Genomic DNA, 72,089 nt, shown 5'->3' on the forward strand with positions numbered 1-72,089 from the left:
GGGGCCTTATTTCTCACGAAGAAGCAATTACAATCATCACCGATGACGTGAAATATGAAGACGTAAGATAAAGAGCTATTAATTACAAATGTCATGCTCAATTTATACTACAGCGATGGAGCCTCCACAAGCTGAGAACGGAGACCATGAATTCATTGGAGGTCAAGATTTTTACTCATCGGAGGTTGACAAGAGAACATCATACGATCTGGAATGCTCCAAGTGAGTTAAATAAATAAATAAAAATATATATACACACACACACGCATATATATTCACTTGGAAACGTTTACATGCTTCAAATCTTACAGATATTGCAAGAAACGAGTCTACGAAAGTATCGAACCAGTGCCTAAGAAAAATCAACTCGACTATATGATCGAATTTACCAACAATACAGGTGATGAGGACCTACGCACCGGTAATAAAAGAAAGACCAAATTAAAAAAGTTACGGTAGTTTCAAGAGTTGCAAATGCAGCACCGAGGGACAAAAACAGTCTTAGATGAAAACCAGTTCAACGTAGAATATGGGAGCATCGTCTCATACACTATCAAAGAACACTGAAACAAGCTTCGACATGCACCAAGTTTCTTTGGTTGACGAATGAGTGGAAAGAGTTCGGAGTTTGCAGGACATCTCCGTGAATTTCAACGTCTACGTTACCTGTTCTGAATGGGTTTCCTTCAGCTGGAATTTTGCAATCTCGTTGCGCAGAGCAGTCTCGGTTGTGGTTTGCTTTCCAAATTCATGTAATTGCCTCAATTTCGAGCATATTCAAGTCGAATTCTGGGGTTTCGATTACCCGAAGTCGGTCGACTAGTTAATCAAATTACTCACTCAGACCTCTGAGATGGCGCACATGTTCTATGAGATCAGAGGAGGTACCCGCGGAATTTATGAAGTGAAACTAATGATATGCATCGAATTGATTTCCGTCATCTTGTTGTGAATCGCTAGCAGTTCCAACAAATTCATGTAGTCAACGTCATTCTTCCCGTTTACTAACCGCAACGGGAGGCTTGTTTAGTTGAATGAACCCAACACATGCTGCACTTTCTGTCGCTCTTGAAGTGCCGCATGATGACTTCATGTGCCGCATGATGACTTCATGTGCCGCATGATTCAACGGATCTTGTTGCATTGAATTGGGCCGCATGCAGCAAAGCTTAATTGAATTTTCACTGGAAAGGACTGGTCACGTGAAATCTACCTTGCAGTACAGCTGCAATCACGCAAATAGTTGAGGCTGACATAGGTTCGCTGTTCCAGAAAAGGAGAAGAGGAATAACCAAACCCTAAATTCTACGCAATAATCTGGAAAGAGCATTGAACGGTTAAGCAAGCCTTCAATGCCCCGACATGAGGAATGCAATGTTTTACTTGCAAACTTCCAACCGTTTAGAATCTTTGGCGGAGCAGATTCCCGTTTCTGCTCCACCAGTGTCGAATGTTAACGCCGGGCCGTAGGTAAACAGAGATGGCATAAACAAAAAAGCGTATTCATGGTGGGATATTGCTGGGTTAGATCCGGATGATCTGAGGAGAGTTTGTACGACCACGCTTTCAAACACATTTTGAATTGCTTTCCATAACAATCGTAACTGTTTCTTCTTCTTCTCCTTTTGATTATTTTCAATGAAGCCGTTGGCGGTCACCGTAATAAAACACAATGCGCTGTGCAATGTTTTTGGTGACCTTCGTATGACTTCCAAGCTCGATTCACTCTGAAGAGAACAGCAACCAGATGAACCTCACTGTGGTTTCAAGTGCGGATAACTTCTGCACATCCTAGGTCACCATTTGTCCAACAAGGATGAGCCACAGAGCCTCGGTGCCGCAAGCCAGGGTTAGTAAGCGTGAACAATCAAGACAATTCTCACAAAGAGACTCCCGAACATGACCTCAGCAAAATAGCAAACTTGTGTGAACACCGCCCAAGCAACGGCAAGGCCAGGTAAGCCTCGGATCACCACAACCTCTTCAAGAAGTTACGATCGACTTCAGTGTCCAAACACCTACCATAACATGCAGCACGATTTGACTTTGTGTGTTGCTAAATGGTACAATTACTCACTGAGCACGGAGCTGCCTAGCACTGATCACACACGCAGAAGCTCACACTTCATCGTTGTTAACGCTGGCTCATTTTTTTCTCTCCTTTGCCCCTCCAGCCTCTCCGCACTCCAGTACCAGCTCCTTGATTGGAAAACCATCGCTACCCACATGCGTATGTGTTGCCATTCCGTTCACACTCCCTCCACTCGAAAAGCAGTTGGATTACAGCATCGTTCACATGCAATGTGGTGGTTCAAAACTTAGCACAGCACGCAAATTTGGGTATTATTTCTGCCGCGACTGATGCGCATCGCAACACGGTAGGTTTCGCTGTATGGGTTTCGCGGCGCACCAACTCCACTCCCCTCATGGTCTTTCTCTCTTTTTCCTTCTGTTGCCACCAACTCCTCTTCTTCTTCTTCTACTTCATCCCGTTTTGGCGATGCAAACTTCAGCATATTCCGGAGAGGGGGTACAGGAGGTTGTGAAGTACATTGATGGCAAGGCAGCATTCAAATGAAGAGTACAGTGATGAAGAAGAGTCATGGAGTATGCTGCATCATCATTCTGCATCATGTTGTTGGAACGGTGATGTGCAAGGAGGGGGAGGAGGGATAATTGTGAAGGGCAACTGCTCATAATGGGCTATGGGGAGGGAGGGTGAAGAAACAGTGGGAATGGCACTGGGGAATTATTTCCATGAACACACACACTCACTCTCACACACACACTCACTCACTCACACACAGACACACACACACTCTCACACACTCACTCACTCACACACACACACACACACACACACTCTCACACACACACACACTCTCTCTCTCACACACACACACACACACACTCTCTCTCTCACACACACACACACACTCTCTCTCTCACACACACACACACACACTCTCACACACACACACACACACACTCACTCACGGTGTCCATCTGCCTCCTCCTGCTCCTCTTCCTCGCCATCGGCGATCGCCGTGCGGAGCAGCGAAGCCAAGCAAAAGGGACTGTGCACTGGACTCTCTCGAACTCCCCCGCAAACGACACCGCTAAACCCTAAACCCTAACCCCCCCTCGCGGGCGGGCCCATGAGTGGTGAACATACACAACAAATAATAGCTTAAATCGATAATACACATTTTTGCTTAGGGTTATCCATCTTAACTATCAAAGTTTTCTATTTTTTTTATTACAATGGTTTAAAGAAGAAAAAAATTAGTTGTGAATAGAAAAATACTGTATTGTTATTTAATATTTATATTGATAATTTTATTATAATGTTTTAAATTATGTTGGAAAACATTTATATAATAATTTTTTGATTAATCATATAAAAATTTAACATATAGTATTTCTAGTGCAATTTTTTATTCAATAACAATAATTATTTTTATTAAATTATAATTTATAATTCTTTTATAAAATATATATATGTATATTAAAAAATTAGATTGACTATGTTGTTCTAAAATTTTAATATCTTTAATACATAATGCTTTATCATTTTACATTTACATTTTTTTCTTTAAATTTATGAATTTGAAATTATTATTTTTACAATATAAATTAAGATATTTTTTTTACTAAAATAAAATGAAACAGGGCAATGTTAAATAGATCAATACTTTTATTAAATTGACCCATCCTTGATGAAGATCAATAATCATGATAAATGTGATTGAATTTTATTGGTTGCAGACCCAATAATGGATAAATGAATCTCCAAATTTCAAAAAATTAAAAATTAAAAGAATAGACAAACTTTATAGACTTATATATATGGGGCCATGAAACAAGACAAAGAGCATGATAGAAGAAAAAACTATGGAAATGCTAAAATAAACATAATTTTTTTTTTTGAAGAATGTTAAATAGACCCTAGTGTTTTCTAAAGAAATAGAATCTGTAAAAATTATGTCAAATTTCAAACTAGATGTAAGCAAGGTATGTGTGTTTGTTGACATTGAGAAGAAAGTATGGAATAAACAAGAATATGTAGAAGATAATTCCAACCACATGCACTTAAAGAAAAATAAGTAAAGCCAATTAGTATGAAGATTAAAATTGAGGATATTTAAAAAGCCATTGAAATATGGAATTTTACAAATTCAAATAGTAGATGATGGTGATAATTTATAAAAATTATTAATGATTATCTCAAAAGTAAAATCATCAATTCATTTGAATAATTTAATTGATATATATATATATATATATATATATAATAGTTTGTAGAAGATTTTTTTTCAATTCTAATACTATTGTCTTAAAGCAATATGCTTAGCTAAAAATAATTATAATTTCTTCTTATATTAAGAGCTTATAATGGATGTTTAAATAAAACAATCTAAAAATAAAGTAGACAACAAGAATAATTTTGCAATTAGAATTTTAAATTAAAAATAAAAAATAAAAAATCAGAGGCTTGGGATAATAATAAGACTTTTAGAGCAAAGACAAACATATCTAACTGCTGTTGTAATATATATATATATATATATATATATATATAGAATTTATATATCTGCATATTATTTTAACATTTGGAAGATGTAGAAATCAACTTTAAAAGCCAATATACTAGCGAGACATTAAAATTGGTTTTTGTGTATATATCTACAACATATGCATGGTATAGTTGTTTTTTCATCACCAACATTCTTTTATTATACATTCAACCAACCAAAAACCAATTATGTCCAATACATCCATACAATAAAGTTATTTTTCTTGCTTCTTAGCATAAATCTTTTATAAATACATTTTTAGATATAGTTGTATCTTTATCATATATATAAAAACAATTTCTTAGGCTCAAGATTATTTTTGCATATAAAACCATCATAGATATCATATAAATACTATTAAGAAACTTATATATAATCTTAAAAAATAAATGATTTAATGAAAAAAATAAAATAAATTTAAAAATAAAGTATATAAAGGTATGTTTATAAAGAATGTGCAATATGTATTAGAAGAATATTAAAAATAACATGCAATATAAGATAAAATAAAAGATTCTTAAATCTTTGAAATAGTAAAGATAATCTTATTTAATAATAATCTTTAGTATAAGAAATTATTGATTTTTACACAAAATTTATATCTAAGCAATATATACTTACAATTATTTAGCTAATAATTGAAACAACCTACTCTTAAATCATCTTTACAATACTTCAAGTTAGCCATTGCTAAAAATTATATTTATATAAAGATTTTAATGTAATATAATATGAATATTTATACCTAAGTACCATTGTCTTTAAGAACCTATTCATAAACAAAATAATGGTACTAATTTAGATAATTAGTATAAATATTCAAATTTAAGACTTAGCTACTTTAGAAGTACAAAAGAACAAGAATATTATACTAAATTGTAGTTGTAGACTATAAATTTTTAATTCTACGATGGAAAATTTGTCAAGAAATTTATGCAAAAAAATTATAATATGCATTTTTTAACAAGTTTTAAAAATAATCGCAACCATTCCAATAACTATAAATTATAAAATTTATAAATTTACTTTGCTTTTAAACTTTTAGACTTATTAAATTCTTATTGTTAAAATAAAAAACATGTTTCAAAATTTCATATATATATATATATATATATATATATATATTTATTTATTTTAATAAACCTATTCATTGGTAGCCTTATTGTGAGCTAAAATAAACCTCTACTATTTAGAAGTTTATTTCAATTCGTAACAACTAAATTAATCGTGTAAATTAAAAAAATTATACTTATAAATTAAATTCAAATCAAATCATTCTTATTCCTTTTGATTAATCCAAGTAATAAAGCCAAGGCTCAATTAACAATTCACACTTATACTTAGTAAGTCACTTGACAAACTACATGAAATAAAAAAAACCCTTTTTAATATGATTTCTATTTATTATTTATTTATTTTATTTATTATTTTAATTTAATTCTTATTTAATTAAAATTCATTTATTGACAAAAACTGATTGACAAAAATCCGAGAGCAAATCAACATTCTACTCAACAACAAAACTTTTAACTATCTTTTGATTTTTAAAAATTTGAAGGCCTTGTTTATACTAACAAGGAGAGAGGTAGAAAACTTACAAATAATGAAGACTAAGTTGCAATTCTCACATAATAAGTCCAAGCAAGATTATTCACCAAAAGCTAACTTGACATTTTTACACACCATTAGAAGTACCATCTCTTGGCAAATGCACCATTTACATGAGTGTAAATTTCACTCCTCAATCCCAACTATAAGATGGCATCAATTAAGAGTTGCTTGTAATTGGTGGTGTGAAGTGATGTAAGCAATTGGCAAAAACTAAGAGGAACAACCACAATACAAGTGAAAGAAATTAAATCAAGTAATTACAATACCAAAAGTTAAGTCACAATCTGTTCATTGGATAAAAATAAAAGTAAAAAATACAAATTATATTTTTAGATAGATAATTTTTTTATCTTTCCAATGACATAAAAATCGTATAATTTTAAGTTACTATAAGTAAATTATGATAGATTAAAGAAAGAATGTAAATATTAAAAAAATTAAGTGAATAATTTTTATCTCAAGGGTAACTTGCTTAAGAAATAAAAAATTTGAGCATCACCAAGGCTCACAAGTAGTATATATTGGTTGTCTAGAGAGGCCTTGAGGCCTTAGTCTTATCTTCCTACCTATATCCAAGGTGCTACAACCAACATGGGAATTGTGCACCTTTCTTCCTTCAAGGACTATACTAACTTCTAGTCCTTCTATTTTCTATTAGTAAAGCTACATTTTTTGTATTTTTGACTACACCATGGTGTTCAAAAATACCCAATTAACCTAGAAACCTTATATAGTCTTCAAATCTTATTTCATTTCTTCATAATAGCTCTCAAGGTGGTAAAACTCAATTTTACCAAGGTCTTGAAATTTTCTCTAAAAATTTATAAAAAAATCTAAATAAATTCTAAATAAATCCTATAATATTTCTATAATATTATTATCAATATAAAGCTTTGTTTTTCTATCTTGGTGATTTTTTATAGTGATAAAATGAATTTTAATCTACTAAAAATCCTATTATCTATATAATTAATTAAAAAGATATGAAGTATTTTTTCATGCTTCTTCCAACTACTAACTAATCATTGATAGGATTTTATAAAATCCTATATTCTTTCATGTGATATAGTAATACATGTAGATAGGAAGCCAATAAAGACATTGGTCTCAATAATTAACTCTTAATACTTAACAATAAAAAAAAATACTAAACTAACTAAGATAATTGCCACTAAGACTTACTAAGACTCCATTTTTATAACTTTCTTTCTAATAAGATGTTTGCAATTTGTAAATACTTCTAAATTATAATAAATACTTGAAAAATCAAAAAGACTCTCTAATCTTAACATTTGTGTAATTAAATGACTTAAAACTATATTTTTAATTAATCCACCAATTTTGATCAATTTGTGGGACTCACAGCAAGGAGGTGAATTTTATTTTGATTTCTAATAGCCTGGGCCTTGAATATCCAACAACAATCCATCACTACCAGGCTACAAAAACAAAAGGTGGAATAATCAAAAAGAAAAAAGTAGAACGAAGGGGAATCCAATAAAACAACCTCTACATAAAAAATCACAATCCAATCATTTCTTAACTCAACCTAGGCAGATGTTTAAGTTCCTCTTTAACTAAGCGCTATTGACACTGCATTTGTCCAAACCAGCAACACTCATCACTAAACCTCCGATATAGTAGTAACCAATACCACCATGCCACCGTTTTGTGCAGACTGCAATCCCTGCATTGTTGGCAACTGCAATAGACCAGTCTGAACAAAGTCCAGGGCCATTGAAGCTTACCGCATAACTCCGTTGTTGCCTTGTATGCCAACGTCGTTGAATCTAGAATAAGATCGCCATTCCTATTGCCGCTAAACTAAACTTGTAGCATCAAGGAACAATTGAATTTCAATATTGTTTCGCGGTGCCATAATGCTACCAATAACAACAAGAGGGAGCGCAACAATTCTCTTGCCACACAATACGGAACTAAAATGAAATAAAAAGCCACCATGACTTGAGCCACCCCAACTCCTCGACCAGATCGGCACATTGTCACTACAATCCGCAAGGCCTTGCTGCAGCCGCAGCATGCACCTGTCAATTTCAACAACCATAGACTCTACCTAACGCAGAGTTGTCAAATCGCACATAATGCCAACCTTCGACAGCTCGTTCCCCGTTGATCTTCAACGGCTAGAATAAAACCGATATCAACCCAGTCCACTAAAATAAAAAAAAATAAAAATAATACAAAAGTCAACCACTGTGGCTGCATCAATGAGCTCCGCAATGCACCTTCAGCCGCCATGCCGTTGTAACGGAAGCACAGAACAGCTTCCGCTGCTCCGCTTGGGCATGCCAAGTTGTCAATAAAACACAGACAAGAGTCAAACCGGAGGAAAAAAACAAGAAAAACAACAGGGCAAAGCTGTGCAGCATTGCAGCACTCCAACCGAGCACAAAACAAAAAAGGAGAGGGAAAAATATTGCACTGCAGTACCTATATCACATGAAAGAACGGAATTTCTTTTTGGAGTGCCTCCAATTCATGAAGACGTGAAGAAACAGGAGAGTGTGGGATCCGGCGGCCGGACCCTATCGACAAGGAGGTTGCCACCATTCAGAAGCAGCCTCTTTTTTCTTTTCTTTTGTCTTACTTTCTTTCTCTTCTTCTCTTTCTTTTTCATCTTTTTTCGTTTTTTCCTTCTCCTATATTTTCTGATTTTTTCTTTTCTTCTCTATCTTCTTCTAATTTTACTTTTCTCTCTCTACTCTCTCCTACCTTTTACTTACCTTTTTTTTTTTTTTTTTTTTTTGGTTTTTTTTTTAAATTCTTTTATAATTGACTGGATCCGATTTATATTTAGCTCTTAGACCAAGTGATCTTTTAATGACAAAATCTATTATAAAAAACCTCATAAATTTCTATCAGCTAAATTAGAGAGAAGGTATGTAATTTAAAATCCTTTCTCAAGGATAATACTACAAGAGATCCATTCTTGCAACTAACATTCTATTTTATTTTTCATTTTCTATTTATCTCAAAATTACTACACTAACTCACAAAATCTATGATTTTAAGTACAATGAGTATATTATTTGTACTAAAGACTTAAGTGGGTCAATTAAGTGACTCACACTTACAAATATGGTTCAATTTCTTGATCATTATTTATGAAAAAAGAAAATATTCTTAATAAAATACTCTTAATAATTTTTTACTTGATTAGTAGATATTTTTATGAATAGGTTTTTCATTATTATATACAAAATTATCTAATTTAAACAAATATTTTGTATGCTCGCTATGCACAACATCTTTTGGTTAAGAACAAAACTTTGGACTTATAGGAGTAGAGGCCAAAGAAGCCTTGGCTAGAGCTAGAAGAGGGGTACAACAATGGAATAGAGAAAGAGAATTGAAGACTACAAAAAATAATAAAACTTTATGTCAACCTAAATAGTCTCATGCATAGGTGGTTAGAATCAATCTTGATAGTATTTGAGTGCCACTATAGCTAATTGGTTCTCTAACTCTCTAAGAAATAAAATTTATAATAATCAATATTTTTCTTCTAAAGATTAGAACAAAGGATGCTAACAAATAAAATTTCGCTTTGTTATGACACTTAAAAAATCTTCAACAATTTTTAATTATCACAATGATGTAGTATGAAGCTAAAAGACTAAGATGCTAAACAAAATAAAATCCAAAAGTCAAATTTATCTTCTATTAGAATATATATATATATATATATATATATATGTATATATATATATAAAAAGGACCACCATGATAATACAATTCATACCATTTAACTCACCATAAACTATTAAAAACCAAAGATGGATCTTGGATATTGTAGAAAACATTTGATTTGTTCGCCGAGATATTTATAACATATTCCACAACATTTTACAAGAATACAAATAGAACAACAAAAAAATGGATGAACGCTTAGTCATAAAATATCTAAGATTTTTAGTTCTAAAACTGATGCAAAAGTTTGGCGGGCCAGATTGTGAAGCTTCGCATCTCTAAAAAGTTCGAATCGATGCAAGTGTAAAAGCAGCTGAAGCGGGATCCACAACTGTGGTACCGAGATTCAATATTGAATGGACCTCTGAACATACATTCATAAAATGCTTATGTACAAAAGATGAAAGTCTCATTATCGCATCACTTTATTATTAGAAAACTTCGTCATTTTCATACTCACATTAGCGTATTGATGGGTCAGAAATTAGCTATGGCGAAGTCCCCGGTCCAGCTCTGGCGCGTGTGGCGGGCCTGGTTGTGAGGATTCGCATCCGCCACGCTCGTCGTCGCGGGCATCTTCGCCGCCGTCGAGACGAAGCTGGACTCACAGGCTCAGTGACGACGGCGACCGCGAGCGAGCGAGGTAGCGGAGCTTTGTCCTTCCGACTCGCCGGATTCAGGTTTTACATCCCGCGCCTCTGCGGCCACTGCTTCACTTGCACTGGACTGGACCCAAAGTTTTGCATCGAAGCTCATCGCTACGCATGCTCTGTAGCAACCACGGATCGCCTCGCTGATCGGGCGTCTTGTCTCGTCGCGTCGACTTTAGGGTGGTTTCTTTGCGATGGAGTTGATGTTCTAGAGCTCTTGGTAATATATTGCTGTGGGTTTCATCATGGTTGTACTTGTTCAGTCCCGTGATTCGACGTTTAGTGTCCTGCTTCTCCTGGTCGCACTGGACTAGCTCCACCAGCGTTCATGCTCTATAATTTGGCCCTGGATTCAGGTAGTTGTGTCATGAGGTCTGGTGATTGATGTAAGTCGATGCGTGGTCGGGGCGACGTAGAATGCGGTTTTGTTTTGGGAGGGTTGGATTTCGTTACAATGATCGGGGTTGGTAAGGGGAGGATGTAGTCTCTGTATTGCATTTTGTGAAGGAGTCAGAGAAGCGTGGAAGTGGTTTCCTTTGGCAATTAGCTGTGGGTAACAGTGATGGTTTCAGCTAGATGATTCTGAGAAGCAATGGATTTAAGGGAGAGTGTTCGCAGAGATTACGCCTCGACATTGAGCATTTGGCTGGAGTCACCAAATGGAAGCTGGCTAAGGTTAGGAGCATCGAATGGTGGACAAGAGTGCCATAGAGTAGATTGTAGCACCCTTTAGTTGGGAATAATATCACTGGTCGAAATACTATGAGCATTGTTGGAACACATGTTATTGAAAGCTGTTTCAAATCTCGTTCAAAGGTCGTAAATCGCATGTAGTATCCACTTTGAATCACGTTTAAGGTTTTGACAGACGTAATGTTGATTCAAACGTGTTTTGGATCACATGCAAAGCTTGTACTGAGATAAATTATCGACATGCGTCGCATTGCATCTACATCTATGAGAGATAAGCGGCCTTAACGTCTACGCGGCTAGGAGAGAAATTGCTTTGGAACCTGGTGGCAATCCAGTCCTGTTCTTAATTGTGCTTCTAACTGGCGGTACAAGATAGGTCTGTCTCGAGTCTCATCGTTTTTTATTTGTTCACTTTTACCCGCTCTGGTGACACTTTCGACGCTTGCCTAGACTTGCCTTGAGAAGCCATGGGGCTGCCCCAATTGCGAGTTGCTACAGCACCAACACCATCCTTCTGTGTAAGTCGGAGGTTTGAAGAGGGCAAGAAGTCACTAAACTTTGTCTCAAGCGAGAAGAGATGGAAGCCGCTCCAGGTCGAAATGACCACCTCCCCGCCCAGGTGACCACTGCCTCCCTTAACAGATGATCACATTCTTCGTCTCGCAGAATGATCCTCCATTGCAGAATTTAATGTGCCATTTTGACCCAGTATAGTTTCTGGCGGCAGGGAGAGGCATCCGAGTACTGGAATTTGCGATCCCCTCCGTGAGGCAACGTCACCGTATCAACACTGGAATCGACAGCCGGAGCACATCCCGGTGGAGAAACTGGAGGTCATAGCTTCTCTAAACAATTGGGCTCAAGAGAACCTTCTCCCCATGTTGAAACCCATGTTGAAGTCATGGCAACCTCAGGATTTTCTCCCCGACTCTTCATCGGATAGTTTCTTCGAGGAAATTCTGGAGCTGCGGTCTCGTGCCAAAGAGCTCCCAGATGATTACTTGGTGTGCTTGGTCGGTGACATGGTTACTGAAGAAGCTCTTCCCACGTACCAGACGATGTTAAACACTTTCGAAGGCGTAAGGGATAAGACTGGGTGCAGCCCAACGCCATGGGGGGTGTGGATTCGAGCATGGACAGCAGAGGAGAATCGCCATGGAGATTTGTTAAATCGGCATCTCCACCTTTCCGGAAGAGTGGACATGCGAATGGTAGAACGAACAATCCAGTACTTGATCGGAGCAGGCATGGTATGTCTATCACCAACTCCTTGATAGAATTGAAAGGACAGAGAGTTCTGCTTCCCTCTATCCGTGCTAAGCAGATTACCAATCGTGTATTTGACGATGGTCCTTTGTTGTTAATTTCCAGGAGCCTCACATTGATCTGATTCTTTACAATGGATTCATCTACACATCATTCCAAGAACGTGCAACGTTCATATCTCACGGAAACACAGCTCGACATGCCAAATTGTTTGACGAGCACAAACTGGCCACAATCTGTGGCATCATTGCCTCGGATGAGAAGAGGCACGAGATCGCATACAGCCGCATTGTTGGCAAGCTGTTTGAACTGGATCCAAACGGTGCAATGTTACCGTTCCTGGAGATGATGAAGAAGAAGATCACCATGCCTGCGCATCTCATGCACGATGGAGAGAACGACAGCCTCTTCGATGACTATGCAGCAGTTGCCCAGCGATGTGGAGTGTACACATCGGTGGACTACGCCAGGATCATAGATCATTTAATTTCCTACTGGAATTTGGGTACCTTGACAGGACTGTCAAGTGATGCTCAGAAAGCGCAAGATTTCTTGTGTAGGCTGCCAGCTCGCATCCACAGGCTTGCGGAACGATCTCTCAATCGAGCTAGAAGCGAGATTCCACCGAGGAGGACATTCAGTTGGATCCACAACAAAGAGGTCGATTTACTATGAGCTGACCAATGTTGAGGTCCCCACATTGTTCTGAATTGTCGCCAGTCTGATTCCCCAACATCTTGACTTGCATCAGCCATCTGCTTTCTCCAAGTGGTATCGGAACTAATTTGACGCAGCAATAAATTATCAACAAGTATGCTCGAAATACTTTCATGTAAAGCTCTGTGTATATGTAATCTACCGCTGGATTCATATGCAGAACTTTGTTAGCATCGTAGTGAATGCTAACTTTGGGAGTTGCTTCATGTCAACATCTTATTAACCCCTCTAACCGCGTCATCCAGTGAAATGAGTGAGCTCAGATTATCCATCTGCTCTACACTGATCCCCACCATCACACGAACCAAGTTATATGCAGTATTATTTAGGGATAGGTTTTTCTCCCAATCGTATTCAGCGTTTTCGGGAAAGTTCCAAAGTGACATTGGCTGCACCTTTGAGATGGCCAACGCATGTGGTGTTGCAATATTTTGATCCATCAACGACGAGCTTTTTGACATTCATATTGAAATCTTACTCTGATAGTTGGTATGAGTCGTGGATTGTGCTCATGCCCTTTCTGGAGCGTGTGCCAGGCGCAATCAAAACTCTTCTCTTATGGTTCAATATATCCAAGAGGATTGCAACAACTGTGTGTGATATCACAACAAATCTGTACTCACACGGCAAACTTCATAGCAACGGCCAATGTTCAGTTCTGTATGTCTGGCTTGTTTCGGGGAGAAGCTTCAGACATACTCTGAGCAGAAATTGAATTATGCAATGGGTGGTAAAGCGAATAAATATACCTGTTCTTTTGCGAACGTGAATAGATCCACCGAAGCCTGCAAAAGTGGAAGCCTTGGGCCCTTCTTCAATGAGCTTTGCAAGCCTCTGTAATGTATGTGGTAAACCAAGTATATATTACCATTTGAGTTTTTTGCTTTGAGAGTATTATGTTAAAGTGATGGGTTCTAAATAGTTATCAAGAAGGTGGAAATTGATTGTTGTACCAATTTTTACTTTATTTTATTTAATTTTATTACAACAATAATACTGGAATAAAAAAAAATGCCATCTGTCTCTCGGAAAATGGACTACATACAATATGGATGAAACCCATGGGATATGGCCCTTGGTATCAAACTTAGATTTTGAATCTTTCTCTACTTTTCTCACTTATTGAGTCACTCGACTTATACAACAATTTTTTTTAACAATTTAGAATAAATTTGCAAATAAATAGATATATGCATTAACAACAAACGTAGCACATTCTGTTCGACATTCAAACCTAAGTAGCATTCTAACTCACACTGATATTTGATTTGGTGCACCTAACATTAAAACCCAATGAGGCACACACCTCAATATATTAGATGCTGATGTGACGTGTATTCATTTCAAGATTTAGGAATCAAAATCTATGATTTAAGGTAAAGATATAGAATTTGAGAAAATATGATTTATGATTTAGATTAAAGAATATAACATACAAACACATAACTACCACACCAAGGTAAAAACCATAGGATTATAATTGTAGGGTGTAGTGTGAAGGACATAAAATATATGGTTCAGATCTTTGGCTTCAGGTTTTAGGGTGCATATTTGAAGGCATAAAATTTTCAGTTGGGTCTGGTTTACGGCAACAGGTGGAAACATACTTCGGGGACTCTTGTGTCTTGATGGTGTCTCAGATCACTTGCCAACTGCTCCAGATCCCATTGCTACCGGCAATTTTCAGGATGATTCGCATTCCGTCGGAGAAAAATCTTCTTCAACTGACACGATAAAAGTCGTTCTGCCTTGGTGTGGTGCCTACAGGCGTCATGAATGGCCATCTGGTGCCCATAATATCTCCATGGGAGCTTGTGGCAGTGCAATGATAGGTTCTCAGGCTGTCTGTCGGGTAAACTCAGATCAAAGCTTTGCAGAAAGCGGTTGGCGAAAATCATGGTATGTATATATATATATATATATATATATGTATATATATTTATTACTGAAACGGTTTTGTGAACGTCTTTGAGGATTTTGAGTATGCAAGGAGCTCTTCGAAGGAAAAGTTTCTGAATTCATTTCCTGCCTTTTTGTTTTTGTTTTTTCTCCTACTTGCGTTGTGTGCAGGAACCCCGGAAAGATGTCCAGGTGCGGCAGCTGCACAGGTTCGTAACTAGGGCGACACCGCGATCGAAGTGCACATGCTTGCGGGGCTTTCTAAGATGACTAACCAGAAGGTAACGATGAATGGTGCATGAAAAAGATGTAAAATAATATCTTGTACAAATAGTAAATTGGAGGTCTTTTTGGATGTTATGTAGGGTTTTTTGTTACTAAACAATTTTTTTGATTTTGGCCAATGAGAAGACTTCTTTATGTCTTTGTCTTATTACTAAGCTTCTTTAGTTATATATATATATATATATATATATACATGGAGGCTTTTGTAGGTGAGAATAATGATAAAATGGAAAGATTCAATTAAAAAGATATTAATGAATAAACATAAAAAATAAAATGTATATATATATATATATATATATATATATATATACACACACACAAAAAATTGTAGTAATATAAAGAAGTTTGAAATGAGTAAATAATAATTTTTATAAATATTTATAAAGTGTATTATAATTTAAAAACATGCATTAAGATATAGTTGCATATAATTGATAATAGTTAAATTATGAGGTTTAAAAGTTTTTTCTTGTATTTAGAAATAGTTAAATTTAAGATTTTTTAGTGTTTATTGCAAATACAGCTTTTGTTAAAATTTGATATTTTTGTATGTACTTTCTTGTGTTATCTATGTGAGTTTTTTATAATATTGTCTTAATAAATTTAAGATTTACACAAACTTAAATTTAAAGATATTTAAAAAAAATATTAATATTTATCTAAACATTTACTTTATTAAAATAATTTCACATACTTATTTTCTGGTTTTAAAGTTCAAAATTTTGGATATATTTAGAAATATATATTATAGAATTAGTTTTATTTAATTTTTAAAAATGAATATTTATTATCAAAAAAACTCATGCACATGAATGTTTTGTAATTCAAAAAAAATAAAATTTAAAACTTTTGGTATATTTTTACTTTATTATAATGATATCTAAGTATGCTTATTTCATTGGACATTTAAAATCTTATTAAACATGTTAATAATTAGTTATATATATTTTATTAAAAATAAATATTTGAATAAAAAATACCATTAAATGTATTTTAAAGTCATTATGAATAATAAAGATGATTTAGAAGGCTTTTTCTTTTTTTCTTCTTTTCCTTTCTATTCTATATAATCTCTCTAAAATTTATGGCTATATTAAAATCCTTGTTAAGAATATTAAAATAATAATAATAATTTTTATATGGTAATTTAATTATATTAAGGTAATTAAATAATAATTAATTTAAAATATATTTAATCTAATATATTATTGAATCGTAGTAATTATATTTATAGAACATGTCTTAAATGAAAGAAAATATATAAGAACCACCAATATTTTATAAATACAAATTTTACCATTAGAATATAAGATTTTTATTTATTTATTTATTTTAATTAGTAACATTAAGTCTTTGAGATTTTATTGATAATTTCAAGGATTTTCTACTAAAAGATATATTTCTAAAAAAAGTATAAAACATAATTAGATTTTGGAATAACTACTTTTTATCTTCAATAATAGCAACTTTGTACACATTTTTTTTCATACTAAGAACCAAAAAATTAAGATAAAAATTTATAATTTCTTTAAAAATAAGAGTATCTATAATATATTTTTTATACAATATAATATTTTTACATCCACAATAAAAGAATGTAAACAAATGATTCTATAAATAAATATTATAAAGGTCTTTAAAAGCCAAGTTTTTATTATAAATAAGATAATTATTTCAGATGTAATAATGTAATTAATAATAAATTTATAGATTTTGATGATAGTTTGATTATATCTTTAGAAACTATCTATATTAAAACCTAAATTTTTATTATGTAATGTTAAAACAAAGCCACAAAAGCATCAAGCATAATATAAAAAGTCTCAAATTAATAATTTAATTTTATTTCATATTAATTTATTTTAAATAAATATTTTAATATTAAAAATTATCTAATTATTAAATAAAATATTATATTAATAGAAATTATTTTAAGATGAAGAAATTAAAAGATAAGTTTAAAGGTAACAACTATGGATTCATGGATTGTAATCTTTTTATCTACGATAGAAAAATAAATTATATATTTAGATATTATTAAGTATAATATATCATTAAAATATATATATTTTTAATATTTATAAATATATTATATTAATAAAAAATTAATAAAAAATTAACATATTTAAAACCATTTAAACAAAATTTATATTTGTAGAGATTTTTATAAGAAATAAATAATAGAGGATTAAATTTAAAGATGCTTTCTTGTTAAAGTAAGAATAAGATACTATTATCTTAAGCAAGTTGCTAATAATCAAAGGGTAGTAAAAGAGTGAAGGTAAGTTATTATTATGGTGGCTAAGGTTTTAAGTGGCAACTAAATTAATAGGGATCTAAGATTTAATCGGATGAAGCAAAGATAGATGAAGATGATTATAGATGAAGTTTAATTACAATAAATATAAACTTCTTCTATAAGTAAAGGATTGTGAGTGTAAAATTCACTCTTTAATTGAATTACAAGATGGCATCAATTAAGAGTTGCTTGTAATGGGTGGTGTGAAGTGAAAGTAGCAAGAATTAGAACAAGAGCAAAAGAAGCAAAACACAAAACAAGTAGAATAAGTGCAATCAAACAATTGTACACTACAAAACTAATCATAATCTATTCACTAAGTTTTTATCCAATAAAAAATAAAAAATAAAAATAAAAATATATTTTTATAAATATATATATATATATATATATATATATATATATATATATATATATATATATATATATTTCTTTCCAATGGTATAAGAAACATGTAAATCTGACTTACTATGAGTAAGTTATGAAGGTTTGAAAAATAATAAGTAAATAATTTTTATTTCAAGGATAACTTGCTTAAGAGATTAGGAGTTCTAGCCTCACTAAGGCTCACAAGTAGTGTATATGGGTTGCCAAGAGAGGCCACGAGGCCTAAGTCTTATCTTCCTAACTATCTTCAAAGTGCTACAAACCATATGGAACTTGTGCACCTCCCTTCTTACAAGGACTATACTAGTTGATGGTCTTCCTACTTTCTACTAGTAAAACCAATAATTTTATATTTTTGACTTCACCATGGTATTTAAAAACATCCAATTAGCCTATGAATTCAATGTGGCCTTCAAATCTTACTCCATTTCTTCATAATGGCTTCTAAAGTAATAAAACTCATTTTTACCAAAGTCTTAGAAATTATTCTAAAAATTCCTCAAAACTTTTAAATAAAATTTAAAAATTCTTATAATATTTTTATAGTATTAAAAAAAATTTGAAGCTATAATTTCTTACTTTGATAATTTTAATAGTAATAAAATAAATTTAAATCTACTATAAATCTTATTTTTTATATAAATAATTAAAAAAACATGAGGTTCTTTTTCAAGCTTCTTCTAACTATTAACTAATATTTATATTTTTTTTTATAAGTAATACATATAAAAAAAAGATCAATATAGATATTGATCTTAATAACTAATACTCACTACTCAATAATAAGTAAAAATCCTAAATCAACTAAAATAATTACCTTGAAGACTTACGAAAACTCCATTTCTTCTCTACTTATATTTATTCTCCTTCATTTAACATCTTTTAAGAACATCTTCATCTAAAAATTGTAATTTTGGCACTCTACATGCATTCTTTTATTCTAAAATGATCAGTGAATTAATTTGATGATTCACAAGGGTGACGGAAGAGAGAGGTATCTCATTCCACACTTCTTTTGTGTGCAAAATTTTTGATTTCTAGTCACTTGAGTCTTAATTATTATATTTCTTCAATAGGATATGGGCCTACACACACTTTATTGTGCCATTCAAGTAAATTGATGTTATTTTCTACTGGTTGTATTTGTGTGAAATAGTTCTTATGGTGTTTGTTGATATTAGGATTTGTAAGATCTAAACTTTTGTTTTAGCAAGAAGAGGTATTTATTTTAATCTTATAGATTTCTAATATTTTTTTGTGGATTCTTAACTCCTAAGATTGTAAATTTAAGAATGACTTTGATAATATTTTTTTATATTGTTGAAGTTATTTCACTTACCTTATATGTATCATAAAATAATTGATTTGAAAGAATAAAAGATCTTGATAATAAAGTTTATTAGAATATACATACTTTTTAGAATCTTCAAAACTTGAATTAAGAGTGTTTTGAGTGAAATAAATACTCCATTATTTAAAAAAAGGCATTCTAAGATTTTGCTAGTTTAAAATTTTTTTGGTCATTTTGAGCACATAGAAACTTTTTTTTTGATATTTTTTAATAGAACTCTTTTGAAACATGGCTTTTAAAAAACTTGAAGATTTGACAGTAATTGAAAAATTTAGAAGAGACAATTTTTACAATTAGAAGGTCAAAATTGAGCTTTTGTTGGCATCTTTGGACCTTTAGAACATTATAGATGAAAGTAAAGAGCCTCTAAGCATACATGCAAATGCTAAGGAAAAGAAAGACTTAAAAAGACGTGAAAAGAAGGCTTTTGGCATAATTGCCACCAATTTGGATGAAGCAATTTTTTTCACATTATCTCTTGCAAAGGGCTAGTGGAAGCATAAAAGATTCTTTACTACATATATGAGAGCAAGAACTTATCCAACATCATCTTCATGAGAAAAAAAATTCTTTAATTACAAGATAGTAGAAGGTGAAGACTTCATGGTTCATATCAGTAAGATAAAGGCTCTTGTAAATCAACTAGAAATTATTGAAAAGCCTTTAGAAGAGGGTGATATTGTCATGACCTTGCTTATAAGCTTTTTTTTGAGTCCTATAACTACTTCATTGTGGTATTAGAATCCATCAAATTAAAAAAACTTACAATGGACTATGTGATGGCAAGACTTGTCCATGAGGTGAATAAAAAAAGAGAAAAAGATTCTTAAATTAAAGATTCGATTTTCTTTTAAAGATAAGGCAAAGAAAATTATTCTAATCAACATGGCAATATAAGAATTTTCTTAATTTATAAAAAATCATATCATTTTTCATGAAATTGCTACAAGATAAAAAAAAAAAGATACAAAAAGTGCCAACAATATACGTGAATAATTTTGAGGAGATGATTTTATATTGATGGCAAGTAAAGGCATTTCTATAGCTGCCATATCTAAGTAGATTATTGATTTGGATGCCACTAATGAATTTATTTGATACTTAAGAAGAAATTCTAGTAACAAATATTTTTATGGGAGACAATGGTAAGATATTAACTATTGGAATGGGCTCCATTGTAGTAGAGATGGTTGTGAGAGGAAAACCTAAAAAAATTGGATTAAAGGATATCTTACATATATCCAAGATCAAGAAAAACCTCTTTTAAATGAATAAAATAGTTTTATATGGTGCAATTTGATAACAATGGATGCTTTGTAAAGACATTGAGTAGAAATGACATTTCCAAGGACTTTAGAGATGAAAACTTCTACTTTATTAAGTATAAGAAGGTGAATGGAATTGAAGTAGCCATATTTGTTGAGTTTCCACATGATTAAGATAAATTTAAAATTTGACATTAACATCTTAGTCATTTGAATGCCAAGAGCATGAAGAAACTTCAATCTATAGTAAATGACTTGAATCTTAGATGATCATATAATAATACCATGCTTCTTATTTATAAATTTTTTATCTAAAAAAAAAAAAAGTTTTCATTTTTAAGTGGAGTTATAATACATTGTTGTATAATAATTTGGCTACCATGTGAAAATAATGTGTTTATATATTTAATACACAATATACTAGACAACATGGTGAAAGCCATATTAATAGATTTTTATTAATTATAGGATGTGAATAGATTACTATCTCAAAAAGAGGTTTTTTAAAAGAGCTTCTATTAGAATTTATAGAACTTTGTTTTTTTTTGATAGTGACTTTTGAAGTTGGTTTTATTGGTAATAACTTTATATATTTAGAGTCACATTTGTTAGACATTGGTGATCCTTAAAGTTTTATTTTGGTTCTTTAATTTGGGGTTTAAGGCATATAATATGTCAATCTTATATGAAAAGGGATTGAAGAGGAGTTTTGGTAGCTAAAAAGATAGTTAGGATATCCATATGAATGAATGGAGATGGATGATATAAATCTCTATTCCTATTGGTCAAAAATCATAACCAATGGACTTCAAGGAGGCTGCCTGAGGCCATACTAGGGATTAGAGTTGGTCTTTTCAAAAGATTTGAACATCAGAAGCTAAAATCGGCAAGTTCAGATTTTTGGCTATGGTTTTGGTGCAAATTTTGAGTCATTTGGAGTTTTTATGAAAGAAATATAGGCTCTCGAAGTCAAGGTGTTGATTTTGTATCTATTGTCATTCTTTTGGATATAATGCATGCGTACAGAAAGCAATTAAGGATCAGCAATTAGAGTTGGAGAGAGCACTTTCTTAGCAAAATTTAATGCATATTGCTTGATGAATTCTAAGCTAGGATGAAGGAGATGTTAGAAGTTGAAGTCAATGCTTGGAATCTAAAGAGTAATAAGTGATCCAAATTACTAGTGGTTGTATTTTGAACTATATCATGTGCATTTTGACAAGATTTAGGCTAAAATTTTCTAATAATATATACTTTTATGTTACTAAATTTTATACATAAGTTTTGTAGCATTTAGATTTTAGATTTGTAAAATATAAAGAAAATAGTACTCGAGTGCTTGTGAATTAGGATTTTAGAGCATCTGCTAGGGATTTTAAGATGCTAGATAATTCATAGAAAATTTATAATTGAATTTTTTTGAAGTAAATTTTAAGAATAAATTCTATAATATTTGTGAATTTGAAAAAAATTGAATGTTTGGATGAAGAGATATGAATTTTTGAAATTTGGAAAGAAGAAAACTTTTGTAAGAATATTATGTTTTGAAAGGATTTTATAATAATTTGAATATTTTATAAAAAGTAAAGAGATTTTAGAAGTCAAGACTTTATATATATCTTGAAGATAGATATATAGAGCTATGGTTAAATTTTGATATAAAGATAAGCTTTTGAGAGGAGATTATGGATTTCCTTTGAAATTATTGAGAATCTAACTTACTAGCAAATGATTAGTTATGATTTGGTATAGTCAAGGATGTTAGAATTTTTTTAGATATTTTAGAAAGCCTTATATACAAACCTTCTTAAATATAAAAGATTTTATTAGTACAATATCTTTTTGATATTGTAGTATTTATGTATCTTCTATTTTAAAGATTAATTAACTTATTAGAGCTTGGCTAATAAGTTAAAAGCAAATTCTCTATAAATAAATACCTGGTGTATTCTCAAATAGAAAACCATGTAATATGACAATGCATAAGTATGCTGTTAGAGATTGTGCATTTAGATATTTGTGGATCTATGAAGATGCCATCAATTGGAGGAGTAAGATACTTTATCACATTCATTGATGATTTTTCAAGAAAGATATGGATTTTCATCTTGAAATCTAAGAATGAGTACTTTTCAAGATTTAAAGAATTTAAGGTACTAGTGAAAAAGAAATGTAAGTGAAAAATTAAGATGTTGTGTATTGATAATAGATGTCAATATTTATCAAAATATTTTGATGATTTCTTGAAAAATCTAGGTATTGTAAGATAAACTTCCATTCTTTATAGTTGACAATAGAATAGAGTTGCTAAAAGAGAAAATTAAAGCATTTTAGAAATGATAAGAAATACGTATTAAGAATATTAATCTTGAAAAAAAAAATCTTTAATACATTCATGTATTACTAAAAATAACAAAAAATTCACTCATAGATGGCATAATATTGAATTAAAATGTCTATTGCTAAAAACAAGAAGACTAGAAAGTCTTGGAACAAGACTAAGAACTAAAAAGGTATTGACAAGAATGAAGAAGACTACATTCATGTCTCTATATATATTCTCTAACTAGGAGGTATGTGACAATATTATATAGGATTTCCAACATGTGTTGACTTTGTTAGTTACATGTCTTAACTTGTAAGGCAAGTTATCTATGTATGCGCCATATAGTTAGCTTGTTTCATAAGGTATTACACGGAGTTAATTTGTTCTATAAGCTACCAACATGTGGTTAAGTTGTTGGCCAAATTTCCAACCTACAAATACGTTTAAAGACAAAACCGTATGTATGAAGCTTCTAAAAAGCTATTTTAGAAGTCTTTATGAAATTAATTTATATTTAATCACTACTACTTAATCATATAAGTAACTATTAAAATAAATACATATGTCCATGATATTACATGCCCTTCTAGGGACAAGTTCCATAAGGAGCGCTCATCATCTTTAACGGATCTTGTAATTTTTCATTTTAGTTTTGATGGATTTTATCAATGAAAGGCTTCAACCTTCTTTGTTGCATTTTCAAGATTCTTTGATAGCTCCCATGTGCATTCATTAATATCATATTGTGAGTGTAAATTCATAAAAAATTCTAAAAAAATTCTAAAAAAATCCTATAATATTTTTGTAATACTAATATCCTTATAAAATTATATTTTTTTATTTTGTTTATTTTTATAGTAATAAAATAAATTTAAATCCATTAAAAATCCTATTTTTTATATAATTAATTAAAAAGACATGAAGTTCTTTTTTATGCTTTTTTTTTAACTACTAATTAATCTTTGATAGGATTTTATAAGTAATAAATATAAATAGAGAGCCAATAGAGACATTAGTCTCAATAATTAACTCTTAATACTTAATAATAAAAAATAGTGATCTAACTAAGATAATTGCCTCCAAGACTTACTAAGACTCCATTTATATACTTTTTCTTTTAATAAGACTTTTATAACTTATAAATACTTTTAAATTATAATAAATACTTAAAAAGTCAAAAAGACTTTCTAATCTTAATGTTTGTATAATTGAATGAATTAAAACTATATTTTTGATTAATCTACCAATTAAGATGAATTTGTGGGCTCACATATTGTGAGACTTAGAAGAAAGATTCTTGATATCATGAACAAGAGGATCAGAGGACATACTTGATTGGATTTATTTGACAATGGTTAAATCAACAATCAATATTGATTTCATTGCTTGAAGATGAAAATGTTTTGGCTTGAAGAGGATTATTCTCTGTTAATCAAAAGATACATCTTCTTTTGGTATAAGATAAGAGCGTCTAGAAAGAACATCTAATAAACCTTATTATTTTTTAGGTCGATATGTGATTTTGAAATCAAATGTTGATGATGACATGCTCCAACAGTCTTGGCTATGATTCAAAATATATACAAATATGAAATACTTGAGGTTCTTGTGATCTATATATACTATAATTAGACTTAAAATACCTTCTTAATAATGATGCCATTCTTGAAATGAATCCACAATTACAAGAAGTTCTTTGTCGTAGATCTCATAATTAATTTTTGTTGCTGAAAATTTCCTCAAATGAAAAGCTACTAGATGGAATTTGTCATTTATTTCTATTTGTAACAATATTATACTCAAGGCAAAGTCTAATGCATCTATTTCCATAAAAAATACCTTTAAAAAGTCAATGTAATACAAAGTTGGTGTAAAAGTAAATTCCTTCTTCAAAGCAACAAATAATACTTCGGCTTCTTTATTCCATTCAAATTTGTCTTTACAAGTCAAACGTATAAATAAAGCTATAATTTGAAAAGAGTTTTTGATAAAGATTTGGTAATAATGAGCAAAGCTGAAAAAGCATTGCACATCTCTTAGTATTCTTGGAATCTTCCAATCTATGATAGTTTGGACTTTCTTTGGATCCATCATAAGGCCTTTATTGGAAATGATGTACATCAAAAAATCAACTTGAGTAGTGTAGAATATACACTTTTTCATCTTTGAATATAATCCTATATTTTTTAGTTTTTATAACATACAATGAATATAAAATTTATACTCTTTTATATTCTTAAAATATATTAAAATGTTGTTTAAATAATAGATGAGAAAATCAACAAAAAAATTACAAAAAATATCATTCATTATATGTTGAAAAGTAGTTGGTGCATTTGTGAATCCAAAATGCATGTTATTATATTCAAAATGTCCATACCTAGTTTACAAAGCAATCTCTCATTCAACTTTTTTTTTTGATGTAGACTAGGTTATATGTTCATTGTAGATCTATTTTTGTATAGATCTTTGCTTGATTTAGTTGTTCAAAAAATCTTGAAATCAAAAATAGAAGATACCTATTCTTGATGGTGATCTTATTAAGTCCTCAATAATCTACACACATCTACAGAGATCTACTTTTTTTCTTCACAAATAAGATAGGAGCCCTAGTTGGAGATTTAAAATAGCATATAAAGTTCTTAGCCAAGTTCTTATCAATATTCTTTTTATATAGCTAATTTATTTTATAATAGGCTATAGATTGGTTTGAATGGTGGTTGAATTTTTTCTTGAAGATTGATAGAATAATCAAAAGTACAATGTCTTGGAAAAATATTTTCATTTTTCTTTTCAAAAACATCCTAGAAATCTTAATACTGGCTAAGAATATCACTTAATATCTTCTTACCATCAGCAATGGATGTGGCATATATAGCAAATGATAGTCCTTCATTTTTGGCATGCATGAAACCTCTTGCACCTACCAATAATAGTTTAGATATACTAAACTTATGAATTTCTACTTGTCTATGAAGACCTTGGGCTAAACTATGAAAATAATCAAAATTACTAGAAATCTAATCTATCTAAAGGTTATATCTTTTTAGCTACAATAATTTCAAAATAATTGAATTAAAAGAGATTTAATCACATTAAATATTATTAAAATATTGTAACTACTAGTTGCTACTTCTATAAGAATAGTTTCATGTATCAAATCATGAAAAGATAATGAATGTCTATCTATTACTTTTACATGAACAAATTTGATTTTCTTAACTAAAAATAGATCTTATTTTTTGACAAAGTCTTCATCTATAAAATAGACTGAGGTTCTTAAATCCAACAAGGCTAAGACTTTGTGATTTTTTATTCCTAAATAGACTTCTATTGTGAAACAAAGTGAGGGATCTAAAGAGAAAATAAGACCTTTGTTAGATATTGCAAATGATTCTAGTCGCTTAATTCTTGTTGTAACTAAAGCAACTCATTTTTTCATACATTATTTTTTTTGGCAATCATGCTTTTCATTTTGTAATTGCATTGTTTCTTTAGATAATGTTGAGAAGTATGTTTAGCTTCTCCATAATATAAGCATAAGCCCTCTTGACATTATTGATTCTTTTTCTACTTGGTGAGGGATTTAAAATATACCATATTAATTTGTATTGGTTTTTGCCTTGATGAATAAGTTTCTAAAAATTTAGGAGCTACCATCATTATTTTATTTATTGCTCTTCAATCAAATCTTTATTCTTAACATCTTTTAAATAATCAATTGTTATATGCAATGGCTTAAACAATGAATTATTCTAAAGATTCTACTTTTAGGATTGTCAATAAGAAGTCTTTGACACTATCCTTCAATTCACATGAAAATTATTTGATAAGGACTTTTTCATTCCAATCCATGTTGCAAACAAGATTTTAGAATTTAGCAGCACATATGGTGGCTGACTGTGATCCTTGCCATAAAAATAAGAGCTTGGTCTTTGCTATTCTTACTTAATCACTTTTTCTAAATTTAGCCATTAATACTTCTAAAAATGAATTCAAATCATAAAAGAGTTACAAATATTTTTCTATTAAAGATACAAACTAAGAGAAAGTACTTCCTGATAGAAGTGCGCCTCTGAATTGGACTTGAATAAATCCATCAGAGTATTAAAAAAGATGCAACCTTAGATAGAGCTTAATTTGTTACAAAAATCCTTGAAATTTTAATCTTGTTCCATCAAAATTCTTAAGCATATTAATCCTTGTCTCCATTATACTTGTAGAAGCAAAATCCCTTAGATTTGGTTATGAGGTCAATCTACTTATTTCTTTCAACCACACAATTTCTTGCTATAGACTTTGACCTTCTTCTATAGGCATAGGCATAGGCATAGGCATAGTACTTCTATGATTGTCACGGCCATAATCATGTAAGCTAATAATTACATATAAAAATAGGTAGAAGTAAGTAAAAGTAGATAAAAGTAAGTTAATTCTATAATATTTAATATAGAAGCTTCCTAGAAACTTTCTAGACGCTGCTTTGACTTCATAGGTGTCTTTAATTGACTTTTTGGATTAGAAACGTGGTCAACAAGTTAGCCATGTGCCACACATGTTGTTAGCTTGAAGATCAAGGTAACTATGTGGCCCACACGTAGAAAAACTTGCCTTGTAAGTCAAGGCATGTGTCCTACAAAGTCAACACATATTGGAGGTCCTATAGAACGTCGCCATGTAGCCTCTAGTTAGATAGTATATATAGAGACAAGAGTGAAGGCTTCTTCACTATTGTCAACTCTTTTCTTGCTCCTAGTCCAGGTTCAAGAGTCTTTAGTTTCTTGTCTTGTGGCAATAGCCATTTCAGTTTCCTTTTAATATACATACTTGTTCATATTTTGACTTATTATATCGAGATAGCCTTTTTGTGTATATTTTCACTCATCGAGTCTTTGTCGTTGACAGATTGACAAGAGTACACTTACAATATCAGAGCTTTGTTTTTCTTGAGTAAGAGTGGATTACCCCTTTTTCTTGACAAGACATAAGCGTATTAGAAGTTTGCGGATTACCCACTTCTAAACTGATATTGTTCTTAGTATCTTCTTTGTTATCAAGTCTTTTTTTTTCTTTTGTCTTGAGCAGTATCAAACAAATTTTTCTTCTTAGTGTCATTATAGTAGAGCTTGTTGAAATGAAGAGTGCAATGGCACAAATGCAAGAGCAAATGAGGGAGTTAATGCTTGCGATGCATCAACTCAATTCACCAACATAAGAAAGAACAAGAATAGCAGAAAGTGGGGATATAGAGATGATTGGAGCTGCTTCAACATCTACAACAAATCATGTTCCTTCTCCAATTGTACAACACCCTGTAAGCACTAGAGAACCAAGAATTGCCTTACCCGAGAAATTTGATGGTACGAGATCAAAGTTTCGAGGGTTCATCAATCAAGTACAATTGGCAATTGAACTTCAACCGCAAAGCTATCCAACTCCAGGATCACAAGTCAGGTTTATTGGCACTCTACTTTCTGGTTCTGCATTATCATGGTTTTCGTCTTTTCTTGAACAACAAAATCCAGTATTGGACAATTTAGAAGCTTTTTTGGCGGAGTTTCGATCTATGTATGATGAACACGATGCAACTCGTGTTGCAACAAATAAGATCCGAATTCTGCGACAAAGAAATCGCTCTGTAACAGTGTATACTTCACAATTTCGACAACTTGCAATTGACATCAAGTGGGATGATGCTGCACTTATCAGTCAATTTCTTTATGGATTGCAATACGAAGTAAAGAAATTGATGCTCAACTTACCTGATCCTCAAACTTTGAATCAAGCAATCGATTTTGTGGTAAAATGTGATAATCGACTTTTCGAATTTCGATCCGAAAATCATTCACAGGAACCTCAACGTTATTACTCAATGGCAACATCAACATCTTTGCCAAACGTACATTCGAAAGTAGAAGACATGCAAATTGACGCGGTACGTTTTAAACCTCTAACTGAGCAAGAAAAGATTCGTCGTCGTCAAGAAGGATTATGTTTATATTGCGGAGAACCTAAGTATACTGCTCAACATTGTCCAAAAAAATGACGCAACTATAAAATGAGGGGTACGACGGTCAAAGAAGACAACATGTCGAAAAACGGATTCGTCCAGCTACAATAGGGACCGTGCAGTTGGAACCTTGTACAATTCCTAATGAAGGTCCTATCCTCTCCTCAGAACCCTCTCCTTGTTTTATAATAGACTTATATTTAGGACCTAAGAATTACAAAGCCTCTGTTTTATTAGATTCGGGAGCCTCAGCATGTTTTTTAGATGAACAATTTGTTAAAAGTTGTAAAATACCTTTTGTACAGAAACCTAAACCAGTACATGTAGAAGTCATAGATGGTCGTCCCTTGTCTTCTGGAGATGTCACTCATGAAACTCATCCTATAAAAGTAATAATAGACGGTCATGATAGCTACATAGCTTTTAACATAATTAAATCCCCGTCCAATCCAGTTATTTTAGGTTTATCCTAGCTAAAAAAATATAACCCTCGAATAGATTGGAATTCGCGTAAACTTGATTTTTCCTAGAGCGTTATTAATAGTTCTACCAACCAAGTAAAAAATTATAAGTCTAGTATAGTAAAACCCGTACTGATAGGTGCAAAAGCATTTATACACGCAGCAAAAGAAGGATCAACTTTTGCTATTTATACTGCACCTATTTTTGAAAACGTAAAGACTTCAAGTGGCATTCCAAGTCAATATCAGGAGTATCAAGACGTTTTTGAGAAAAAGAATGCAGATATTCTTTTTGAGCATCGCCCATATGATTGTTCAATCGAACTCAAGGAAGGAACTCAGCCACCATTTAGACCAATTTATAGTTTATCGCAAGATGAGTTGGCTGAACTCAAGACATATATTGACGAGAATTTAGCGAAGAATTTCATACGCCATTCAAAATCTCCAGCAGGAGCTCCAATTCTATTCGTAAAGAAAAAAGATGGATCTTTATGAATGTGTGTTGATTATCGAGGACTCAATAAGATCACAATCAAGAACAGGTATCCATTACCTTTGATATCAGGACTCTTTGACCAATTGAATCAAGCTAAGATCTATACAAAAATAGATCTAAGAGGAGCATATAATCTAGTACGGATCAAAGAAGGAGATGAATGGAAGACTGCGTTTCGAACCAGGTATGGACATTTCGAATATAATGTCATGCCCTTTGGACTCACAAATGCACCAGCTGCTTTTCAACATCTCATGAATGATGTATTTCGTGAATTCTTAGACAATTTTGTCGTCTGCTATCTAGACGATATCCTGATCTATTCCAAGAACGTCAAAGAACATGAAATACATGTTCGTCAAGTATTACAAAAACTTAGAGATGCAAGATTGTACGCCAAGATGGAAAAGTGTGTATTTCACACTACTCAAGTTGACTTTTTAGGATACATCATTTCAAATGATGGTCTCATGATGGATTCTAAGAAAGTCCAAACAATCGTGGATTGGAAGATTCCAAGGACAGTAAGAGATGTTCAATGTTTCTTGGGATTTGCCAATTACTATCGGATCTTCATCAAAGATTTCTCACGAGTTGCAGCTCCACTTACACGCTTGACTAGTAAAGATAAATTTCAATGGAATCAAGAAGCGGAAGCAGCATTTGAAGCCTTGAAGACATCGTTTGTCTTTGCACCAATCTTATATCGTGTTGACTTTTCCAAGGCATTTTTTATAGAAACAGATGCATTAGATTTTGCCTTGGGTGCAGTTTTATCACAAATGGGAACAGATGACAAACTTCATTCGATAGCTTTTCATTCAAGAAAATTCTCAGCAGCCGAGATCAATTATGAGATCCATGATAAAGAACTTCTTGCGATCGTGGATTCCTTTCAAGAATGGCGTCATTATCTAGAAGGCGCTTCTAGTCCAGTCACTGTATATACAAATCACAAGAACCTCGAGTATTTCATGTCAACACGCGTATTGAATCGTCGTCAAGCTTGTTGGAGTATGTCTTTGTCAAGATTCGAGTTCATTATCACTTATCGGCCAGGAAAACAACAAGGTTTGTTCGATGCCCTATCTAGACGTTTTTATTTTGCACCAAAAGAAGGAGATGCAGCTTTTGAGCAACAAAGAACGGCCCTCTTGAAACCAGAGCAATTTCATCTCCGAGCAATGAAATCAACATTGACTATTGATTCAACTTTTCTCAAGCAAATCCAGTCCAGTATGTCCTCAAACCCTCTTGTTCATGATATCGAGAATAATTCTTTCAAGTCTCATGGTCCTTCTAAGTTCGAGTTCAAGAATAAACTATTATATTTTGAAGGACGCCTATATGTTCCAGAAGGAGAAGCACGTTTACGTGTTCTTCAAGCACGTCATGACTTTCCAGCAGCAGGGCACTTTGGATATAATAAGACTTTGGAACTCATATCAAGAGATTTTTGGTGGCCACAAATGTGGAAGCCAGTCAAAGTCTTTGTACAATCTTGTGATATTTGTTCAAGATCAAAAATTCCTCGTCATCGACCTTACGGACTTCTTCAGCCATTACCTATACCAGAACAACCATGGTCTTCTGTTTCTATGGATTTCATCACAGATCTTCCAAGCTCAAGATCTTATGATTCTATATTTGTGATAGTAGATCGTTTCACCAAGATGGCACATTTTGTGCCATGTACAAAATCTATCACAGGTGAAGAAACAGCTAAGCTTTTCATTGATAATATCTATCGCTATCATGGATTACCTAAAGATATCATATCGGATAGGGGAACTCAATTTGTGTTAAGATTCTGGAGGACCCTTTTCAAGATTTTAAAAGTGGACATAAAACTATCTTCGGCTTTCCATCCTCAAACTGATGGACAAACAGAGCGCGTAAACCAAGTCTTGGAGTAATATTTAAGGTGTACTATCAACTATCAACAAGATGATTGCACAACCCTTCTGCCATTGGCAGAGTTTGCTTATAATAATACGGTACATTCTTCCACGCAACAAACACCTTTCTTTGCCAATTATGGCTATCATCCGTGACTTGATACTTTTGACTTTTCAAAAGTTGATAATCCTGCAGCAGAAGATATGGCAAATCGGTTGTCAGAGTTACATGCAATAATGAAGACGCAATTGAAGGAAGCTCAAGAACGACAAAAGATAAACGCAGATCTATATCATAAGGAGCAACCACAGCTCAACGTGGGTGATAAGGTATGGCTACTTTGTCGCAATATCAAGACTACTCGACCTTGTGACAAGTTGGACTATCGTAGGCTTGGCCCCTTTTCTGTTTCTGAACAGATCAACACAGTTGCATATCGGTTACATCTACCGGAGTCAATGAAGATCCATCTTGTATTCCACGTGTCTCTTCTTGAACCATATAAGATAGTGGATATACAAGGAAGAAGACAAATGCCACCGCCTCCTACAGAAGTAGATAATAATAAAGAATTTGAGGTGGAAGAGATATTAGACTCGAGGCGGCACCGAAATAAGCTGGAATATCTTGTTCATTGGCGCGGATATGATATTAGTGAACGCACATGGGAGCCATCCAGGAATCTAACAAATGCATCAACTAAAGTCAAAGTTTTTCATCAACGACATCCATCAAAACCAAGATGAAAATCTCTCTTATAAAAGAGACAAGATTGAGGCAAGATAACATTCAATTTTCTATCCTTGTTTGTAACTTCTTTGCATTTGTGACGCTAATTAGATGGAGAGGCAACAACCAGCGGATTCAACTCAAGAACCTTCGTTTGCTGACCTACCGGACGAGACATTACGATTGTCACAACCTTCAAGACGACGCAATCGAGATGAAGATCTTCAAGAATGACATGTTCTTCCTCGAATAGATGGTGAGATACAACGCGTTTGGTATCACGATTTGGGAAGGGACTCCCGATGTTTGGTGATTTTGCTAGAGGTAGGAACAACTCCTGATGGTGTTCCAAATATTCTATTCGAAGGAAGTTACGAAGGCCTCAACAATGATCAAATAATTGGGTGGTCTTTCCGCCCTGGTATGGGACACTACCGATGGTTGAGAGGCCCTATCAATCATCTTCGAAGAGAACAGAGATCAGAGTATGTGGCGAATACAATTCGTCGCATCATAGATTTCCTCAACATATGATGACCGCTCCTCGTGGAACTCGTCTCTAGAAGGGGGGGTAATGTCACGGCCATAATCATGTAAGCTAATAATTACATATAGAAATAGGTAGAAGTAAGTAAAAGTAGATAAAAGTAAGTTAATTCTATAATATTTAATATAGAAGCTTCCTAGAAATTTTCTAGACGCTGCTTTGACTTCATAGGTGTCTTTAATTGACTATTTGGATTAGAAACGTGGTCAACAAGTTGGCCATGTGCCACACATGTTGTTAGCTTGAAGATCAAGGTAACTATGTGGCCCACACGTAGAAAAACTTGCCTTGTAAGTCAAGGCATGTGTCCTACAAAGTCAACACATATTGGAGGTCCTATAGAACGTCGCCATGTAGCCTCTAGTTAGATAGTATATATAGAGACAAGAGTGAAGGCTTCTTCACTCTTGTCAACTCTTTTCTTGCTCCTAGTCTAGGTTCAAGAGTCTTTAGTTTCTTGTCTTGTGGCAATAGCCATTCCAGTTTCCTTTTAATATACATACTTGTTCATATTTTGACTTATTATATCGAGATAGCCTTTTTGTGTATATTTTCCCTCATCGAGTCTTTGTCCTTGACAATGATTTATGTTGGAAATACATGAGATTTCTACTCTTAGAGTATTGACAAGTTCATAAAATTCTTCAATAGTTACAAATCTATTCCCACTTTTATTAAAAGTAGCATCCATAATCTTTTCTTCCATAGACAACTCAAATAAATTCAAAAAGTTAAAATAGAGGAGGATAATCAACACCCTGTAATAAAAATTTTTACAAATGAGGTAATGTACCATCTTTAAAAAAAAAGATCAATATTAAAAAATAAGATTTTTGTTTAAAGATGGATAGTCTACAAGCTTCAAAATACAATAATAGAAGTGAAGTAATCCACTCATTTCTAAAAAAAGATAGAAACAATAGGTTAGCAGTCTTATCAAAATTTCAAGGAATTAAATCTCAAGAAAAGAAAATCATTAATACATTCATGTATCATTGAAAGGAACTAAAAAGTCAGTCAAAGATGATATAATATTGAACTAGAATAGCTATTGCCAAAAACAAGAAGATTAGAAAGACTTGGAACAAGATTAAAGATTAGAAACACATTGATAAGAATAAAAAAGGCTTCACTCTTGTCTCCATACTAGAAGCTACATGCCAATATTCTATAGGATCTCCAACATGTATTGACTTTGTTAGCCATATTTTTTAACTTGCAAGGCAAGTTATCTATATCTGTGCAATATAATTAGCTTCTTCTACAAGCTATTACATAGAATTAACTTATTCCACAAGCTACAAATATATGGTTAACTTGTTGGCCAAGTTTCCAACCTACAAACACATTTAATTTCAAAACCGCATCTATGAAGCTTCTAAGAAGCTATTCTAGAAGTTTTTATGGAATTAATCTATATTTATCTACTTCTACCTAATCATATAAATAACTATTAGAGTAAATGTATATGTTCATGATAGTATGCTACATGCTCAATACCTTAGGTATGAATTTTGGACAAAAGCCATAGTGAATATGGTATATATAAGAAATAGATGCCTTACAAGTGCACTCACATCAGTGACTTCAAAAAAAGTATAGGTGGGAAAAAAATTTATGTTTTATACATAAAGACTTTTGGATGCATTATTTATCTAAAAGTGTTAGGTTGTATGAGGTCCAAACTTGATACAAAAGATACAAAATGTATATTTGTTGGATATTGTGAAGGTATCAAGGCATATAGGCTAATGTATTTGGATACCAAGAAGATTATTTAAAGTTGTGATGTTGAATTTTTGGAGCATAAGAGTGCTTGTGAGGACTTAAAAATATATCTAAGTAAGAATAGTGGTGTATTTATAAATACATCTTTAAATTTAATAAAGAAAAAAGAATAAGATGATGACAATGAAGATAGTGGAGGTGTGAATGAAAGTAAAGTGATAAAGAAAAAAAAGAAAGCCTTTATAATTCTTAAGTCTAATAATAAAAATGTTGAAGATGATGATGATGAGGAGTACTAATATTTTAGTAAAAAAAGACAAGCTTTAAAGGGAGAGAAGCTTAAAAGAAAATATGGAGTGCAACAAGATGAATCTTCTTCAAATAAAAAGAAATATCCTTTGAAAGAAAAAAGATAATGTGGTAAATAATGAAAAAACCACATTTTTTTTCAAGTAAGTGAAGAACATGCCAATATTGAATTTCTTGATATTTTATTGAATTTGTATGATGCAATAAGGTCCAAAAATGCTATGAAGTAAGAAAAGGTAATAAAAAAAGAATACAAATCACTCATAGACAATGGAATATAGGAATTGATTGAACTTCCAGTAAATCAATCTTCAATTGGTTGTAAGTAGGTATTTAGAATAAAAAAAGCTACAAGAGGCAAAGTTATGAAATATAAAGTAAGATTAATTTCCAAAGGCTATTAGCAAGTTATTAGTATTTATTTCAATGAGATATTTGCTCTAGTGGCTAAATTCACCACTATTAAAACTATTGTGGCAATTGGGGCATGAATGGACTTTGAGATGCATCAAATAGATATGAAGATGGCTTTCTTAAATAAAAAATTAGAAGACATTATCTACTAGATCAACCTTAAGGATTATTGAAGAAAGCAAATAACACCTTGTTTCTAAGTTGAAGAAATCTTTTTATTGACTAAAAAAATTACTTAGGGTATGATACTCATGTATTGACATATTCTTTGTGAATGAAGGATTTTTAAGGAATAAGGCTAATTATTTTTTGTAAGTGATGCAATCAAATGAATTCATATTGATTATCATCATCTATATTAATGATTTAGTCATATTGAAAAATTACCATAAAGAAGATGGATTGATTGAAGGCAAAGTTAGAAAAAAAAATATGAAATGAATGGCTTAGAAGAGCTTTATTATTATTTAGGAGTGGAATCTGTAAAATATCATGATAATAAAAGTATTATAATAAATTAAAATAAGTATTTTGAAGAGATATTGAAACGATTTAATATAAAAGAGTACAAGCCTATTGGAACACTTTTGGAGAGTAATTTGAAGTTGATAAAGCTCAAAGATGAAGAATTTGCTGAAGTTAAATGTAAAATGAAGGAATTTCCATACAAAGTAGCAATAAGCTCATTTATATATGCAATAGTTGGCACAAAGATGGATCTTGCATATGTAATGAGTATTGTTAGTCAACATATATCAAAGGTTATTATGATGTAAATTCGGCTGGAGATATAAATAATAGAAAGTCAACAATGAGATATGTATTCTTTGTATGAGTGGGAGCAATCCCATGGAATTGTAAGAAACAATCATCAATTGCAAAGTTGTGAGGATAAATTTCTTCTTCTACCTAAATTATAAGATAGCCTCAATTAAGAGTTGTTTGTAATTAATGGTATGAAGTAGAAGTAGTAAAAATAAGAAAAAAAGAAAAAAAATATAAAATAAGTAAATAAATATAATCAAATAATTATATACTACAAAACTAGTCTCAATCTATTTAAGAGATTTTTATTCAATAAAAGTAAAAATAAAAAAATAAAAAATATATTTTAAAATATGTAATTCTTTTATCTTTTCAATGACATAAAAAATATGTAAATCATATTTTTGTAAGTAAGTTATGATAGATTAAAAATAGAAGGTAAATAATAGAAAAATTAAGTGAATAATTATTACATCAAGCATAACTTGTTTTAAAAGATCAACAATTCAAGCCACACTAGGGCTCAGAAGTAATATATATAGATTGTTAAGAGAGGCCACAATGTCTTAGTCTTATCTTTCTATCTATATCTAAGGTGCTACAACTCATATGAAACTTATGCACTTTCTTTTTTATAAGGATCAGACTAGCTATTGGTCCTCCTATTTTCTATTAGTAAAATTCTTTTTTTTTTTTTATATTTTTGACTTTATTATGGTATTTAAAAATATCCAATTAGCCTAAAAATCTTTTATTAGCCTTCAAATCTTGCTTCATTTCTTTATAATGGCTTCTAAGGTGGTAAAACTTAATTTTATCAAGGTCTTAAAATCTTCTATAAAAATTTCTAAAAATTTCTAAATAAATTCTAAATAAATTCTAAAAAATTACATAATATTTTTTTTAATAATAAAATATATTTAAGACTATAATTTATTATTTTGATGATTTTTTATAGTAATAAAATCAATTGACATCTACTAAAAAAATCCTATTTTCTATATAATTAATTAAAAAATATGAAATTCTTTTTATACTTCTTTTAACTACTAATTAATCATTGATAGGATTTTTATAAGTAATAATTATAGATAAGAAGCCAATAAAGTCATTGGTCTCAATAATTAATATTTAATACTTAAAAATAAATAAAAATATAAAATTAATTAAGATAATTACTTCTAAGACTTATTAAGATTCTATTTTTATGACTTTTCTTTAAAGAAGTCTTTTATATCCATGAATACTTCTAATTTCTAATAAATAATTAAATAGTAAAAAAAATCTTTAATCTCAATATTTTTATAATAAAATGACTTAAAAATATAGTTTTCATCAATCCTCTAATTAAGATGAATTGGTGAGACTTACAAAGATCAACAATGGAGATAGAATATATGGCAGTAAGTCATGGTGCAATGGAGGCAATTTGGCTAAGAAAAATTTTAAAAGACATTGGACTTGTGTAATTGGAAGCAACTCTAATAAAGTATAAGAATCAAGGATATCTTATTTTTATAAAGAATTCAAAGCATCACTCAAGAATCAAGTACATTGACATTCAACATCACTACATAAAAAAATATTGAAATAGAAGTGATTAATATGAAGTATTATACAATAAAAGAAATGCATATTTATTTGCTAATAAAAGTACTAATAAAAAGTAGGCACCAAAAGTCAACCAAGGCATTAGATTTAAAAGCCTTCGATTAATAAAAAAAAGTATGAATATTAAAGTAAAAATAAGATACTATTATCTTAGATAAGTTATTAATACTATTATCTTTTACTATCTTCTAAGATAGCTTCTTAAAAGCTTGATGGATGCTACTTTGACTTTATATGTATTTGTAGTTGACTAATAAGTTGAAAACTTGATCAACAAGTTAACCACATACTACACATATTGGTAGCTTGTAAAATAAGCTAACTATGTGGTACACATATAGAAAACTTGTGTTGCAAGTTAAAATACATGTCTCATAAAGTCAACACGTTTTAGAGATCCTATAGAATATTTCCATAAAGCTCTTAGTTAGATAGTATATATAGAGGCAAGAATGAAGTCTTCTTTGCTCTTATCAATGCTTTTGTAGTTTTTAGACTTATTTCAAGACTCTCATTTTCTTGTCTTTAGAAATAGCCATTCTAGTTTAATACTATATCATCTTAGGATGATTTTTTAGTCCTTTTGAGTAACACAAGAGTATATTAAGGATTTCTTTTTTTGATAATTTGATAAGAATATTAACTTATTATTCTTGTCTTGTTTTAGAAGTGAGTGAATTATCCCACTTTTATTGTTATGTTTTAAAGGTTGCAGACTATCCACCTTTAAATAAATATTTTAGTTTTTTTAACACTAATTTTTTTCTTTAAAGAGAGTGAATTATCTTTCTTTATGAAAATTTTTATATTATATTAAAGGTTGCAGATTATTTTCATATAATTTTTTTTTTTTAATTTATTTGAGTTATCTATAAAAAAAAGATAATAGATGCTACTTTTAATAAAAGTAAAAATAAATTTTTAACTATTACAAATCTTTACAAGCTTGTTAACATTCTAAGAATAAAAAATTTATGTATTTGGTTATGAGTCTTGCTTCTACAAACACATAAGAAGCAAGGATTAGTATGCCTAAGAAGTTTGATGGAAGAAGATCAAAATTTCAAGGATTTTTGTAATAAGTTAAGCTCTATTTAAGATTGCATCTTTTTCAATATCTTAATGGATATACTTAAGTTGGATTGATAGACATAGTTCTATTGAAAAATACTATCTTTTGATTTTTACCTTTGATGGAAAAAAATTTACAATTGCTCTATAATTTTAATTTATTCTTAAAAGTATTTATAGCTATATTTAAAAAAAATGATTGAAAAAAGGTAGCAAAGACCAATTTTATATTATTTCGATAGATATCACATTTAGTAACCATATATGCTACTAAATTCCAAAATCTTACTTGCAACATGGATTGAACTGACAAAGCCTTTATCAATCAATTTCGATACAGATTCAAAGATGATATCAAAGATTTATTATTGAAAATACTAAGAGCATATTCATTAAAGCAATTTATTTTTTAAGCCATTGTATGTAATAATTGATTCTTTAAAAGATGTCAAGAATAAAGATTTGATTTGAAAAATAAAAGTCAAGTTATAGCAATACCTTCTAAGATTTTAAAAGCTTACTTGTCTAGTTCAAAGTCTATGCAAATTGACACAATATATTTTAAAATTCTTACTAATAATAAAAAAAAATTATTGTAATTAAAAAGATTTATGCCTATATTATGGAAAATCCAAGCACATTGCTCAACATTGTTCAAAACAGTAACATAATCACAAAATGAAGAGCATGGTTGCCAAAGATGTCAATATGTTAAAATACAAATTTCTCCAGCTATAATAGGGACCATATAGTTAGAATCTTATAGAACTCCTAGTAAAAGTTTTATTCTCTTATCATATCTCTCACCTTATTTCACAATAGAAGTTTATTTAGGACCAAAAAATCACAAAGACTTAGTCTTACTAGATTCAAGAGCCTTAATTTATTTTTTTAGATAAGACTTTGTTAAAAAACAAGAGATATCATTAATTACGAAAACTAAATTTGTATATATAGAAGTTATAGATGGTTGTTTGTTGCCTTCTAGAGATATTATCCAAGACGCTATTCTTTTAAATGTAGTAATTAAAGATTATAATAGTATAGTAATATTTAATATAAAAAGATATTATAATTTGATTATTTTAATATTATTTTGATTAAAAAAATACTGTCGTCAAATTGATTAGATTTTTTGTAATCTTAATATTTTTATAGTTTAATCCAAAATTCCATTAGTCAAGTAAAAATATATAATTTTAATACATCCAAATCTTTATTGGTAGGTATGAATCATTAAATTGACTCATTACTTGTTTTAGGATAAAAAGATGTATTTAGAGTACTTAAAACCACAATATATGGCAAATAATATAGAAATCCTAAGAAAAATAAAAAATTAGAATGTTAGTTGTAAAATTGGAATCTTAGTAAGTCTTGGAGGTAATTATCTTAGTTTATTTAGTATTTTTTACTTATTATTGAATATTAAGGATTATTTATTAAAGTCAATATTTATATTGGCTTCCTATATATATATATTATTTATAAAAAAATATAAATATTAGTTAATAGTTAGAAGAAGCATGAAAAAGAACCTCATATCTTTTTAGCTATTTATATAAAAAGTAGAATTATAGTAAATTTAAATTAATTTTATTACTATAAAAAATCATTAAGATATCAAATTATAATCTTAAACTAATACTAGTATTATAAAACTATTATAAGAATTTTTATAATTTATTTATAATTTATATAGAATTTTTTAGAAAGTTTTAGAGTAATTTCTAAGACTTTGGTAAAAATAAATTTCACTACTTTGGGAGCTATTATAAAGAAATGGAGCAAGATTTGAAGGCCACACGAAGTCCTTAGGCTAATAAGGTGTTTTTAAACACCATGGTGGAGTCGAAAATGCAAAAATATCTGTTTTACTAGTAGAAAATAGGAGGACCAGCAGCTAATATAGTTCTTGTAAGAAGGGAGGTGCCCAAGTCCCATATGGGTTGTAGCACCTTGAAGGTAGTTAGGAGGATAAGAGTAAAGCCTTATGGCCTCTCTTAGACATCCATATACACTACTTGTGAGCTTTGGTGAGGCTTGAACTCTTGATCTCTTAAGCAAGTTATCCTTGAGATAAAAATTATTTATTTAATTATTTATTTATTTACTTATTATTTTTAAACCTTCATAAATTATTCATAGTAATTTTGATTTATATGTTTCTTATACCACTAAAAAGATAAAATAATTATATTTCTAAAAATACATTTTTTTTTTTTTTTATCTTTTATTTTTCGTTAAATAAAAATTTAATGAACAAACTATGACTAATTTTATAGTATACAATTGCTTGATTGTACTTATTTCACTTGTTTTTTTGTGTTGTACTTCTTTTGTTCTTATTTTTGCTACTTCTACTTTACACCATCAATTATAAGAAACTATTAATTGAGGCCATCTTGTAATTTGGATTGAGGATTGAATTTTACACTCATAGTAGGTATGGAAGCTTTTATGCATGCAAAAAAAGAAGGAATATCTTTACTCTATAAAGACAAACTGGAATAGAGCAAAGAAAAAAAAGAATGTTTTGAAGTATTGATGATAATATTTATTTTTACTTCAATTTTATATTGCGTCAATTTTTTAAGACATTTTTTATAAAAAAAAATGCATTGGACTTTGCTATAGGTGTCATTTTGTCACAAATTGAAAAAGATGATAAATTCCATTATATAACTTTTTATTCCAAGAAATTTTAAGCAGCCAAGATTAACTATGTGATTAATGATAAAAAGCTCCTTACAATTGTGAATTCATTATAAGAATGACATCATTATATAGAAGACACCTTGAGTCTAGTTGCTATGTATATTCATCACAAGAACCTCAAATATTTCATATTGACATGTATTTTGAATCGTCACTAAGCCTATTGAAGCATACCTTTATTAAGATTTGATTTTAAGATTACTTATCGACTCAAAAAATAATAAGGTTTGTTAGACGCCCTTTTTAAACATTATTATCTTACATCAAAAGAAAGAGATTCATCTTTTAATCAACTAAGAATAATTTTCTTGAAGATGGAGCATTTTCAAGTAGGAGCAATAAAATCAACATTGACTATTGATTCAACATTTTTTAAGGAAGTTTAATTTAGTATATCCTTTGATTTGCTTACTCATGATATTAAAAATAATTCTTTTAAGTCTCATGATATTTTTAAGTTTGAATTTAAGAATAAGCTACTTTATTTCAAAGAGTGATTATATATTCTAAAAGAAAAAATAGAATTACTTGTTTTACAAGCTTGTGATGATTTTTTAGTAAGTAGATATTTTGGATACAATAAGAATTTGGAGCTAATATCTAGAGGTTTATATTTTCTAAAAATATAGAAAGAAATTAAAGACTTTATACAATCTTGTAATATTTTTTTTAAATCTAAAACTCTTCTACATCAATCTTATGGACTTCTTTAGCCATTACTTATTTTGGAACAATCACAATCTTTTATTTCTATGGATTTTATCATAGATCTTTTAGTCTTAGGTTTGTATGATTCTATATTCATGATAGTTGATTGTTTTATCAAGATAGTATATTTTGTACCATATACAAAATCTATTATACGTAAAGAAATAACTAAATTTTATTTTGGCAACATCTATTGCTATCAAAGATTACTCAAAGTTATTATATCAAATAAAGAGACTCAATTTATATTAAGATTTTATAAAATACTTTTTAAGATTCTAAAAATAGATATAAAGCTCTCTTTGGATTTTTATCATCAAATTGATAGATAAGTAGAATAAATGAATCAAGTTTTAAAGCTGGTTCTTGAAGTATACCATCAACTATCATTAAAATGATTGAATAATTTTAGTATCATTAGTAGAGTTTGCACACAATAATTTGATATATTTTCTATTCAAAAAATAAATTTTTTACCACTTATGATTATTATCTATGACTTAAAATTTTTAACTTTTAAAAAGTTTATAATTTTGTATCAAAAGATTTGGAAAATTATTTATTAAAGTTATATGCAACAATAAAGGTACAATTAAAAGAAGCTTAAGAATAATAAAAGATCAATGCAAATGCATATTGCAAAAAAAAATCACTATTTAATATGGATAGCAAAATATGATTACTTTGTTGTAATATCAAGACTACTCATTCTTATGACAAGTTGGACTATTATAGGTTTAGACCTTTTCCTATTTATGAATAAATCAATCTTATTGCTTATCAATTATATCTATTAGAGTCTTTGAAGATTCATCATATATTCTACATGTCTCTTCTTGAGTTATATAAGATAGTGAATATCTCGAAAAGAAGACAAATGACATCTCTTCCTATAGAAATAGATAATATTCAAGAGTTTGAGGTGGAAGAACTCATTGATTCAAAGTAGCGCTTAAATAGGTTGGAATATCTTATTTATTGATATAGATATGATATTAATCAATATATATGGGAGCAAACAAAGAATCTTATAAATATAATAAAGAGAGTTGAAATTTTTTATTAATGACATCAATCAAAATTAAGATGAAGAATAACAAGATCCATAAAAGTTGATGACTGCTCTTTATCAAATTCATCCTTAGAAAGAGAGATAATATCATAGACATATATATTTATTTTAATATTTACCTATATGATTAAATAGAAGTAAATAAAATATATTTATTTCATAAAATCTTTTATAAAAGCTTTGTAAAAGCTTCATAGATGCTACTTTGACTTTACATATATTTATAGTTGATTGATAAGTTATAAACTTAGTCAACAAGTCAAATACATGCCACATGTGTTGATATCTTGTGGAAAATTTAAAAACTTATCTTATAAGTTAAGATACTTGTCATGCAAATTTAATACGTTTTGAAGGTCTCATACAATATTGTCACATAGCTCTTAGTTAGATAGTATATATAAAGGTGTGAGTTGTCAAATCGATTCACTAGTTGTTTTAGGACAAAAAGATGTATTTAGAGTGCCAAAATTATAATATATAATAAGTAATATATAAATTTTTAGATAAATAAATAATTAAAATATTAGTTATAAAAATAGAGTCTTAATAAGTCTTGAAAGTAATTTTCTTAGTTAATTTAGTATCTTTACTTGTTATTGAATATTAAAGATCATTTATTAAGATTAATATCTATATTGGCTTTCTATTTACAAGCATCATGTAAAAAAAATATAAATGTTAGTGAGTAGTTAGAAGAAGCATGAAAAAGAACTTCACGTCTTTTTAATTATTGATATAAAAAATAGGACTTATAGTTGATTTACATTAATTTCATTACTATAAAAAATCACTAAGATAGAAAAATAAAGTATTAAATTAATATTAATATAATAAAATATTATAGTTTTAAAAAAATTATTTATAAATTATTTAGAATATTTTAGGAATTTTTAGAGCAATTTTTAAGACTTTGGTAAAAATAAGTTTGATCACTTGGAAAGCCATTATGAAGAAATGGAATAAGATTTGAAGGCCATACAAGGTTTTTAGGCTAATTGGATATTTTTGAATACCATGATGAAGTCAAAAGTGAAAAAATATTGGTTCTACTAATAAAAAATAAAAGACCAATAATTAGTGTATTTTTTATAGGAAGGAAGGTGCACAAGTCTTATATAGATTGTAGCACCTTGAATGTAGTTAGGAGGATAAAACTAAGTCCTCTTGGCCTCTCTTAAATACCTTTATATACTAAATATGAGCCTTGGTGAGGCTCAAATCCTTAATCTATAAATAAATTATCTTTGAAATAAATTATTTTTATTTAATTTTTTATTTATTTAATTTCTATTTTTAAACTTTTATAATTTATTCTAATAACTCAATTTTACGTGTTGTTTATATCATTAGAAAGATAAAAAAATTAAATTTCTAAAAATATTTTTTTATTTTCATTTTTTATTTTTTACTAGATAAAAACTTAGTGAATAGACTATAACAAAGTTTTGAATTGTGTAATTACTTGATTTCATTTATTTCATTTGTTTTGTATTTATTCTTCTTTTGTTCTTGCTATTTGCTTCCTTCACTTTACACCACCAATTACAAGCAACTCTTAATTGAGGCCATCTTATAATTTAGGTCCAAGAGTAAAATTTAGCTTCATAAGAGGTATGAATGAAGCCTTCTTTATTCTTATCAATGCCTTTCTAATCCTTAGTCTTATTTCAAGACTTCTTAGTCTTCTTGTCTTTAGCAAAAGCCATTCTAATTTATTCCTATATCATCTTTGAGTTATTTTTTAGTTCTTTTGAATGATACAAGAGTGTATTGAAGATTTCTTTCTTTGAGATTTATGTCCTTGATAATTATATGTGCAAAGTTATCTAATTTTAAAAGAATTAAAATTTATGTAAAAAAATTAAATTTTAAATTTATAAATTTTTAAAAATTATAATTTTAAACTTTTAGAATATAAGAATTGATATGAATACATGAAAATGTATCTAAGTAGAAATAATAGTAAAAAAGAACACACATCTTTTAATTCTTTTAGTATTGATGAAAAAATATTAAACACACAATATCTATATATATATATATATATATATATATATATGATTAAAAATACATTGTTGTACAGAAGAAAAATTCATTAATTCTTAAACCATTGAAGTCATAATAAAAGAACCATAATACATAGAAGATATGCATAAAGTAGACAATTTATATAAAATAAAAATCATCAAGTTTACTAAAAAAAAATTATATATTTAAATAAATAAGTTTTTTTAATATTTTCAAATAAAAACTACTTATAGTTTTTTTTTATAGATAAAAAAATGAATACAAACTCTTTTTTATCAATTTATGATGAATACATTAAATATATTATATCAATTAATTATATTATATCAAATTTCATCCTAATTTTTTTTTATTTAATTATTTACTTAATAAAAGTTTAACCTACTTAAATTCGTTTTTTTTTTATTTTCATTTTTTTTTAGTAATATATAGCCCTTTATCGGATTTGAACCGATGACTTACGCCTTACCATGGCGTTACTCTACCACTGAGTTAAAAGGGCTAACTTTAAATTAATTAAAAAATACATATAAACTAAGTTTGTGATAAAAAGGATAGAATTGTCAACTCAAGTTTTATTAATTAAAACTAAATTGTAATTTCTATAAATTTAAATTTTTTTCTAAAATATTTTTATCATTTTTTTATAATTAAAAAAATTAAGCATACTATTAACTATTGACAGTAAATAAGGAATTAAGTAACATAAAGATGAGGATTAAGCCCCCATCGTCTAGTGGCCTAGGACACCTCTCTTTCAAGGAGGCGACGGGGATTCGAATTCCCCTGGGGGTATTAGGTATTATGAAAAGACTTTTTTTTGTAATACTTAATATTATTAAAAAGAAAATTTTATATAGAATAATTAAAAAAAAAAAAAGATAAAAAAAAATATTAGTTTTAATTTTTTATCTTTTTTTTTTTTTTTGGGTCGATGCTCGAGTGGTTAATGGGGACGGACTGTAAATCCGCTGGCTTTGCCTACGCTGGTTCAAATCCAGCTCGGCCCAATTTTATAATTTTTTTTATTAAATAAATAGTAGTCTATTCAATAAATTGTTACTAATTTGACATAAAGCTTTTTGAATTGACATAATAAATATGTGTAAATTTATAGGGATTGTAGTTCAATTGGTTAGAGCACCGCCCTGTCAAGGCGGAAGTTGCGGGTTCGAGTCCCGTCAATCCCGATACATTAAATAAATTAATTTTTTTTTTTTTAATCTTTCAAAATGATTATTAATAATCATTTTGAAAGATTAAAAAAAAAAAAGTAATTTTTAATTATTTTTATTAATTATATTCATAAAATCTTCAATTTCATTTTGAAAAAGCCATTTATTTTTTAATAATACGTTTGTCATTTCATTTAATAAAACTTGATGCAAAATAAAAAACTGTAATAAATATTGATAAATTTCTAAAAGAGTATTATAAATCAAAGAATCATTAAGTAATAATTTATTTGTTTTCAACCATTTTTGTTGATTATTTAATAATTCAAAACGAGTTAAAATTTTTTGAGGATTTTCAATTAACCAACGTTGATATAAATATACAGGAGTAAATACTTGCGGGCGTTTTAATTGAACACCAATTCCTTCAATACGTTTAAAAGTTTCAATATTATTTTTTTCAATAAAAGGTAATTGATTCCACCAATTAATAGAAAAATTATTTATTGAATCTCGGCCATATCCACGGCGAAGAAAAAATTGTTTAATTTTTTGACTTGAACGAGATTTTTCTCGTTCTCTTCTTGCTCCATAAGTAACATATAATCTTCTCAGCATTTCTCCATCTATAAATAAATCTTGACGTGAAAAAATAAAATTATGATTTTGATATAATAATCCTGTAGGATCCCAAAGAAACCGTCCTCCAATAAATATAAGAGGTTTATTAGATAATTGCGATTCCATTCGATATTCCGTAAATAGTCGAGAAAATCCTAATATTACAAATTGTTCTTCTAATAAAATATCTTCTAATTGCGACTCTAATTCTTGTACATTTCTTCGTCTTATTCGTGATAAAATTCTTTCATATGGAAGTTGTTCTTTTATTTTATGCTGAATAATTTCAAAAGAATGAGAATTATCTGATGAGCCAGTAATATTTTTTTTATCTGCTTTTTTTAAATTCGATGTAATTTCAAATTCATTAGGGCGGTTTATCCAATTAAACAAATTAGTTCTAATAAAATTAAGACGAGATATTTTAGGAGCCCAAACTATATTACTAGTTAATTGATAAAGTCCTTTTTTAACCATGTGTAAAGGATTTTTTGTTTGAAACTGAAAATTGAAAAAGTTTTTTTTATTAATATTTTTCTCTTCAAATATTTCTAGCCATGAAAAATCTCTTAAAAGGCTTTCTAAAATCCCACAAGCTAAATAAAAATCATTTTCAGCATATTTATCAAGTGAAATTAAATTATCCGGTTTATTTTTTAATATAAACCAAGAATCACGGGCCGCTAATCCAGCTAAACAACCCAAAATATGAGGTAAAATTGTAAATTCTTTGATTGTTGATTCAAAAATAGAAGGTTCTAAATACCATTTAGATAAATAGTAAAAATTTTTTTTCCACAAATCGTTACCGAAATATAAAGGATTTTTAGAAGAATTTTTTATAAATAAATTCTGTACAATGGCTTTTCCAATTTTATAAAACAATATTCCGTAATTTTTTGTAAAATTTATTTTATTATTTATATATGTAGAACCTAAAGTTTGTCTATGAAAAGCTAATCTTATAGTTTTTTTTTGAATAGTTGATTGATTTTGATTAATACTAATTAATAAAATTTCATTAATAAGTCCTGCTAAATCTCGTGCATTATAGCCTATAGTTCTTGATCCAAATTCATTAAGAGACGATTTTTTCTTTTTTGAATAAAAATATTTGCTATATTTACTATATAATAAAATTGATATTTTTTTTTGTCGCTGTAAAATATTAAAAGTTCGAATATTTATTAATCGATCTAATCTATTTGGCGAAATTAAAGCAGGATCCACTTTTTTAGGAAGATGAGTTGAACCAATAATAATTATATTGTTAGTATTTTTTTTACTAAATCCTGTTTGAAAATATTTTAAAAAAATGCCAAGTAAAAAAGTTGGATCAGATTCAACATTTTGAGTTGAACGATTTACATTAAGTTCATGAATATTTGGCATCCATATTATACAAGGAGATAGTTTTTCCGCTAATTCTAAAATCAAATTTAATCTTCGTAAACTTTCCATTAAAATATTTATCCAACTTTCAGTTAGAATATCAGGTTTATTATATAAAAGTTTATTTATGGATATTTTTATTAACGGAATAAAAGAATTGGCTGCTAAATTTTTTACTAAATAAGAGCGTCCAGTTTCTTGTGATCCTATTAATAAAATTCCTTTTGAAGAAAAAAGTCTTAATTCAAGCGGAATAGGCTTTTTATAAAAAGTAGATTTTAAAGTATTAATTTGCCATAATGTATTTAACGAAGTTGCTTTTTGCCAAGAAGATAAAAAAACTAAATTTTCTGCTAAATAAAATTGATGAGACGGATAATTTATTAAATTTTTTTGATAGTCTTCAGTTAAGTTTTCTAAATAATTTTTAATTTTTTGTTGTTTAATAATTTGGTTGCCAAATTGAAAATTTGTAGAATTGGTATTATAAATAAAATTAGGTCTATAGCGATCAATACTTTTATCGGTTATTAGAGATTGAACTAACAATTTTCGTTCTCTACGAGAAAGATCTATTCCTTTATTTTTAATTAATAATTTGTTTATTTTTTTTTTTGTAAATAAATAAAATTTTATATTTTTTATATAATGCTTTGAATTTTTAAAAAAATGTATTAATAAATTTTCTGATTTAATAAATTTTATTGAATTATTATGAAGTAAATTATCTAAATATATTCCACGTGAAGAATCTACTAAATATTGAATTATTTTAAAATCCGCCCATAATTCCAAATAATCTGAACCTAGTAAAATAGAAAAATATTTTTGCAAAATAAAATAACTGAAAATAACTAAACTTATAGTTACTACATAGTGTCTATTCCATTTATTTACTAAATTTAAAGAAAACCATGGTAATTGATTCTCCTTACTTTTATGTTGTTTATTTATTTGTTTTAGCAAACGTGAATTCCAAATTCCAAAGGAATTACCAAAAAATTTATTTTTCAAATTAAAGAATAGATTTTCTACTAAATAATCTAAATTTTTTTTTCTATTTTGTAAAATTGTCGGTAAAATATAATAAAATTGATCTGAAATATTTAATGAAATTTCTAAATATAAATTTAAAAATAAATTTTGAAAATATTTCCACCATTTAAAAGTAAAAAACCATGGTATATATTTTTCAAATAAACTACTCAACTTTAGAGAAAAACTAGAATTTTTAAATATTTTAAATCTTTCCGTTTGTGGAATTAATTTAATAGAATTTTTTGAGAAAGATAAAATTCTTTTTTTATTTGTTTCAGAATTAAACTTTTTATTATTTGTATTTTTCTTTAAAATATTATTTATTAAAAATTTTTCAGAATTTGAATTTATAATAAATAATTTATTAATTTTATTAATTATTCTAGTATTTTCATTTTGAATTTTTATAAAAAATTCAGAAAGTAAATAATTTTCAGAAGAATCAATTGGATAAAAATCATTATTTTTTTTTAACGATTTTTGAAGAGATATATTTTTTTCCAAATATTTTTTTGTAGAAAAAATCGGATTAAAGCTAACAAATGAATTTGCTAATTTATTTAAATTAAAATTATGTATAAATAGTAAATTTTCATTATTAAATTGTTCTAATTTTTCAAATAAAAAAGTTTTATAAATTTTTAATTCAATATTCGAATTTTCGTTTAATATTTTAGAAAAAAAAGTTAACTCATTAGTAGATAAAGTTTTTTTTTTTTTTATAGAGAAAATTTTTATTAATTCTAGATATGATAAATTACTTTTTTTTTTTTTTAAATAAAAATTTAATTTTTTTTTATAATTTAAATCTGAATAGTATAAAAAACTTACTAATTTTGATGTGTCTGCTTTACAAAATTGAGAATTTAACAAAATTTTATCAGACATTTGTATTGAATTAAAATAACTTTTTTGATTTTGTAATATTAAAGAAAAAATATTATTATTAAAAGATTCTAGATAAATTTGATTATTATTAAAATAATTAATTAAAAATTTAGTAGTTAATATTTTATCAAAATAAAAATGTATTTTTAATTTATAGTAAATATTAAATTTTATTTGTTGTACTAAATTAGTTTCATTTAATTTTTTTTTTAAAAAATTATTTTGAATATTAAAAATTTTTGAATAATAAAGTAATAATTTTGAAATATTGTTAAAATTTTCATAAAAAATAACTAGAAAAGTTTTATAAAATATATAAGTATTTTTTTTATTTAATTTTTTAGACCATTTTATAATAGAATTTTTATTATCTATAAATTTTGTTTTATTAGATAAAACTATTAAATTTCTTTGTTTTTTAATAAAAAATTTAAATGTATTTTTATTTTTATTTTTTTTATCAATTAATTTATATTTATTATATTTCCAATAATTAAATATATTTTTTTTTATAATCTTATAAGAAAAGTAGCTTTTTCCTTTTTTTTTCCAATTAACTATTTTTTGATCAATTATATTTTTTGTTATATTTTTTAAATTTATTTTTTTGTCAGAAGAAAAAATTAAAAGTAAATGATTTAAAGATTCTGTTAAATTTTTATAATAATTATTATAAATATATTTATAAGAGATTCTATTTTTAATAAAAGAATTTGTAACAAAATTATAACTTTGAAATTTTTTTTTTAGATCATATTTTAAATAAATTTTAGTTTTTTTATAAATTATTTTATTAACTAATAATTTTTTTTTTAATTTAAAATTTTCATTAGTTTGATAATGAATATCATTATTAATTTTTTTACTAAAAAGTAAATTTTGCTTAATTATTAATAAATTTATTTGATCTAAAGAAATAATTAAATTTACAAAATATTTAATTTGAAATAATAGAAATTTATTATATTTTTCAATATTAAAATGATTATTAATCAAAGATTTTAATAAATAAAAATGATTTGTATATAATTTTAAATTTGTTGATAAATTTAAGTTGTTTATATCGTATTTTTTTTTATAAATAATTTTATAAAAATAATCTGAAAAAATAAAAGAATTTAATTTTTGATAAGTTTTTTTAATTTTACATAATCGAATTAATCTATGAATATCCGATTTTTTTCTATTTCTAAAAAATTTGTTTTTTTGCTGCTTAATTATTTCAAAATTTTTTCTATATTTTTTAGTCAGCGAAAAAGCCATATTTAATTCATCTATAAATAAACTATTTGAAAAAGAATTATTACTAAAATTTAAATTTTTTTTATTTTCAAAAAAATTTGGATTTGTAATATATTTTTCTTCTTCTCTAAATAAATTTTTTATCCAATATAATAAATATTTTTTAAAAAAAGGACTTAAAAAGAAATTTGATTTTATTTTATTATTTTCATTTTTAAAAAAAAAACATAAATCCCAAATTGTTGAATCAATATTTTGTTTAACATTTTTATTATTTAAATTTTTTTTATATAAAATCCATTTAAAAAAATTTTTATTTGATATAAAAAAATTAGTTTCCACTAAATTTAAAGTTTTTTTTATTTCAGTTTTTTTTTTATTTCCAAATTTAAAATTTTTATCAATTATTTTATAATTATTTATTGCTTTATTAGAATTTTTTACTTTATATAAAATATATTTTGTTATTTGATATGAAATTTCTGATAAATCACTATTTATTTTTAAATTTTTTTTTTTATTTTGTAAAAAATTTAATTTAAATAATTTTAGGTTTGATTTATTTTCATTAAAATTATCTAAATCATCTTCGTATTGAACTAAAGAATTTTTATATAATTGCCATATATAAAATTCAGCATAATTATTGAAAAAAAACCATCCTTTTTTTTTTATAAAAATATAGGATTTTACAATCAGTGAATCATTTTCACCCCAAAATTTAAAATTTTGACTTACATTTTTTTTTAATAAATATAATAATTCAACGCTATTTTTTTTTTGATAGGATTTTGAAAACGAAAAAAATAGTTGATTATTCTTTAATTTAATTGTTGAATTTAACTGATTTAAATTTAAAGGGTTTTCTATTTCAAAAAGTAATTTTTCACAAAAAGCAGAAAATATTTGAAAAATTAAACTATTTGTTAATATTTTGTTATCTGTACTTAAATTTAATTTTTTATTGTTTTTAATAGTTTTACAAAAAATAAAATTAAATTTAGTTTCCCAATTATAGTTTTGACAAAGTATATTATCAATATAAAACTCAAAAAAATGTTTTAAATCATCAGTAGTTTTTTCTTTTAATAGTATTGCCATCAACTTCATCTTCTTTGCTATAGTCTTATACTTAGTATTCATTGTAATTTTAGTTTCCAAGCTATAATTCTCAATTATCCTTGCTTTAATAGCTATCTTCAATATATCTTTATATAAGCCTCTTGAATAAATATCTACTATTACATTTCTAGATGCAGTGACTTTTTCTTACAAAGTCCCTAAAATTTCTAAAATATCATTTAAAAATCTTTCTTTTTTAACAACTTCATCACTCAAAATTACACTATTTTTTTATAATTTTCTTTCAATCTTCTTAAGTGATCTTCTATATGTAGAATTCAAATCTTTGATCTTTTAAAAACTTACAAATCTATCTTTTGTTAAATTCTAAATCCTATACTTTTTCTTTTTAGTATTGAGGCATGCAACAATAGATAATTTTTTTGTACTTGCAGCACTCCATATTCCATGTGTGAGGATTTATTAATCAAATTTAATTGGTAACTATTTTGAAACTTGAGTGCTATGTAACAGAAGAGTCATAAGTTGATTTAATAGGAATCTTGCTCATAAGACAAGACTTATCTTGATTTATTCCTTTATTTGAAAAAAGATTTTTAATCTTAAGTAACTTTGAAGCTTTCTTAGAAGCATTTGCATAGGTATTTAGAAAACATGACAAGGTTCAATGAGAAATAATAAAGATTCAATAATTATGTCAAAAATCATGCCATGTATTAATTTGATTTTTAGCAATTGGCTTATGACATCAAATAAAATGAATAAATTCTTATGAATCAATTCTATTAAGAACTAAGAGATGATAAAAAAAAGACCTATTATTATTATTATTATTATTTGATATTAAAAAATTTAATAAAGCTATTAACTAAGTTATAAAGTATGTTAATTGATTACTTCAACACCATTAAGATTGACGCTTGTAGACTTTGACAAAACAACACACTGAAAATTTGTGCTCTATTACTTCAACAAATATCTTAATTTCATACTTTGAAGTTGAGGATATGTAAAGTAATGTGGTACAATCCAAACTTCTTATAATAAAAAAAGAAGCATCAATTTAAATAAGGTCTATGCTCGTATTATAATAAAAAAAGCCACAAATATGAGAATTATCTAAAGAAAAAAAAATACAACCAAGACTAAAAGTGTGATCATTTAAGAAAATGAAGAAGCCTAGCTATAATAGGGACTATGTAGTTGAACATTTCAACACCTCAAATTCATTAAGGTTCTTCCTTTTCTATCAAACTTGCATATTTTTTACAAACATTTATTATTTGGCCTACAAAAACTTCAAACAAATGCCATATTAATTTAGGAGTATTTTCTTATTTTTTAGATGAGAATTTTTTTAAACCTTATAAAATTCTTCAAATATAAAAATCAAAACCTATAAATATAGGAATAAAAGATGGTCTACTATTAGCTTTAAAAATAGTATTTATAAAATCAAATTTCTAGAAATATCATTTAAAGACTATAGTAGTAAAATAATATTTAATATTATTAAAATCCTATATAATCCTATCATTATAGGACTTTTGTAGTTAAAAAGATATAATCTATATATAGATTAGAGATTTTATAAGATTAAATTTTTTATAGAACTTTTTTGAATAAAATTTATTAAGTAGTCATCAACAAGAAAGCTCTTAGAACAAGTTCTTTTATGAAGATGGCTAAGAAAGAAATATCATTTGTCATTTATATGATTCTAGCTCAAAAAGAAGAAAGCTTGCTAATAGCTACTTCAAAGTAATATAATTTTTTTTAAGGTGTCTTTGAAAAAAAGAATATTGATATATTACCAAAGTATCAACTATATGATTGTGCCATCAATCTTTAAGAAAGGATTCAACCACCATTTGGTCCAATCTATAGCCTCTTACAGAACTAGCTTTTGACATTGAAGGATTACATTGATAAAAATCTTATAAAAAAATTTCTTTGGAATTTCAAATCTCCAATAAATGCACCTATACTTTTTGTGAAGAAAAAAGATGGATCTTTGTAAATATATATATTGATTATTACAGCCTCAATAAAATAAAAATAAAAAATTTTAATCTATTATTGTTGATATTAAGACTTTTAGAGCAACTTTGTAAAGCCAAGATTTATACCAAAATAGATCTTGACTTGACTGAGTTGCTTGAGCTTTCTTTAAATCCATCAACATTCATAGGTGTCTTTTATGTAATTTACAATAAAGAGCTTTTTATAATTATAGATTCTTTCTAAGAATGGCATTATTTATTAGAAGGTATTAAATATCTTATGAATATATATACAAATCACAAAAATTTGAAGCATTTTATATTAGCTCAAGTTATAAATCACTACTAAGCTTTTTAAAATTTATCATTATTTTTTTATGATTTTTTGATTATATATTGATTAAAAAAGCAATAAATACTATCAAATATTTTATTAAAGAGATCATATTTTGGTCTAAAGATTAAAGAAGCAATATTTAATTAGTAATATACCACTTTCTTGAAGCCAAAATAATTTTGTCTTTGTGCTATTTCTATAGTTATATCTATAAATTTAAGTTTTCTTGAACAAATTCATCTAACATCAAGTAAAGATTCATTAGTTTGTAATATCAAGCAATTTCTTGATAACATAAATTCAAGATTGTGATCAATCTTTTACATTTTGAAGATTGTTTATATATTCCAAAAGAACTAATCCAACTTTTTGTTCTTCAATCTTGTCAAGATTTTCCAACTATAAGATATTTTAGATTTAATAAAATATTAGAGCTTATTTCTTGAAATTTCTAATATCTTCAAATGTAAAAGACTGTGAAGAATTTTGTTCTTTCAAGTGACATTTATTCAAGATCCAAGAATCTTTGACATTGTTTTTATGGACTACTATAGCTAGTGCCAATTTTGAAGCAAAAATGGTCTTCAATATTAATAGATTTTAGTATTGATTAGCTACCATCAATTATATTTGATGCCATTAATGTTGTTGTGGATTGACTTGCAAAAATATAATATTTTATCTTATGCACAAAGAAAATCTTTGATGAAGAAATAGCAAGGCCCTTTCCAAATAATATATATGAATATTATGACTTAATTGATAAAATTATTTTTAATTAAAGACCTCAATTTATATCAAAATTTTGAAAATTTCTTCTTAAAATATTAAAGGTGGATATCAAATTTTCTTCTATCATCTACTTTCAAATCAATAGACAAATAGAATGAATCAATTAAGTTTTGAAGTGATATTTATAATATATCATCAACTATCAATAAGATGATTTAATCTTATATTTATCTTTAGCAAAGTTTTCTTATAATAATATTCTTCATGATTTGACTTAGCAAACACTATTTTTTCCAATTATGATTATCATCTAAAGTTTAATTTGTTACGTACACCAAAAGATAAAAATCTAGTAGCTCAAGATCTTATAAAATAATTGTCACAACTCTAAACAATTTTAAAGGTCCATTTACAAGCAACTCAAGATTCTTTTAAAGTATCTTTAAATGAATTTAGAAAAGAATCTTTTTTTTTAAGTTGAAAATAAAATATGGCTTCTTTGAAAAAATATCAAAATCAATTGGCCTTATAATAAGTTGGACTATAAAAAACTAGAATCATTTTGTATTCAAAAAAATAATAATCTATTGATTTATTGGTTAAAACTACCTACATCCATGAAAGCACATCCAATTTTTTATGTTTCTTTCTTAGAAGATTATTCAAAATCAACAATTTCACAAATAATACAACCATCATTGCCTTGCATTGAAATAAATAATCATGTGAAATATGAATTAGAAAAGATCCTTGATTTTTGATGAAAAGGAAGGAAGTTAGAATATTTTATTCATTGAAGCAATTACAATATCAATGAGCATATATAGAAATCAGCAAAAAATCTAATTAATTTAGTACAAAAGATACATGAATTTCATCAATGTTATCCTCAAAAACCTAAATCTATTTTACAATAACTTTTCTATGAAATTATTGCTAAGATGTTATATATAACAAAGAAATAAGTATTATTCATAATAACATTAGAATTTATTATATTTAATTTATGATCTAATATATTAAGTTGGATAATATTTAAAGAATTTTTAGATCATAAATCTCAAAGTAGAACTAAAGTTGGTGGTTTTTTTATCATTGTTATTTAATCAACCATTTCAACTCTTGCAACCTTTGCAAGATCATTTCTAGATGAAGTTGGACTTTTTTAAAGGAAAAACTGTCTACGTTATAATCAATTCAAACAAAAAAATCTTGAAGATGATGCTTAAGCTTTGATCATTTCATTGAAAATATAAAACCAATATTCTTTGTAAAACTTCAAGTTAGAAGAAGAGGTGATATTGTGGACATCCAATAAGAAGATTTTAAAAATATCATAAAAATATCTTATTAAGTTTTAGAATATTTTTAAAAGATTTTTAAAATATTTTACTAAAAGATTTTATAATGATTTTTAGAATATTCTAAAATATTCTAAAATATTCTTAAAATATTTTAATTGATTTTAGAAAATTCTAAGAAAATTAAAGAAGTTTTTTGAGAAGCTTTCTATGATTGCTTCATCTTTAAGCAACATAAAAACTTCTTAAGAAGCTTCATAGGATTGCTTCAACTTTAAGCAACATAGAAACTTCTCAAGAAGCTTTTTAATATCTAATATATATTAGAGTCAAGGTTGAGGAAAACTTTAACCTTGACAACATATTTCTCAAAGCTCTAGCTCACCTTTCTTAATGTTGATCTTGTATTCATCTAATTTAATTAAGTTTTTACCAGTTTTTTTTATTGAAACTTTTCTATTCAACTTCTTATTTGGTCTTTTGTATAGTGTATCTATGACATCTTCTTCTTTAGTCATCAAAGTATCCAATGCCTTTGATATCATTTTTTTAATTGTTATTTGCATCTTTTTCTTGATCACATTAATGATGAGCTAATGAAAATCTTTTTTGGTAATACCAAGAGCTTTTTTTAAAATAAATTCAATCTTGGCATCTAAAATTATTTCTTCTAAAAATACCCTTTATATCAATTAAGGGTATAATATCAGATTAGAGATTATAGGCTAGTTCTTTATTCTTTTTGTTACACTTATTTTTTTCTCTTTATTCTTATTTTTGTTTATCTTCTCTTTCCACTTCTTCTTTAAAAGTAGAATATTAGCTCTTAGATATAAGATAAAAGGACAAAATTCTTATCTTGTGTTACTAGCTAGTCCATCTCATTGAATAGCTGTTCTACCATTTGGAACCTTTTTCTTATTAACTAGCTCTTTTACTTCTTCTTCTTCATTACTTGTGCTCTTCTTCATCTCCAATGATGCATCATAAGATTTCTTTTCACCATGCTCACTCATCAAATAGGCCCTAATGGTAGTTGCATCAATTTGAACATTCCACCTAGTTAGTCATTTGATACCGTATGCTCTCCTCACCATCACTTCTCTAGATATATGTATAGAGGTTCTCACCTTGTTGTGCTCAACTCCAATCATAAAAGTCTCTACCTTCCTACTACATAAAGAGCTGCTCCTTTTTAATTTATCCTCCATCAATTTTTTCATGCCCCTTCTCTCAAAGTTATTCTCTAGAATCTCATTAGTTGTAACATATGCCTTCTTTGAAGGTAATAATGTTATTTTTTATGATATCTTTCTAAAATCCATAGTCACCATGTTTGTAATTTAGATCATTACATGTTTGCCGCAAACACTTCATAATCATACTGGGGTTGCCGTCTTTGTGGATCGACTCTCAAAGCAACTTCACTTTGTTATAATGTGTTCAAATATTAATGTCCTAACATTTATACAAGTTTTTTTTAATATTATCTTTCGTCACTATAGATTATCTCGTGTCATCATTTTAATTTGAAATCCATGTTTCATAGGAATTTTTAGGCAAGCCTTGTTTAAGCTACTATGCACATGACTTGCTATGTCTGTAGCATTATATCCTCAAACAGATAGGCAAACACAACGTACAAATCAGACCTTAGAAGATATTCTATGGGCATTTGTAGTGGTTCATCATAATGATTGGAATGAATATTTGACGCCTTTAGAATTTTCTTACAATGATATTATTCAAGCAAGTACCAGTCATTTACCATTTTTCCTTAATATTGGTCAACATCCAATTATACTGTTGGAATAGAGAGAATTTGCCTCAAAAAAATGTTGGACTTTTAGCTATCACTAATTATTCAATCAAGCTTCAAAATAAGTTTATACATAAATTTCCTCTTTTTGAGCAATTACACCAAATACATAAGCCTGAAGTAACCAAAAACACCCAAAATATGATAAAATCCTCTAAAACCTTGTATATCCTTATGTGGAAATTTTTCTGAACTTCAACACCTCATATCTCCTAATCCAATTGTTCAAAAAAATTAAAATTTTACATGAAGTATCCATATATTTTTATTAACTTCTACAATATATTTTAATTCCAAATTCATTGCAAATCTTGAGATATCTTAAAAATCCTAATAGTCACTTTAAATCCTTCTCTTTATATACCTACATGTAATTTTCTTCATATCTCACAAAATATAAGCTCAAATACAACGAAATTTATATATATAGCTTTTTAACACTAAATGTTATATTTTTCAAAAATTTTGAGTCAAAAATTTGTTCAAAAATTCAAGTTATGGCTCCAACTATTACTATAAATAAAACCACTTACTTACTACCTTTGATTTAAAAGTGCCACCTTTAACTCCCTATAATTCCTTCATATAAACTTTGAAAGCAATAATTCTTTCATAAAAGATATAGGCCTTAAAATCATTATTCCAATCGCCCTTTTCTATCTTCAAAAGATGCCATAAAACTCTTCATATTCTCAAAAGAATAAAAGTATGTCTTAAATTAATATCTTAATTTCAAATGGCTATATCTTCTTCACCCTAATTCCAAATTTTCTAATTTTTATATACAAATTGTAGTTCAAATCCAAAACTTTACAATCCTATCTTTTAATTTCTGAGTGCCTCATTTGAAGTTGCCCAAAACCCTTGTTAAGGTCGCAAGCAGCCTCTTCAAAGCCCATTGGGCATAGTATTCGACTAATATGAATGAAGTCTTCATTCCTTGCCTTCATCTGACCATGCCTTGCTTTCATTCCTCTCAATTAGCTTCTTATTAGTTTAGAATTTCATCCTTAGGCTTCCACCTTCTCCTAAGGCTTCATACTAAATATTTAGGTCTTATATATATATATATATATATATATATATATATATATTTAATGTCAAAATAAAAAAATAAGTAAAAAAAAACAAAGTAAAATTTCTTATATCAACTTTTTTTAATTTAATCTACTAACTACTTTAATACACATCTAGATTTATTAACATATAATATATTTTAATTAATTTTTATATATTATAAGTAATTATAGTATAACAATGCCAACAACTCTCTATCATTCCATTGATACTAACAACCCGATAATGAAAGAATTTATACGACAGTTTACAATGGCCTTACAAGAAGCACAACATTACTTTTTTATTACACAAAATCAACAGAACTAGTACACGGATAACCATCGATAATTCATGAACTTCTAAAAGAGTCATCAAGTATTACTCTTTTAATGCCAACTTGCCACTTGTTACATCAACTGAAATTCATAAACTAATACCTTGGTGCTTGGACCTTTTCACATTTCTGCAATGATTTTTGATGTTGTATATTGCCTCCAACTTCTACTACATATTTGAATCCATCTAATCTTCTATGTTTTGCAAGTGAAGGAATTTTATTCTGAGCCAAAGCGCTTTTTGGATTGACACCAACCACCACGAGTTGTACTTGATGATCAACTAGAATTTGAAGGAGAAAATATTTTGGAGCATTGCTACCTTTGTTGTCGCAATGGACATCTATAACTTTAGTACAAAGTTCTTTGGAAAGATTATCCCATTCATGATGCAACATAGGAACCTGTACAAAACTTCACATATAGCTAAGAGACAATTTGAAGATATTATCGAGAGCAAAACAAAGATGTTTCACATTAATGGAGAGGAATTAATTGTAATAAGGTATACATAAAGTAATTGTATAGATAATAAGAACCATGAAAGTTTTTAGAATTGAGATTAGGTTAGTGAATCAAGTAAGATATATTGTAGGATGTTCTAAAAAGAATTTAAGATAATTATTTAGATGGGACTGACCATAGAACCTTCTAAAAAAGAGTTTAAGACGGTTATTTACATAAGACCCACTACTTAGGAACATTTTAGAAAGTCCAAGGTGATAGGACAAAGTATAAATAGGACTAGCCATGGCCTTTTGAGATATCTGATTATGTATGGCTTCAGACTCTTTTTCTTAATAAAGTTTGGTTCTCCATCTTTATGTTCAAATTTGTTTTGTTCTGTTTTTGTTTGCTCACTTTTTCTTTTCATGCTCTATTTTATTTAATTTTGTTTAGTTTTGTTCTGGTCTATTTTGACTTATTTATGATGAGGCTTCATGTTACTATGGATTAAGATCTTGAATTTTTCAGATAGTCTGGCCTTGTTTCAAAAACACTAAAACATACTTTAATACATATCATTGATAAAGAAAATTTGGTGGCAGATGAGTTTTTTAAAGCTAGGTATATCTTTGAAGAAGAAATGATGGTACATGAAAGAGATAAAGATCAACATATATATATATATATATATATATATATATATATATATATATATAATGGATTTTAGTGATAAAATGGATTTTAGTGATGAAGTTCAAAATTTCTCTAAAGGTTTGTATGAAGAAAAATTGAAAGTTATAAGAATTTATTTGAATACAATGAAGAAATAAGAAAGATGGATGGATAAAACCTTCAAAGGTATTAAACACCAATTCTATGATTATCTACTTAAAGATAGATTTCTATAAAAGAAACCAAAATGAGATGACAAAATTCTATTGAAGATAATAGAAAACCTTAAAATTAAATTTAAAGTTTTAAAAGAATATTATAATATACTTTGACTAAGATACAAAGTAATTTGGGCCACATATATCAAAATCAAAGAAAGATATTAGTAAAAAGACTTATAGAAGAATGTAAAAGACTTTGCAAGTTCATACACAAAGTATCAATTATAATCTAAGATTAAGTATAAAGATAGATTATATCCTAATTATCTACCTTTGATATATTTTTAAAAGATAATTGATTTGGTAGCTATGTCATGAAGACTTTGGAATATAAAATACTTAATTTTGGCAAGAGACGAGCTATCAAATTATATTGAAAAGAGGACTTTGAAAACCAAGATGACAAAAGTAATATATAGATTTATACTAGAAGATATCTTTAGCAAATATAGTAGCATTAAGAGGATAAAAGCTAAAAGGAGAGAATTGAATGTTATTGAAGCAAGAAATGTTTTTAGTAGATATGAAGTTCAATTGAAGTTGACTATTTTTTATTATCTTAAAGCCAATGGAAAAAATGAGAAAGATTATTCTTCCATCATTTATGCATTGATTATGGCATGTAAGGATAAGCCAATTTAATGGCCTAAATTACTTCTATTTGCTTTTTGGACTGATAGAACTATTCATAGTACTATCAGTAGTTATATGCCTATGGAATTAATATTAAGACATAAATCTATGATGCTAGGTGAAGAGACCTATTATACATGAATATTATTATCTTGAAAAGATGAAATTAATAGAAAAAATCTATTGAAGCTTCAAATCAAATAATTAAAAAGATTACCAGAAGATCTATAAAATATAGGTAAGAAGTTAAAAGAAGCAAGATTAAAAAATAAAGAAAGGTTTGATTGGACTCGTAGGTTGAGGCCTAAGCCTATAGAGATTGGAGATTGAGTTCTAATTTAAAATAGTAGCTTTGAATATTAACATAGTAATGTAAAGAAATTTACAAATAAATAATTTATATCATATGTGATACTTACAATCTATGATAATATCACATATATCTTACTTGAATTAAATGGAATTATCATTAGAATTCCAGTAGCAAGAAAGAAAGTAAAGGCTTTTAAAAAAAAAGATAGATAGTTAAAAATAAAAGATCTTAAAGAATTATGATCTCAATATTTGAACAAACATCCGAAGTAGAAGAATCAATGAGTGATTTAAAGAAATCTCAAGAAGATGAGGAGGAGTAGTACATGCTATATACTAGAGGATGTGTAGGTTCAAAGAAAGTGGATGTCATACTATAATTGTTTATAGTATGTAAAAATTAATTAAAACATATAATATATTTATAAGTCTTAATTTATATTAAAATGATTAATAGGTTAATTTAAAGAGAATTGATATAAAAAATTTTATTTTGAAGTTTACATATTTTAATTATATTATTTAAATTATGTAAGATTTAGATATTTAGTATAAAATTTAAGAAAAGATTGGAGTTCAAAGATGAAGATCTAAACTAAAAAAAGCTTATTTAGAGAGATAAAAGCAAGATATGGATAGATGAAGGAAAGGAGTGAAGGTCTTCATCTATATTAGTTAAAGGTCATGACTAATAGACTTTCAATAAGTTGTCTCCAACCATAATAAGGATATTTGTAACTTTAAAAGTGGCAAACTAAAATCAAAAGTTGAAATTATAAGGTTTAAGATTTGAACTATAATTTATACATAAAATTTAGAAGATTTGGAATTATGATGAGGAAGTTGTAATCACTTAAAATTAAGAAATTAATTAAGATATATTATTGTTATTTTGAAGATATAAAGAGTTATACAATAGCTTTTGAAGCTTAGAAGATGCAACTACAATGAAAATTTTTAAAACTATATTTTTCATATAATAATTGTTATATTCAGAGTTTTTATGAAAGAGTTATAGGAAGTTGAAATCAGCTTAAGTAATTCAAAGGCAATAAATAAAATATTTTGTTGATAGTAATGGTTGGAGCCATATCTTAAAATTTTTAGATAAATATTTTCCTCAAAACTTTCAAAAGTGAGTTATTGGATTAAAAAACTATATACAATTTTTTTTTGTATTTAAATGATTAATTTGTGAGATATGAAGAAAATTACATGCATATGTATGTAAATAAGGATTTGAAGCTACTTTTAGGATTTTGACAATATTTCAAGATTTATAATAAATTTGCAATTAAAATTTGTTTTAGTAATTTTTTAAAGTACATCAGTACTTGATTTAAATTTTGAGTTTGTTTGGATGGTCTAATTATCAAATATTCCTCTTAAAGATATATAAGGTTTTAAAATATTTTTATTATATTTGAATATTCTTTAGTATTTAAAGCTTATATATTGATGTAATCACCTCTATAGAGATAATTTTATACATAATTTGGTGCTTTTTCATCTTGAGACTTAATTGAGTAATTAATAAAAACTAAAAGCCTAGTGCTTTCTTAAGAAAAATTCTTTCTATTCCAACAATATTATCATGATATTAATTAGCTAATGAATGAAAGAAAGAAAGAAACAATATATTCTAGAAGATCTTATTTTAAAATATTATAGCAAATTATCTTTAAAATATAGATAATAATCAAAAAGATAATGTAATTATAAAGTTCTAATATTGCTTTTTTACAAAATGAGCTTCTACTTATTTTGAAAGGCTATAAATAATATAAAACAAAGTAGATTAGAAAATTAAAACATATATGCATGTATAGAAAAGAATTGAAGTAGATTTTAGCAAAATTTATTTCAAGAAACCAAAAATTGATACCCAAAAAGGACTAGTTGTCAATGTGAATCAAAATCAAACCTTGAAGTACAAACTCACATATCTACAATGATTCTAAGGTTCTTTTGTAGATTCAAGAATAGAATTTAAGTAAAAACTAGAAAAAAAAATTATATATTGATTTCATATCATTTAAATTAATATTGAGATTTTGAGATATTTTTAAAATTAATAATATTTTTGGTGGCTTTAGATTTTAAGAAATAAAAATATGTTTATAAATTTGAAGGTTTCTTGAATTTGTGATATATATATATATATATATATATATATATATGAGTGAAAGTTAAATAATGTGTTGTTGTACTAGTTGTGAATTTATATGCAAATTTTTAGGTCAATCAAATGGTTAGATTGAAGTATATGAGGTTTTTTTTTAGGTTGAGGTTTTAAAATTTGGAATTTGAAGGGCAGTGAATGTTTCTAAGATTTTTAGCAATTTGTAGTTGGATTAAAGTATGATTTTTTTGTATGGATACTAGACTCAATTTTCAAAATTTTGGTGAAATTTAAGAGCAATTTAATTGTTCAAAAAAGAAATATTGGTGCTGAAATTAGAACATTTAGATTAGAAAGGGAGGCTGCTTGAATATCCAATTTGATTATCTTATATTTCTCTCAATTGGTTTGTGTAATGAATTTCTTGTGATTACTTTTTATTAATTTATTAAGAAGTATGAAAATTTTGAGTTGATTATAATGATTTGATCATTAATTGTTGAGATTCCATTCTGCTATGAGATTTATTAAGAGTTTTATTTAAATCTAGGATTCAATTAGGGTTTGATTTAGGATTTTTTTAAAATTTGGTTAGGGCTTAGGATTTGGTCTAAGATTTTATTAGGATTAGAATTTCCTTAGGATTTGGTTTAAAATTTGACTAGGATTTAATTAAAGTTTGTCTAGGATTTATTTAGGATTTAGGACTTCATTAGGGTTTCATTAGGATAAGACCTAGGATTTGGTTAAGATTCAATTAATATTTTAATCATGATTTGACCTAATATTTATTTAAGGTTTAATTAAGGTTTCAAAAAAGATTTGATGTAGGATTTGATTAAGATTCAATTAGGATTTTAATTAGAATTATATTAAATTTTTTATTTTTAATATTTATTTAATATTTTTTATTTCTTTAAAAAAAATTAATATTTGAAAAATATTATTTTTATTTATTTAAAGGTTTATTTTTATATGTCTTTAAGATTTCTTGTTATTTTTCTTTGAAATTAAATCATGACCTCTTTGTGTTTTTTTTAAAACTTCTTTTAGATTTTTTTGGATAAATTAAAGTTTGATTGGATTTATTAGAGATTACTTAAATTTTATTTAAAGCTCTATTAGACTTAGTAGGATTTTTGCTGTATTTTTATTTAACTTTCACAAATAGGTATTTAGTACATTGTCAAATAATAACACATATAATATGACATAATTGATCAATCCCACAAGAAAAGCTTGAAGTGAAAGGTGTTTAGAATTATTTTTGGTTTATTTGAATTATAGAGAAAGAAATCAAGAAAATGGAAGGAAATGCTTTTGATGGTGCTTTAAGTGGAGTTAGAAGTAGAGCTACAAATAGAGCACAAGGTATGTATTTTGATTCCAATTCTATAAGCTTGTTTGAGGCTTTGCTTTATTCATGGAATAGCAACAAGTTAAAGATTGCAAAGAAGATATGGAAAATAAAGAATTACAAGCAATTGTAGACAAGATTGATCAATTCAAAGGAAAAGTTATTATAAAATATTTAAGGTGTTATGAGAAGAGATGGAATTGAAGCATGTCTTAGAAGAGGAGATGGTTCAATTATTTGAATTGGCTATTATACTAGAGACAAGAAATTTAGTAAAGTCCATTATATGATATTTTGGAGGTTCATAGAAGAAATTTTTATAAGCATTGAAAGATGAGTTTTTTTTAGAAGATAGTGATTGGATTATTAAGAAGTCATTTTTTGAATTGATTGAAAGGCCTAAAAAAGATCTTCTAGCAATAAAATTATTAAAGAAGTTTGAAAAGTAATATTCTTGTTTATAAAAAAAAAAGAAGTAATTATTGGATTCAAATAAAGTAGAGCTTTTTCTTTAAGCGATTGATGGAGAGTTGTAAGAGAAGTTGGAAAATCCTATTTGAAGATAAAAAAGAAGATGAAGGATTGACAACAAATTAGAAGAAAGTAGAAGAAATAGTAGGATTGCTTGCACACACACACACACACACACACACAAAAAAAAAATAAAAAAAAATTAAAAAAAAAAAAAATTACAATAGGTATTCAAAGACTACTATAAGCATTTAAAATAAAAAAGTATATAATACATTATACATCTATAATTTAACCTTCAATGATTACATCAAAGAAAGAAAAAATGGACATTGATGAAATTATAAAAAGAATGAGAGATTTACAAATAATATTTGTACAACTTGAGGACAACAGTTAATTATCAAGAATATCAAAAAAACAAAAATTAGAACTAATAGGAGGTAAATTGCATGGTACATATGGTGTGATAGCATAGATCATTAAAGAAGGGAATGTAAAGATTTTACAAAGGTATTATGCAAAAGAATTATTTTTTTAAAAGATAGTATGATATATTTAAAAGAAAGTGGAGAAAATTATAGACAAACTTTGATAAAGAGAGGATGAAGGTACTTACAAAAAAAAGCATTTAAAATCTTAAAAAATAAAGCATTCACATATTAGATGGAAGCAAATCCAAGCAAATGTTTAAGCATAAATATTGAATTTCCAAGAAAATCTAATTCTTTGTAGACAAATACAATGAGTTATGCTAAAAAGAAAAAAATTTATTAGAGATGATTCAAAACATGTTGGTGATAATATTTGGCAAATTATTAGATAGAATGATTTAGTAGATGAATTATTGATGCATATTCATATTTCAAGGAGTCAATATGAAGCATTAATAGAAAAAAAAATGAAAGATAAAAATAATGAAGGACCATCAAAAGAACTACAAGAGGAAAAAAATACAACAATTAAAGAATCTTATCTATAATGAGAGAACAAAGAGTATTTCTACAAAAAAAAAAAAAAAAAAAAAAAAAAAAAAAAAATGTGAAAGAAAAAGTAAAGGATTCTACTTATAAATTTCAATCAAATATTGGATCTGCTATAAATTTGAAGAAGTTATTAGAGGAGTAGATTTTAAGTGAAAGATTCAATTTATAATTGATGAAATTTTAGAAATTACAAAGCATAAATTTCATGAAGTTATTTTTGACACAATAAAGAAAAAATGACAATCTATAGGAGATACTATGACATCAAATGTACAAAGAATAAAAGCAATAAAAAGCAATGACGATGAAAAAGATGAAATATAATTTTTTGGAGATGTCTTGTGAATAAGAATTATAGAAAAAAAAGATGTGATTTAAGCTTCTTGTGATTATTTTTGAAGTCATTGAACAAAAGCTACTATAGAAACTTTGATAAATTTGAAAAATTTAAAAGAACCAATTATAGCATTTATTGATCATGGTTCTAAAATTAATTTAATATCAAAATAATTATATATAAAAATAATCACCTATTAATACTGAACATAGGTAGATGATAAGAGTAGCAAATAATTCAAATGAGGACTTATATAGAGCTTGTTCAAATATCAAGGTCATGATATGAGATATTATTTATGAAGAAAATTTCTATGTACAAGATATGTCTATATATCTTATTATATTGAGACAACCATATATTATAATTGCACGAATAGAAACAAAAGTAATAGATGATGGTTCAGCCTCTACAAAGATAAGAAGTGAGGATTCGAAAAAAGTAGTGCAATTTTTAATAGTTTATACAAATCATGAAAAAAATCAAGATAGTTTGAAGAAGCATCTTTTTCCAAAGATGTTCAAAGAATTTAAAGAACTTAAAGATTCAAAAGATTTTTACTAGAAGCCATTGTACATTGGAGTTGCAATGATAGAAGAGATGATGGCTTCCTACTTACTAGAAGAAATAAGGCCATTATAGAATTATCACATGATGAATATATTTCATTCAAAAATATTAATAATTTGGGAAGGATAGAAAAAAAAAAAAATTCAAAAATATAGAACATGAATTGAACAAATTTAGATTAATTGATGAAGATGATTACATATCAAGAAAATTTGAATAATCTTGCTTTGGTGATACTATGGATACTTTGCAAATATTATTAGATTTAGATTTTGAAGGTGGTCATAAGGTAATAAATGTAAATTTTAAGAAATATTTGCAAGGAGAGCAATTTATTCTATGGAAGATCTTTATTGGAGATATGATCAATTTCAATTAGCAATACAAAGCAGAGATTTGATATCTATAAAGATATTATTAAGATAAGTCAAAATGTATACATTATCACAAGAGGCTACAAATTCAATAGTACACATAATAAATAGAATGTATAAGATATTAAGGGATTTTATTCCAAAAATAATAATTACTTTTTTAGATGATGTATCAATTAATAGATATGAAGAAAAAAAAAACAATAAAACATTGAATTCAAAAGGATGTAAGAAGTTTGTAGCACATCACATTAATGATTGTAAGAAGATTTTGACAAGGTTAGAAGAAGTTTATTTAACCTCATCAAGAGAAAAATCAATATTTGGAATAAAAGAAGTTTTGGTAGTAGGAAACATATGTGGATCATATGGATGCAAGTTAAGTATGAAAAAAGCTAATATTATTGAAATAAATGAAAGAATGTAAAAACACAATAGAAGTTAAAAGATTTTTAGGAGCATGTATTTTCTATGATATATGGATACCTCATTTTGCACATGTAGCAAATCTATTGTATGAGTTGTTTAGAAAGAATAAAAAATTTCAATAAAAAAGAGAATAAAAAAAAATTATAAAAAAATTGAAAGAATTTTATTTTTTACCTCTAACTTTAAAGAAAGTAAATTACAAATATGGAAGGCTAGTGCTATTAACAGTTGATGCAAGTTCGATTGGAATAGGTTGAAAAATTGGACAAGATGATGAAAAAGAGAATAGATATGTAATGATATTTGGAATAAAGGTTTTGAATGCTAGGTAGAGAGAGTATGCATAAATCAAAAAATAATTATAGGATGTAGTAATAGCTATGAAAAATGAATAAGAATATTTGATTGGTACATCAATAGTTATAAAAATAAATTATTTACCTTTATTGAGCATGATTATAAGTTTTTTAATTCTTGATATTTCTATATTAAGATAGATAGCATATATCAAATCTATAAATTTAAATTTTAAATATATCACAAAGAAAGAAAATTCAATTATAAATATATTATCAAGAATAAGATATTATGATAAAAAAAAGACATGATAGATTTAAAAGATGATGTAGATACAATTTTTTATACTAATACATCATCAAAGAAAGAAGGTATTTCTTTGAATATATTATTGAAAATATTTTCAAGAAATTTATATGAAAGAAAATGGAAAGATTTTAGAGAATATTTAAGCATATTAAAGTAACAACAAGATTGGACAAGTTAAGAATTTGAGAAAATCTGTAAAAAAGCCTATAGATATTTTTTATATAATGGATATTTATAAAAGCATTCAAAGAAGAAATAAGAAGTACAATAATAAATTATATGTGGTTTAGAAGCTCAAAAAAAGATTATTAAGAAATTTCGTGAAAGTTTATGGATAGAGCATTGAGATATTTGGGCAATTTTTATTAAGTTGAAAGAAAAATATTGGTGGAAGAATATGCACAAAGACGTAGCAAATTTTGTAAGATCTTGTGAAACTTACTTAGTTTATTTAAACATTCAGCATCAAGATGGATTACATCCAACATATCTTTTAATTTTATATTATAAGTAGATAGTCAATTTAGTGGCAATGCCTATGGAACTTAGAAAAGTAAAGTATTTGGTACTTGCTTGAGAAGATTTATTAAATATGATTGAAGGACAAGCATTAAGAACAAAGGGTATTGAAAGTATATACTAATTTTTATTAGAAGATTTTATTTATTGCTATGGTTGTATTGAAAAAATTATAGTTGATATGTGTGAATTAGATGTAAGAAAAATATGATTTTTTTTAATAGAATAGGAATTAATTTTTTTTAATAATAGCATAAAATTCAAAAGATAATGATAAGAATAAGTGTAGATATTCACCTATTCTTAAGGCATTAGTAAAGGCATACAATAGCAAAGTATATGAATGGCCTAGCCTACTACTATTTGCATTATGGATAGATTGCACAACTCATAGTTCAGTAATAAGTTATATGCATTTTGAATTAATGTATGGACAAAAATCAATAATGTCAATAGAAGAGGTAGTAAGTACATGGGATGTATTGCCTTAAAAAAATGACTTTGATAGAGATGAATTTTTAGCATTATGAATTCAACAATTAAAAAGAAGACCTACTAATATTGAAGCACCAATAGAGAGGTTGAAAGAAGTAAAAAAAAAAAGAATAAAAAAATATTAACTATAACTTAAGGCAATTAAAGATGGTTATTTATCACGGACACAAAATACAGACTTGAAATCTAACAAGAAGTTCAAGAAGAAGTGGCAGAACTAGATTAAACAGATGAGTACAAGAACAACAGCAGAAAAGTGAGCTAGAACTCCAAGAGATGTGTCGTCGAGACTAAAGAACTCTTCAGCCTCGACTCCTATATATACTACTGGCCTATGGTTCTAAGGAAGCGCATCAAGAAGCTTCCCAAGAACTATGAAGCTTCTCGAGCAACTACCCAAGAGTTAGGAAGCTTCTCAAGTAACTTCCTAGAATCTACTAGAATATTCTAAGAATCTTCTAGAACCTTCTAAAGGAATCTTTAGAGAATCTTCAAAGAATCTTTGAAGAATCTTTGAAGAATATTCTAAGAAAATATTCAAAGAATCTTCTGGAAGTTTCTAGAGATTTCTTTCTAGAAGGTTCTAGAAACTTGTCTCTAGAAAGGTCTAAGGACTATGTCCCTAACATCACCTCCTCCTTTAGCTTCGAGGTCTCCGAGAAGCAATGTTATCGTCAGTCAATACCAACGCAAGAAAATGAAGATTTGTCGCATAACCTCTGTTATGAACTCCAATTGTTGTTCACGAGGTAAGTGATTCAATGGTCCTTGAAGCCAACGGTAGTGGCCCACGCCTTCAACTTCTGACCAAGCATGAACCTCCGTGTCTTCATTGTGAAATTGTCCTGCAAACACTCTTTCTGGCTGACCATTGTAGGCAGGCTCGACCTCAAATACAATC

The 72,089-nt window shown here is 27.7% G+C and overlaps 1 protein-coding gene, 2 long non-coding RNA genes and 3 other non-coding genes across 6 annotated transcripts; 4 read left to right on the top strand and 2 right to left on the bottom strand.

The window, feature by feature from the left end:
• Positions 1-10,333: 10,333 nt before the first annotated feature.
• LOC112290196 (stearoyl-[acyl-carrier-protein] 9-desaturase 2, chloroplastic) lies at positions 10,334-13,697 on the top strand. Its single transcript, XM_024536238.3, has 4 exons — positions 10,334-10,579; positions 11,693-11,861; positions 11,970-12,492; positions 12,614-13,697. Exons 2-4 carry the CDS (start codon positions 11,710-11,712, stop codon positions 13,181-13,183), a joined length of 1,245 nt encoding a protein of 414 aa, XP_024392006.1. The 5' UTR covers positions 10,334-10,579; positions 11,693-11,709; the 3' UTR covers positions 13,184-13,697.
• Positions 13,698-13,930: 233 nt separating this feature from the next.
• Positions 13,931-15,434, top strand: LOC149987904 (uncharacterized). The gene is made up of 3 exons (XR_016505977.1): positions 13,931-14,066; positions 14,993-15,124; positions 15,296-15,434. It is a non-coding gene; the product is annotated as an uncharacterized LOC149987904 (long non-coding RNA).
• Positions 13,990-15,005, bottom strand: LOC149987905 (uncharacterized). The gene is made up of 2 exons (XR_016505978.1): positions 14,833-15,005; positions 13,990-14,059 (listed from the first exon to the last, which is right to left on the bottom strand). It is a non-coding gene; the product is annotated as an uncharacterized LOC149987905 (long non-coding RNA).
• A 30,608-nt stretch (positions 15,435-46,042) lies between the features above and the next one.
• Positions 46,043-46,114, bottom strand: TRNAT-GGU (transfer RNA threonine (anticodon GGU)). The gene has a single exon. It is a non-coding gene; the product is annotated as a tRNA-Thr (tRNA).
• A 426-nt stretch (positions 46,115-46,540) lies between these two features.
• Positions 46,541-46,622, top strand: TRNAY-GUA (transfer RNA tyrosine (anticodon GUA)). The gene has a single exon. It is a non-coding gene; the product is annotated as a tRNA-Tyr (tRNA).
• Positions 46,623-46,728: 106 nt separating this feature from the next.
• Positions 46,729-46,802, top strand: TRNAD-GUC (transfer RNA aspartic acid (anticodon GUC)). Its single transcript has one exon. It is a non-coding gene; the product is annotated as a tRNA-Asp (tRNA).
• Positions 46,803-72,089: the final 25,287 nt, after the last annotated feature.

Source organism: Physcomitrium patens, chromosome 13, assembly GCF_059467195.1.
Source record: "Physcomitrium patens ecotype Gransden chromosome 13, ASM5946719v1, whole genome shotgun sequence".
Taxonomy (NCBI): domain Eukaryota; kingdom Viridiplantae; phylum Streptophyta; class Bryopsida; order Funariales; family Funariaceae; genus Physcomitrium; species Physcomitrium patens.

What these genes read in the sequence shown, in the direction of transcription:
- LOC112290196 (XM_024536238.3), top strand. Translation starts at nt 11,710, where the DNA reads ATGGGGCTGCCCCAATTGCGAGTTGCTACAGCACCAACACCATCCTTC. An exon ending in ATGACCACCTCCCCGCCCAG is followed by an intron (nt 11,862 to 11,969) that starts GTGACCACTGCC and finishes TTCTGGCGGCAG; the next exon opens with GGAGAGGCATCCGAGTACTG. An exon ending in ACTTGATCGGAGCAGGCATG is followed by an intron (nt 12,493 to 12,613) that starts GTATGTCTATCA and finishes GTTAATTTCCAG; the next exon opens with GAGCCTCACATTGATCTGAT.